The sequence below is a fragment of the Trachypithecus francoisi genome, unplaced genomic scaffold (genome assembly GCF_009764315.1).
Source record: "Trachypithecus francoisi isolate TF-2019V2 unplaced genomic scaffold, Tfra_2.0 Lachesis_group1, whole genome shotgun sequence".
Taxonomy (NCBI): Eukaryota; Metazoa; Chordata; class Mammalia; order Primates; family Cercopithecidae; genus Trachypithecus; species Trachypithecus francoisi.
In genome coordinates, this window is record NW_022681454.1 from 105,077,737 (window position 1) to 105,138,979 (window position 61,243).

At 40.8% G+C, this 61,243-nt stretch overlaps 2 protein-coding genes across 3 annotated transcripts; one reads left to right on the top strand and one right to left on the bottom strand.

Annotated features, from left to right (window-relative positions):
* Nucleotides 1-13,808: 13,808 nt before the first annotated feature.
* LOC117084927 lies at nt 13,809-37,386 on the bottom strand. Its single transcript, XM_033213330.1, has 3 exons — nt 37,213-37,386; nt 36,172-36,501; nt 13,809-13,967 (listed from the first exon to the last, which is right to left on the bottom strand). The coding sequence occupies exons 1-3, from the start codon at nt 37,384-37,386 to the stop codon at nt 13,848-13,850; spliced, it is 624 nt and encodes a 207-aa protein (XP_033069221.1). The 3' UTR covers nt 13,809-13,847.
* On the top strand, nt 36,403-40,635 carry RPL34 (ribosomal protein L34). 2 transcript variants are annotated; one of them, XM_033214956.1, is made up of 5 exons: nt 36,403-36,478; nt 37,889-37,962; nt 38,043-38,142; nt 38,453-38,556; nt 40,504-40,635. In XM_033214956.1, the coding sequence occupies exons 2-5, from the start codon at nt 37,898-37,900 to the stop codon at nt 40,586-40,588; spliced, it is 354 nt and encodes a 117-aa protein (XP_033070847.1). In that variant the 5' UTR covers nt 36,403-36,478; nt 37,889-37,897; the 3' UTR covers nt 40,589-40,635. The 2 variants fall into 2 exon arrangements, with proteins under 2 accessions (XP_033070847.1, XP_033070848.1); XM_033214957.1 differs by lacking the exon at nt 36,403-36,478 and adding an exon at nt 36,547-36,590.
* The last annotated feature ends 20,608 nt before the right edge of the window (nt 40,636-61,243 follow it).

Consider the following 61,243-nt stretch of genomic DNA (forward strand, 5'->3'; position numbering starts at 1 on the left):
CCTTTCTGGCTTCTAGAGGTTGCCCACATTCCTTTGCTACTGCTGCTATGCCATTGTCAAAGCCAGCAACAGCCAGTCAAGATTTCTTACATCACTCTGATGCCAAATCTTCTACCTCCTTCTCTCACACGTCAAGACCCCTGTGATTGGCCGGGCACAGTGGCTCACGCCTGTAATGCCAGCACTTTGGGAGGCCCAGGTGGGCAGATCATGAGGTCAGGAGATTGAGACCATCCTGACTAACCCAGTGAAACCCCGTCTCTACTAAAAATATAAAAAATTAGCTGGGTGTGGTGGTGGGCACCTGTAGTCCCAGCTACTCGGGAGGCTGAGGCAGGAGAATGGCATGAACCTGGGAGGAAGAGTTTGCAGTGAGCCGAGATCATGCCACTGCACTCTATCTAGCCGTCTCAAAAAAAAAAAAAAAAAAAAGACCCCTGTCATTTCACTGGACCCACCTGATAATCCAGGATAGTCTCCCTATTTTAAAATCAGCTGATTAGCAAGCTTAATTCATCTGCAACCCTAATTCCTCTTTGCCATGTAATGAAACATATTCACAGGTTCCAGGGATTAGGGTATAGACATTTTGGGGGGCCACTATTCGGCCTGCTGCAGAGTGGAATAACATCTATCTTAGAAACTGGAATGATTAATATACTCTGCACGGTAAAGTGAGAAGAGTTTTGGAGTAAGCAAACAAGATGTCTGAGTTCAAGCCTGTGTTTGGTTATTAGCTAGTTTTATGAACTCAAGAAATTTTAAGTCACTTTATCTCTTTGGACTTCTATGCAATAAGAGTTGATGTTATATGACCTATGACTCTTGTCAAATTAAAAATAAAGGGCTAAAGTCACTGAATTATACAACAAAGCATCAAGATATTCTTCTGCAGAGGACAGTTCTAAATTTAGTTTTCAAATGAGTCTACATTTACCTGCCCTACTTGGTTCTGAAATTTCCCCCTTTCACAGTGTAAAAACCATGCATTCCCCCTTTCACAGTGTAAAAACCATGCAATACCAAATCATGGGTATTGGGAGAGGTGCAGTTTTGGGGGTTTTGTTGTTGTGGTTGTTGAGTTTTTTGTTGTTGTTGTTAGATAGAGTCTCACTCTGTTGTCCAGGCTGGCGTGCAGTGGCACCATCTTGGCTCACTGCAACCTCCACCTCCTGGGTTTAAGCGACTTTTCTGCCTCAGCCTTCTGAGTAGCTGGGATTACAGGCGCACGCCACCACAGCCAGCTAACTTTTGTATTTTCAGTAGAGATGGGGTTTCACCATGTTGGTCAGGCTGGTCCCGAACTCCTGACCTCGTGATCCTCCCACCTCAGCCTCCCAAAGTGCTGGGATTACAGGAGTGAGCCACCGTGCCCAGCTGTGGTGCAGTATTTTTGAGGCAAGATGTATGAACTGTTTTATCAATGCATACCAACGTTCACTCCAACATGGAAGAAATCGTTCCTGTGGTGTTCTTTCTTAAACATAATTTCCTCTATTCCTATAGGTGGACACAAGTAATGTTTTAAAATAAAATCTGACTTTATTGCAGCTATAATTAGAAACCATTTACTTGAAAGTTCTTCTTTTTGAAAATGGAGAGGAATACATTAACCTTCCCATGACTTTCTGAATCCTTGAAGACCACTAGATCATCCCTTATTCTCCTTCATAAGCTTTACTTTTCAATCCTTTAATCATATTTGTTGCAAATTTAAGAGACTACTTTTAACACTTTGGGAGGGGCTGTTGTTAATGAGAATGGAGGTATAAGGGCAGATATAAAGCCAAGAAAACCTATCATCTATTATGCTAAGCACATTAATAGAGCTTACCCTTGTACTGAAGATCCTGGAGAAAGAGATAAAAGAGATATTTCTTCATTTCTGAAATTCATTAAGGAGAAAAAAAAATTCATCTTAACTACCACAACTATTTATAGTCTCAGAAGTAGCTTGGTAACAGAAAATAATCCTGCCTGAACTAACAAATAAGCAATATAAATTCAAGCCTCAGTTATGTCATTAACTAGCTGTGTGACCATGGACAAGTCACTTGACCTCTCTAAACTTTCATTTCATAGTGTTCATTCACTGGACTGCAAGAGAATAATTGGGTCCAACAAAGAGTAACAAAGAAAATGTGACAGGATAGAGAAGACATATTAAGAAGAAACCTGTAAGGCCAGGTGCAGTGGCTCACACCTGTAATCCCAGCACTTTGGGAGGCCGAGGTGGGCAGATCTGAGGTCAGGAGTTCAAGACCAGCCTCAATATGGAGAAACCCCGTCTCTACTAAAAATAAAAAATTAGCTAGGTGTGGTGGTGCATGCCTGTAATCCCAGCTACTCAGGAAGCTGAGGCAGGAGAATTGCTTGAACCTGGGAGGGAGAGGTTGTGGTGAGCCAAGATCGCGCCATTGCACTCCAGCCTGGACAACAAGAGTGAAACTCCGTCTCAAAAAAAAAAGAAGAAGAAACCTGTAAACCGTTTTAAGAAATGCTGAATTTCAAATACCACCAATTTAAACAAAATTCCCTCAACAGGGAATCGGATGGACCGGCTATCTGATTTATTCTGTCAACCTACCCAGGAATGCCAGCAGCTTAGGAAATTGTGATAATGATAAGAAAACAAAAAAAGTTTGTAAAATTTTTTACTTTTTTGAAAACAAGTGAATATCCATTGTACTTATTTATTTCATAATCAAACTTGTTTTCATTTTCAAATCTCTATGAAACAAATGAAGACAATGCTAAATAGAGTTAGTTCAATTGAGCTTGACACTATTGAGGGCCCAAACAGAGGTTTATTTCCTCAAAAAGCAATCAACATTCTCCCTCTTGCACTACCAAAATTTGTACCCTAACTAGGTAGTCACCTCAAAAACCTTAGTCTGGTAATACAGTGCATACAGCAGGGGAGTATGAGACCATCATCTCTAGTGGAAAAACAACTCAAATATGCCTGAGTGACAGACAACAGCCATAAACCGTATCTCTTTTCCTTGTGAAAAATAACACATCTCCATGCTTTGGCTGACTATTGAACCTTGGGGACAGCCTCCGGTTCCAAACGGAAAGCAACACAGATCTCAGTGGCATTCCAATATAGTCTGTTTTCAGTTCCCACAGATGTTTTTAGCTGGTGGTAGGCTGTTGCCTTCAGGAGTTTGTCATTTACAGAATCTTATAAAGTGGGTACCAGTGTTCCCTGCCCTCTTCCCAGGCAGGAACAGCTATGTCATGGGAAACCGGTCAGGCATTCAGCTGCTTCTTGTCCCAGACCTCCTGGGGTTGGCCTATCTTTCCAAGCCAATTTGAGGCTTCTCTGTTCTCTTTGTTCCCCCTTGGCTATCTATGACAAGAGACTGAATCTTAGAGCTGTGTGGTCCATCAGGGATATTTTGGGCTAATAATACCCATTGTGCTTGGAAATGTACATTTGTATGGCACCACAATAAAGTTCCTGAGTAGAATTTGCTTGTCTGTGCTAAAAACTTCAGTAAACCATTAACAGGAGCCAAAGCCTTCAATGACGAGAGAGGGTGTGTCTTGTAGATGGGATGGGACAGGAGTAATAAAGTGTCTAAATGCAGGACTGACTTACCCTTATTACTAAAGGCATGATCTTGAAAGATTTAAAGACAGAAACCAAGAAATGAATATCATATTGTCACTTTTAATTCCCCAGCAAAATAAATTTCCTGATTTTTTCTGTTAGAGTGATTCATTAACAAAAACTTTGCATTAAAATAAGAAATGATTTCTTTAAAGTTTGTCTTGTGAAAAGACATTGCTTATTATACTACTTAGATTTGATTTCCGGGGGTGGAAATATTTGCCTATGCCAACAACAATGCATCAAGCATACAGATGCAGAGCCAGTGGCCAGGCTTCTTAAATAAATGATTTTAGTATGGCTCTTGGCCTTCGGGACATAAAATCTGTTTTTGTTTGTGTTTTGTATACTAATATCAGCAAAGGCTTCCCTTTTCTCTTAGCATTTGGAAACTTTTGGTTGAATTTCATTAGGCAGGTGGCTCTCTTTTAATGTATAAGTTTTTATGTAATGTTGGAAAAAGTTAATCAGAATGCTTGAATAACCTGTTGAACAGCTATTAAAATTTGTAATCATTAAGATTCACTTAGCCAGAACCTCTATCCTTTTTTTTTTTTTTTTTTTTATGAGACAGATTCTTGTTCTGTCACCCAGACTGGAGTGCAGTGGCACAATCTTGGCTCACTGCAACCTCTGCCTCCCCAGTTCAAGTGATTCTCCTGCCTCAGCCTCCCAAGCAGCTGGGATTATAGGTGCACGCCACCATGCCCAGCTAATTTTGTATTTTTAGTAGAGATAGGGTTTCACCATGTTGGCCAGGCTAGTCTTGAACTCCTGGCTTCAAGTGATCCACCCACCTCGGCCTCCCAAAGGGCTGGGATTACAGGCATGAGCCACCGCACCCAGCCCTCAAATCTTTTTAATAGAATCTTCAAAAATATTTTGACTGGATGTGGTGCATCATGCCTGTAATCCCAGCACTTTGGGAGGCTGAAGCAGGTAGATCACGTGAAGCTAGGAGTTTGAGACCAGCCTGGCCAACATGGTGAAACCCCATTTCTACTAAAAATACAAAACTTAGCCGGGGCACAGGCCTGTAATCCCAGCTACTCAGGAGACACAAGAGTCACTTGAACCCAAAAGGCAGAGGCTGCAGTTAGCTGAGATCGCACCACTGCATTCCAGCCTAGGGAACAGAGGGAGACTCCGTCTCAAAAAATAAATAAATAAAAAACAAACAAAAAACAAAGTATATTATTTCCTGTATTAAAGATCTTGTAGGGTACTAAGATCAAGATTCTGGATATGTTTGGACATTGTACAGCTGTAGGTTGAAGACTAGGATGAAGATGTACTGACCTTAGAACTTGCCTTCATAAGTATTACTTTTTATTAAATGACTGATACTGCATTTTTTTAGTTATTCCCCTATTTTTCCTGAAAGCCAAGTGTAGAAGCTAATTCTAGTTAATTTATGGTTTCATTTAATTAAGTTCCACTTAAATGAGATTTTACTGTAACATGGTCAATTGTATTCTGAATTATGAGATTTATTTGGGGCAAAGTTAGCACTTACAGACTGGAAGAAACCTAATGTCTTTAAAACTTGAAAGAAGAGTCTTCTTAGAACTTATTTTCTGGATGCCACACAGGTCTGCCACTTTCTGATGAAACCTAATTCCAAGCATCTCTTTTTATCTCTAAGAACTCCAGCTCTGATTGTGTCTTTGCTTTGGTGACACCCTGGCGGTTCCTTTCTGTTGCTCAGAATTTGTCAAAAGAATGTGGAAGATCCTGTTGAGCTCAGTCTCCCTTACCCACCACTAGGTCAAGCCTCCCTCTCTGAAGAGTGCTTCTCATCCTTATGCCTGCTTCCAGAGTTGGTGGGGTTGGCTTTGGAGCAGGACTTAATTTTGTCTCATTTTAAATCATGTGCTCAATTGCTTCCTTTCTTTTAAATAATGAAAAGCCAGCAAAGAATAGCTTAATGCATAAGAAAAAATGAATTTAGGGAAATTATTCATCTCCCTGTAAATAATAGCTTCATGGATATGAGGTAGCTAATTCTCGACAATATTAGGTGCTCTTTCGATAGAAGCAAGAGAAAGAAAATATCTCAGAAATGTCTTTGTCATGCTTAAAAGTCCTCCGTCCCCCACTCCCCACAATTCCCTGGTTTTTTTTAAGAAGGGATATTTGTTCTCTCTCATAATCTGGAAATGTATGTGCCTAATTGAAATAAGATGTACGCTTTAAATGATGAAAATAAAAAGCGATCAAAATAGATTTTTCTTATCCTTGGGGCATTGGGAGTTTAAATGCAAACTGCATGGCTTGCAGTGTGGGGAATTAATTATTGGTAATTGAAGTTGTAAGCTTAATTCCCTGCTTGCTTCAATGAAAATGAATCCTTTTATTTAATATTGAAATAAGCACCACTAACCTCATGATCTGGGACAGCACATGCACTCAGCTTTTGAGCAACAGTGAATGTTTAAAAAGCTTTATCTTTTTAACACTGAATTGTGATTAAAACAAAACAAAACAAAAACACTGGGTTGAGGGAGTGGTATAAATACATTAGCAAATAACATAATAGATGGTATTTGGGCACTCTTAATAGATCCTGTTCTTATTCACCAGTAAGAGACTGTATTTTGTATTCACATAAAAGTCCAAACCATTAAAAAATGCATTTATACTTTTTGAAAACTTGTCCTGAGTAAAATATTTTCGTTGGCTTGTTTTGTCATGTTGAAGCAGGATGACTGTTCAAACTGTTGGGCAGGTAAATTTCTCTGCCCTGTGTTTCTGCCGTGAGGAGTTCTTGTCTTCCTGAGGAAGCATTACGGCTAATCATGATGTCAACTTTGCTTCCTGCCCAGTCCTCTTGTTCTCTATGTCTGTGCCTGTCTATGTCTCAAGGAACGTCTCTGGGTATTTACACTGACTGTTCTGTGACTTAGGTCTGGTAGATTTCCAGGGCCCCTAGCCTATGCCTGCTTTTTGCCTAATATCTTCTACTCCTCTCTCAGATCTCAGCTCAAACATTACACCTGAGATTAAGGTAAGGACCCCTCTCTTATATTCTTACCACAGTAAATCATGTGGCAATTACTTGTTTCATGCTTCTCCATTCTGCCAGAGCACAAGTTCCAAGAAGGCAGGGTCTGCCTTGTTCACAGGTGGAGGTCCAGTAACTAGTTCAGAGCCTTGCATATACGGGGGATCAAGAAACATATTTGAGTGAATGAATGAACAAATGAATGAATGGTGAACGAGTGTTAATTAAGGTTGGTCTGAGAGACACTTGGCAAAATTCCCAGTTTATAGTCCTGAAGTATTCATAACTCTTACAATACAATTAATAATTTATTTTTCTCATTTTTAAATAGGAAATGAATGGTAGTATTTTCTGACTGTTTATTGTACTTCATACTTAGTCCTCAGTCAACATTTCCTAAAAGATGATTTATCCATATTTCAGTAACACCTGTAATTGTGTAATAAGTAACACAAGAAAAATTAAGCTTGTGTGTTGTTTAATGTATTTATTAGAGAAAAACCTAGATATTGAGATTCCCTCAAATGAAATAGTGTTGTTTGAATTTGCTTTCAGTGGAACCTATCATTTCTAACCTAGGAGAGGTCTGTTCTTTAAGCAACCAGCCTCTGTGTCCACAAAGTTTGCTCATGGTGTGTAGAAAACTCCTTTGGGGCAGCTCCAAGGGCCAAGTTTGCTCAGATTGCTCAAACTTTCAAAACTATTTTTCTCAAAAGCACAGGGCTTAAATGAACACTTGTTTGATCTAAATATGGTTTCACATTGTGATGGAGAGAAAGTAAAGAAGACAGAAGAACGCTTTGGTCTTTACCTCAGTATCCTGAAACTTCTGCTTCATTCATTTTAAAAGGAGCAAAAGTAGATCTAAATGGTTTTCTGGGTTAAGATGGTAGACTAAACCACACATCTAAATTTGCTTCTCTACAAAATTCCACTAAAACTTGAGTAAAGTGATTTTCTTGAAAAGGCACAACTCGCATGAAAAAGAACACAAAAAACAAAAAAGAAGAAACTAAAAAACAAAGAAAAAACTGGAAAAAAAAAAAAAAAAGGCTGGGCATGGTGGCTCATGCCTCTAATCCCAGCACTTAGGGAGGCTGAGGTGGGCAGATCACTTGAGATCAGGAGCTGGCCAACATGGTGAAACTCTGCATGGTGGTGGGCGCCTACAATCCCAGCTGCTTGTGAGGCTGAGGCAGCAGAATCACTTGAACCCGGGAGGCGGAGGTTGCAGTGAGTTAAGATGGCACCACTGCACTCCAGCCTAGGTGACAGAGTGAGACTCCAGAAAAAAAGAAAAGAAAAGGAAAGAAAAGAAAAGAAAAGAAAAGAAAGAAAAGGAAGGAAAGGAAGGAAGGGAAGGAAGGGAAGGAAGGGAAGGGAAGGAAGGAAAGGAAAAGAAGGAAGGGAAAGGAAGAAAGGAAGAAGAGAGAAAGAAGGGAGGGAGGGGGGAAGGAAGGAAGGAAAGAAGGAAGGAAGGAAGAAAGAAAATTTTGGAACCTGAAAAGCAGATTGACAACTGGCAGTGCCATATACCCCTACCGCTGGTGTAGAGGGGAGGCCAAAATAATGAAGAGGCTAAAATAAACATTGAGTGAAAGCTGTTCCATTGGGTTAAATCTCTGTATCTTCACTCACATTGCCCTTTCCTCACCTAATTTATTCTGAGGAGTAAGCACAACAGAAGGCCTTGGAAATGCAGGACACGAGATACAATTAAAGATATATCATCATCCCAAACACAGAGAGATTGCATGACTGAATGCATATGGAATGCTAAAACCTTTCACTGCTTCCTCCACTTGGCTTCCAGAATGCCAGAAGCCTGGAGATTTTCCCTTTAGTAAGGAGACTGAAAGAATGTTTTCTGCTAAAAATGTCAACATAGGAGGAAAGTTTTTTTGTTTTTTTGGGGTTTTTTTTGTTATTGTTTTTTGGGTTTTTTTTTGAGATGGAGTCTTGCTCTGTTTCCCAGGCTGGAATGCAGTGGCACAATCTCTGCTCACTGAAGCCTCTGGCTCCCAGGTTCAAGCAATTCTCTGCCTCAGCCTCCTGAGTAGCTGGGATTACCGGCATGCACCATGACACCCAGCTAATTTTTGTATTTTTAGTAGAGACGGGGTTTTGTCATGTTGGCCAGGCTGGTCTCGAACTCCTGGCTTCAAGTGGTCTGCCCACCTGGGCCTTCCAAAGTGCTGGGATATCAGGCGTGAGCCACTGTGCCCGGCCACCAGCTAATTTTTGTATTTTTTTTTAAATTTTACTTTAAGTTCTGGGATACATGTAATGAACATGAAGACTTGTTACATAGGTATACATGTTCCATGGTGGTTTCCTGCACCTATCAACCTGTAATCTCGGTTTTAAGCCCTGCGTGCATTAGGTATTTGTCTAATGCTCTCTGTCCCCTTTCCCCCCATGTCCAACTTCTGTATTTTTAGTGGAGACGGGGGTCTCATCATGTTGCCCAGGCTAGGGTCGAACTTCTGAGCTCAAGCAATCCATCCACCTCAGCTCCCAAAGTGGGCCACTGTGCCTGGCCAAACAAAACCATTCTTTTTTTTTCTGAGACGGAGTTTCACTCTTCTTGCCCAGGCTGGAGTGCGATGGTACAATCTCGGCTCACCACAACCTCCGCCTCTCGGGTTCAAGCAATTCTCCTGCCTCAGCCTCCCAAGTAGCTGGGATTACAGGCGTTGTGCCACCACACCCAACTAATTTTGTATTTTTGGTAGAGACAGGGTTTCACCGTGTTGACCAGGCTGGTCTTGAACTCCTGACCTCAGGTGATCCACCCGTCTCGGCCTCCCAAAGTGCTGGGATTACAGGTGTGAGCCACCACGCCCAGCCCAAACAAAGCTATTCTTAATAACCTCAGAGAGGCCGGGTGCAGTGCTCTCGCCTGTAATTCCAGCACTTTGGGAGGCCAAGGTGGGCACATCACCTAAGGTCAGGAACTCAAGATCAACCTGGCCAACATGGCGAAACCCCATCTCTACGAAAAATAGAATCATCCTGGGTGTGGTGGCATATGCCTGTAGTCCGAGCTACTTGGGAGGCTGAGGCAGGAGAATCGCATGAACCCAGGAGGCAGAGGTTGCAGTGAGCCAAGATTGTGACACTGCACTCCAGACTTGGCAACAGGGCAAGACTCTGTCTTAAAAAAAAAAAAAAAAACCGAGAGAAAATACTTCCTTTGTGAAAATAGAAAATGATGCTATGTCAAAAGAAACTTCAGAGAATAAAAAGAGCAGCTAATAGCTGAAAAGAAAAATTCAACAGAAGAGTTGAAGATAAAGTTCAAGAAAGTGTTAAGAAAACAGCAAAAAGACAGAAGGAAAATAGAAGAGAAGATATAAGAAAAATAAAGGGAGTACACCTGAAGGTTTCACATATAAGTAACAAGGATTCCAGAAAAAGGGCAAGGAGAAAATGAAGCAGAAAAATCATTAGTAAAAGAATTTAACAAAAATTTTTCAGAACTGAAGACATGAATTGCTAGATGAAAAGGGCCCACCAAGTGCTCCTGCAAAATAGATTCTAGTAGAGCTACATCAAGGAATATCACTGAAATTTCAGAACACTGAGGACAGAGATCCTATAAACTTGCAGAGAGAAAAATAGACTACTTAGAAAGGACTAGGAATCAGAATGCCTTCACATTTCTCAACTACAATAAGACAAGAGAAAGACCTTAAAAAAAAATTTTTTTTTTTTTTGAGACGGAGTCTCACTCTTGCCTAGGCTGGAGTGCAATGGCATGATCTCGGCTCACTGCAACCTCCGCCTCCCAGGTTCAAGCGATTCTCCTGCCTCAGTCTCCCAAGTAGCTGGGATTACAGGTGCCCACCACCATGCCTGGCTAATTTTTGTATTTTTAGTAGAGACAGGGTTTCACCATGTTGGCCAGGATGGTCTTGATCTCCTGACCTCGTGATTCACCTGCCTTGGCCTCCCGAAGTGCTGGGATTACAGTTGTGAGCCACCATGCCTGGCCGACCTTCAAAATTTTTAAGAGTCCAGGTGCAGTGGCTCACCTGTAATCCCAGCACTTGGAAACACAAATGTAGGAAGATCACTTGAGCCCAAGAGTTTAAGTGAGCTATCATTGTGCCACTGTACTTCAGCCTGGGCAATAGAGCAAGACCCTGAAAATGTCCTTGCTAAACTATAACAGTAACAGAAATCCATCTCGGTTGACTCCATTTTGCTTCCAACCTTCAAGCTGTCCTTGGTCATTCCCGGGTGTAGTCCAAGCTAACTTTGGGAGAAATTTAGTTTGTATTTTAACTTTAAAACAAGGATGATAATAGTCCCTTCCTAAAACTAAGCCCTTCCGGCCGGGCACAGTGGCTTACACCTGTAATCCCAACATTTTGGGAAATCTGGGCAGGTGGATCACCTGAGGTCAGGAGTTTGAGACTAGCCTGACCAACATGGTGAGACCTCATCTCTACTAAAAATACAAAAAAATAACCAGGCGTAATGGTGGGTGCCTGTAATCCTAGCTACTCGGGAGGCTGAGGCAGGAGAATTGCTTGAACCAGGAGGTGGAGGTTGTAGCGAGCCGAGATGTCACCATTGCACTCTAGCCTGGGCAACAAGAGCGAAACTCTGTCTCTAAATAAATAAATAAAAACTAAGCCCTTCCTTGCTCAGGGACTGAAAACCACCTTTGTAAAACTAATGTAAACCTACAAGATTAGGATTATGGGAGGGACCTGAACTCTGCTGAAATATAGGAGTCGTTTCTATAATCCCTTACTGCTCAGGGATCATATGCCCAGAGGTCACAAGATTTGTGACTCCTCCAATTGCTCTTCGAGATAACATCACTATTGTAAAACCTAAAATTATTATATTATTTTTTGCAATATTTTTCAGACTGACCCCACCCACACTCATGACTCAGGTCTCAACTAATACTATATCCTCACCCAGAAGCTGACTCAGCACACAAGGATCTTCTCCACACTCCTATGATTTCATCCCCAACAAATCAGCAGCACCCATTCCCTACACCCCTACCCACCAAATTGACCATAAAAACCATACCTTCGGCCGGGCGCGGTGGCTCAAGCCTGTAATCCCAGCACTTTGGGAGGCCGAGGCAGGCGGATCACGAGGTCAGGAGATCGAGACCATCCTGGCTAACACGGTGAAACCCTGTCTCTACTAAAAAATACAAAAATCTAGCCGGACGAGGTGGCGGGCGCCTGTAGTCCCAGCTACTGGGGAGGCTGAGGCAGGAGAATGGTGTAAATCCCGGAGGCGGAGCTTGCAGTGAGCTGAGATCTGGCCACTGCACTCCAGCCTGGGGACAGAGCAAGACTCTGTCTCAAAACAAAACAAAACAAAACAAAAAAACCATACCTTCAAGCCTTCAGGGTAGCTGATTTGAGGACTCACTCTATTTCTCCTGCATGGGCCAGCCTCATGTCAATTAAACTCTACTGCAACGCTGTGATCTCAGTGAATTGATTTTGTCTGTGCAGTGGACAGTGGGAATCCGTTTGGCAGTTATAACACTGTCTTTACAAAAACAACAACAAAAATTTTTGAGTTAAAGCATTCCTACTGCAATTCTAGAGTCAGCCAAATTGTCAAATATACAGGAGGGAAGAAGAAAAACATTTTCAGGCCAACCACTGTAGCTCGCACCTGTAATCCCAGCACTTTGGGAGGCCAAAGCGGGAGGATCACCTGAGGCCAGGAGTTCAAGACCAGCCCGGCCAAAACATGCTGAAACCCCATCTCTACTAAAAAATACAAAAATTAGATGGGCATAGTGGCACACTCTTATAATCCCAGCTACTTGGGAGGCTGAGGCGGGAGAATCACTCGAACCTGTAGGGCGGAGGTTGCAGTGAGCCGAGATCCTGCCACCGCACTCCAGACTGGGCAACAGAGCGAGACTCCGTCTTGTTTTTTTTAGTTGTTGCTGTTTGTTTTTTGAGTTGGAGTCTCACTCTGTTGCCCAGGCTGGAGTGCAGTGGCGGGATCTCGGCTTACTGCAACCTCTGCCTTCCAGGTTTGAGCGATTCTCCCGCCTCAGCCTCACGAGTACCTGGGATTACAGGTGCGTGCCATACCATGCCCAGCTAAAATTTGTATTTTTAGTAGAGACGATGTTTCACCATGTTGGCCATGCTGGTCTTGAACTCCTGACCTCAGGTGATCTACCCACCTTGGCCTCCCAAAGTGCTGGGATTACAGGCGTTTTGCTCTGTCACCCAGGCTGGAGTGCAGTAGCGTGATCTAGGTTCACTGCAACCTCTGCCTCCCAGGTTCAAGTGATTCTCTCACCTCGGCCTCCTGAGTAGGTGGGATTACAGGTGCGCACCACCATGTTCAGCTAATTTTTGTATTTTAGTAGAGACAGGGTTTCACCATGCTGGCCAGGCTGGTCTTGAACTCATGACCTCAAGTGATCTGCCTGCCTCGGCCTCCCAAAATGCTGGGATTACAGATGTGAGCCACTGCACCTAGCTTGGCTCGGGGTTTTTTTTTTTTTTTTTTTTTTTTGGAGACAAAGTTTCACTCTTGTTGCCCAGGCTGGAGTGCAATGGCACGATTTCGGCTAACAGCAACCTCCACTTCCTGGGTTCAAGCAATTCTCCTGCCTCAGCCTCCCAAGTAGCTGGGATTATAGGCATGTGCCACCATGCTCGGCTAATTTTGTATTTTTTTAGTAGAGATGGGGTTTCTCCATGTTGATCAAGCTGGTCTTGAACTCCTGATCTCAGGTGATCCGCCCGCCTCGGACTCCCAAAGTGCTGGGATTATAGACATGAGCCACCGCACCCAGCCCTTGGCTCTGTCTTAAAACAACGAAAACAAAAGAAAAAAAATTTTTTTCAGACGATCAGGGTCTCAAAAACTTAATTCCGGTGTACTCTTTCTCAAGAAGCTAGTAAGGATATGCTCCCACCAACATTAACGGAATAAAAGAATTAAGAAAGAAGAAAACATGCTGGAGTTTTTTCTGCACTCTAATCTGTGTCATGGGAAGTCGACCATTATGGATTGTATCACAGATTCATGTGCCATGTGGTTGTGTTCAGACAAGGAGAGCCACCAGCAAGAAATCTGGAGGACCGAAGGACAAAGACAGCATAGGGCCCTGTGAAATTTTAAAAACCTGTGAGGTAACCAAAACCCATTTTGTCACTCATTTCTCACTGACCTCTATCTTACTTTTGCTTTTCTTTCTTTCCTGTCTTCTTAGTCCTCTCCAGCTTTCTTACTCTTCTCCCGCTCCTTCAATAAAGAAGCTTCAAAAGCAGTCTCCATCAGCATGCATAACCATGAATAGGGCAAACTGATCAAAAGAGGCAGTACAGCCTAAAGGATAAAAGGGCATGGGTTATAAAGTCAGAAAATAGTGAGTTCCAGTTCCAGCTCTGCCACTTAACAGAGGAGTGATCCTCGGCAAGTTACTCCTTAATGTGATATAAGGAAAATTAGCACTATATCTACCTCATGGATGTATAGGGTGATTAAATGTGATTAATAAATGCAAAATATTGGCCAGGTGCGGTGGCTCACACCTGTAATCCCAGCACTTTGGGAGGCCGATGCTTGAACCCGGGAGGCGGAGGTTGCAGTGAGCCGAGATTGCACCATTGCACTCAAGCCTGGGCAACAAGAGTGAATCTCCATCTCAAAAAATAAAAACATTTAAATGCAAAATCTTAGGACAGCGAGTCACAAATTAAGCTCTCAATGAATGGTAGCAATAATTAACATAAATTAAAAGTGCCGGCCAGGTGCAGTGGCTTATGCCTGCAATCCCAGCACTTTGGGAGGACGAGGCGGGCGGATCACCTGAGTTTGGGAGTTCAAGACCAGCCTGACCAACATGGAGAAACCCTGTCTCTACTAAAAATACAAAATTAGCCGGGTGTGGTGATGCATGCCTGTAATCCCAGCTACTCGGGAGGCTGAGGCAGGAGAATCGCTTGAACCTGGGAGGCAGAGGTTGCGGTGAGCTGAGATCGCACCATGACACGCCAGCCTGGGTAATAAGAGGAAAACTCCATCTAAAAAAAAAAAAAAAAGGCCATCCACCTGGTAAGAGACAGCTAAATTGCCTAGATTGCTTTCAATTCTCCACTTCACAAATATAACAGGTTGGGCATGGTGGCTCACGCCTGTAATCCCAACACTTTGGGAGGCCAAGGCAGGTGGATCATGAGGTGAAGAGATCGAGACCATCCTGGCTAACACAGTGAAACCCTGTCTCTACTAAAAATACAAAAAAAAAATTAGCCAAGCGTGGTGGCAGGCGCCTGTAGTCCCAGCTGCTCGGGAGGCTGAGGCAGGAGAATGGCATGAAGCCTGGAGGTGGAGCTTGCAGTGAGCCGAGATCCCAGCACTGCACTCCAGTGCAGTGGGCGACAGAGCGAGACTCTGTCTCAAAAAAAAAAAAAACAAATATAACAAAAAAATTCATATGTGGCTTATGTAGATAATAATGCTATTCTCCAAATACTTCCAGACCTTTTGCTCAGCACAGAGTAGGACTGCACTTCCTAGCTACTTACTTTATCCTTGATGATAAGTGTGATGAAGAAGCTGCTTTGGTGGAGGAAATGTGAGTTGAACTGATATGTATTACTTAAGGGTAAAAGCTTTCAGAACCTATGTAGAATTTTAATTAACTTTCAGATTACTAGTGAATGTCTTTGTCACTGAATTACCTATTAACATGCTTTACACATTTTCATTTTTTTTAAATTTTGAGTTTTTTTTAATATAGGATTTCTATGTCTACGCTGGGTCTGTGACTATTGAGCACTTGAAATGTGGCTAGAAATGAATTTTTCATTTCATTTCCTTTCATTTAAATTTAAAACTGAAGCAGCATTTTGGTAAATGTACATTTTACTTTAACTGTTATGTTAAGATATTGTTATTGTTTTATTATAGTGCACATTTTTCTTATATTATACATTTTATATATTTATACATATATTATTCCTTATGTACTATACATAAAAAATATTCTTATGTATTATTTCTTATGTATTATACATAACATATTCTTATGTATTATTTCTTATGTATTTTACATAAAAACATCACCAATGTAGCCAGTGTCAATGGACTGATTTGGTTTGAATGATTTTCTTCTATGAACTATGTAACATTGTAATGTGTTTATTTGAATATTTTATGCAAACAGCAAGAGTTATGGTGATACCTACTTAAAACATCTTTGATAATTAAATTTATCCACACTGCCAATCTCTGCCTTTTAATTAGCATATTTAGATTACTTATATTCAAAGTAATGATTGGTATGCTGGGCTTAAGTTGGCTATTTTATTAATTGTTTACTGTTTGTTCCCTCTGTTTTTCATTCCTCTGTTTCCTCTTTCTCACCCTTCTGTGGGTCACTTGAAAATGTTTTAGAATTACATTTTGACTTTATAGTTGTTTGAGTATATTTCTTTGAATAGTTGTCTTAATGGTTTCCCTAGGTATTATAATACACTTGCAAAATTTATCACAGTCTAACAGCGTTGACTCTTTTTTTTTTTTTTTTTTAGACGGAGTCTCGCTCTGTCCCCCAGGTTGGAGTGCAGTGGCACGATCTCCACTCACTGTAAGCTCCGCTGCCTCCCGGGTTCACGCCATTCTCCTGCCTCAGTCTCCCTAGAAGCTGGGACTACAGGCGCCCGCCACCATGCCTGGCTAATTTTTTTTTTTTTTTTTTTTTTGTATTTTTAGTAGAGACGGGATTTCACCGTGTTCGCCAGGATGGTCTCGATCTCCTGACCTCATGATCCACCCGCCTCGGCCTCCCAAAATGCTGGGATTACAGGCGTGAGCCACCGTGCCCGGCCAGCGTTGACATTTTACCACTTTGAGTGTAGAAACTTTATTTCCATTAGGTGCCTTGACTCTCTCACTTTTGTTTTTTTTTTTTTTTTTTTTTTTGAGACGGAGTCTCGCTCTGTCGCCCAGGCTGGAGTGCGGTGGCCAGATCTCAGCTCACTGCAAGCTCCGCCTCCCGGGTTTACGCCATTCTCCTGCCTCAGCCTCCCGAGTAGCTGGGACTACAGGCGACGGCCACCTTGCCCGGCTAGTTTTTTTGTATTTTTTAGTAGAGACGGGGTTTCACCGTGTTAGCCAGGATGGTCTCGATCTCCTGACCTCGTGATCCGCCCGCCTCAGCCTCCCAAAGTGCTGGGATTACAGGCTTGAGCCACCGCGCCCGGCCCACTCTCTCACTTTTTTAAATTGAAATGTTTGTTCAGCTAATTGTAGATTCACATACAGTTGTAAGAAATAATAGAGATAGATTCCTTATATACTGATTCCAGTTTTCCTCAATGGTAAAACTTTACAAAACTGTATCATAACAGTAAAACTAGGATACTGACATTGATACAACCCACATATCATATTCAGATTTCCCCTGTTGGAATCATTTGCACGTGTGTGATGTATTCAGTTCCATATCCATATATATATATATATATAAAGTTCCATATACATATATACACACACACACGCACATATATACATATGTTTGTATATATCCTTGATGTTGCCTCTGTTGCCCAGGCTGTAGTGCTGTGGCACAATCTCGGGTCACTGCAACCTCCGCCTCCCGGGTTCAAGCCATTCCCCTGCCTCAGCCTCTCGAGTAGCTGGGATTACAGGCTCCTGCCACCACACCTGGCTAATTTTTGTATTTTTAGTAGAGACAGGTTTCACCATGTTTGCCAGGCTGGTCTCGATCTTCTGACCTCAGGTGATCCACCCGCCTCGGCCTCCCAAAGTGTTGGGATTATAGACGTGAGCCACCGCGCCCGGGCAAGTTCCATATATTTTTATCTTCTGTGCAGGTTTGTGTATCCACCACCACAGTCAAGATGCTGAACAGTTCCAACACAACAGGGAGTCCACCTGATGCCTTTTACACCCACATCCACCTCCCTCCCACCTCTGTCAACTACTTTTTAAGATTCTAGACTAACAAGATGACTAATATCCTAAAATATCCTGCAGTCTGCAGAGAAACTTGGAATAAAGTACAAATTAAATCCATTACTTCCCATCCCTTCAGAAATTATCAAATAATCATAAAAGGCAGGATATTGAAATTGATGCAATCTACTGATTATATTCAGATGTCTTAATTTTACTAGCATTTATTTGTGTGTCTGTGTGTGTTTATATATTGTTTTTGTCTTTATTTTTATTATGTGTTTATATATTGTTTTATACAATGCTATCACCTGTGTAAGTCATGTACCCACTACTACAATCAAGATATTCAACAGTTCCAAAACACAAAGATCCTCTGTGTTGTTCTCATAACCACATCCTCCTACCTTCCCCCGCCCCCACCCTCTGGCAGCCGTTTATCCTGGCAATATATATCCATTCCTAAAACTTCGTCATTTCAAAATGTTAGAAAAATGAAATCATATCGTATACAACCTATACGTGGCTTTTCTTATTCAGCATAATACCCTAGCGATTTATCCCTCCCCACCTCTTAAACATAATGTCTTAAGTATTTCCTCCACATACATTGAATACCACATCCGATTGGTATAATTTTTTAATCCTGTGATGGGCAGAATAATGCCCACCCTCAAAGATGTCCACATCCTAATCCCCCCAAACAGTTAATAGTTTATGTGGCAAAGGGGAAGTAAGGTAGCAGATGGAATTAAGGCTGCTAATCAGCTGACTTTAAAATAGATTATTCTATACTATCAAGGGGAGCCCGATATAGTCATAAGGATTCATAAAAGTGGAAGAGCAGCCAGTCTTAAAGCCAGAGTCGCAGCTACTGGGGAGGATGAGGTGAGAGGATTGCTTGAGCCAAGGAGTTCCAGGCCAGTCTGGGCATTATAGCAAGACTCCATCTCACACAAATATACAGACAGACAGACAGACATAAGTGTGGGAGAGAGAGACAAAAAAGAAAACCAGAGGGGTAGCAGTGTGAGTGTGAGATGGACTCAACCAACATTGCTGTCTTTGAAGATGTAAAAAAGGTGCCATGAGCCAACAAAAGCAGATGTCCTCTAGAAAATGGAAAAGACAAGGAAATGCATTCTCCCCTGGAGTCTCCAGAAGGAATGCAGCCCTGCTGACACCTTGATTTTAGCCTAGTGAGACTCATTTTGTGCTTCTGATCTCTAGAACTATAAGATAATACATTTGTATTGTTTAAGCCCTTGTGTTTTGCAGTTACTTGTTAAAGCAGCAATAAGAAACAAATTTAAACCATTAAACATAATTTTTAAAACTCAGGAGATAAAAAATATTCTATTACAGTTACCCTGTTTTTTCTCATTCCATTGTTCTTTCTTTCTTTCTAAAGTTCCATGCCTGCTGTTATCATTTCCTTTGAAGAATATCCTTAGTCATTCTTTAAAGGTAGGTCGACTGGTAATTCTCTTAGCTTCCTTTGTCCGAGAATAAATTAAATTTAAACCTAGTATTGTAACTATAATAAAATCATTTTTATAGCTTAAAAATGAACCAAATTTAAACATAAAATGAATGCATACCACTAACGCAGAATAAAATGGAGATACAGAAACTAGTACTACAACTGGGCTATTAAAAGAAAAGGACTGAAAGAAAGCATGTCACAAATTCTATGATGAATGGAAACTGCAATTTGCTGTAACACAGCAAAATGAAAAAAGCTATTTGTGTGTAAAAAATATTTTAAGCAATAAATTAGACAATATTGAAAGACATTTTAAGTAAATACATAATGAATTTGATAAGACATTTCCTCTTGGAAGTCAAAAAAGAATTAAAATTGTAGTTCAAAATAGAAGTTGAATATATGACCAAAAAAATCCTTTATGGTTCTTAACAGGATCTGAGATTATAATTTTATTTTACTTTATTTATGATTTTAAGACAAAGTCTTGCCGTGTTGCCCAGGCTGGAGTGCAGTGGCACGATCCTGGCTTGCTGCAACCTCTGCCTACCAGGTTCAAGCGATTCTCATTCCTCAGCCTCTCGAGTAGCTGGAACTACAGGTGCACACCACTATGCCTGGTTAATTTTTTAATATTTTTTGGTAGAGATGGAATTTTGCCACGTTGGTCAGGCTGGTCTCAAACTCCTGACCTCAGGTGATCCACCCACCTGAGCCTCCCAAAATGCTGGGATTACAGGCATGAGCCACCGCACTTGGCCCCTGAGCTTGTAATTTTAGCCAGCTAAACAATGTGTTGAATTCTTACAGAAAGAAAGGAGGGAGGGAAGGAAGGAAACAGAAAAGGAAGGAAGGAAGGAAGGAAGGAAGGAAGGAAGGAAGGAAGGAAGGAAGGAAGGAAGGAAGAAAGGGAGGGAGGGAGGGAGGGAGGGGAAAGAGAGGGATGAAAAATGAAAGTTATTTTTAGTCAGATAGTAAAATAAATTATTTCAGTTGTGGAAATTTTGCTAGAAAATTATGAGAAAAAGACTAAAAAATATATTTTACAAAAAGTGAAAGACCTTCAACTAAGCCATTAAACAATGGCTCACAGATTACAAGAACTTTCTAACAATACAGTATCAAAGATCAATTGATTAACAATTCAAAAAGTTACAAGTACTTTTCGGATGATGTGATATAAGAGACAATGTCGGCTGGGCATGGTGGCTCACGTCTGTATTCCCAGCACTTTGGGAGGCCGAGGCGGGTGGATTACCTTAGGTCATGAGTTCAAGACCAGCCTGGCTACCATGGTGAAACCCTGCCTCTACTTAAAAAAAAAAAAAAAAAAATTAGTCAGGCATGGTGGCAGGCACCTGGAAATCCAACTACTCAGGAGGCTGAGGCAGGAGAATCACTTGAACCTGGGAGGTGGAGGTTACAGTGAGCCAAGATTGCACCACAGCACTCCAGTCTGGGCTACAAAGTGAGACTCCATCTCAAAAAAAAGACAATGTCTATTAATACTTTGGGTATACTTGTGTCTCAAAGGACTTCCAAAATTATGAAGTTTTATTAAATTGGAATTAAAAACATGTAAATTTCTGGAGTAGTTTTTCATCTTTTATAACCATCAAAGAAGAATTTGTGCCTGTAATGACAGAGGGTGGCCCATCTATGTTAGGTAAAAATCCAGATTTGTTGGTATGGGAAGACAAGAGATTTTTATTTCATTTATTGCTTTGTTCCACTGTGTGATATGTACTGAAAATCTCTGTGCTCAGTTTTTTAAAGCACACTGTATGAAAAGTGTTATGGAAGGCCGGGCGCGGTGGCTCAAGCCTGTAATCCCAGCACTTTGGGAGGCCGAGACGGGTAGATTCACGAGGTCAGGAGATCAAGACCATCCTGGCTAACACCGTGAAACCCCGTCTCTACTAAAAAATACAAAAAACTAGCCGGGCGTGGTGGCGGGCGCCTGTAGTCCCAGCTACTTGGGAGGCTGAGGCAGGAGAATGGCGTAAACCCGGGAGGCAGAGCTTGCAGTGAGCTGAGATCCGGCCACTGCACTCCAGCCTGGGCGATAGAGCGAGACTCCGTCTCAAAAAAAAAAAAAAAAAAAAAGAAAAGTGTTATGGAGTACAATTACTTTAAAGTCATTTAGGGCCAGGCGTGGTGCCTCACACTGTAATCCCAGCACTTTAGGAGGCCGAGGCAGGCAGATCACCTGAAGTCAGGTGTTCGAGATTAGCCTGGCCAACATGGCGAAACCTGGTCTCTACTAAAAATACAAAAAATAGCCAGGTATGGTGGCGGGCACCTGTAATCCTAGCTACTAGGAAGGCTGAGGCAGGAGAATCGCTTGAGCCCAGGAGGCAGAGGTTGCAGTGAGCCGAGATTGTATCACTTCACTCCCATCTGGGTGACACAGCAAGACTGTCTCAAAATAAATAAATAAATAGCTGGGCATGGTGGCTCACACCTGTAATCCCAGCACTTTGGGAGGCTGAGGCGGGTGGATCATGAGGTCGGGAGTTCAAGACCAGCCTGGCCAAGATGGTGAAACCTTGCCTCTACTAAAAATACAAAAAATTAGCCAGGCATGGTGGCATGCACCTGTAATCCCAGCTACTCCAGAGGCCGAGGCAGAGAATTGCTTAAACCTGGAGGGGCAGAGGTTGCAGTGAGCTGAGATTGCGCCACTGCACTCCAGCCTGGGCTACAGAGTGAGACTCCATCTCAATAAATAAATAAATAAATAAACAAATAAATAAATAAATAAATGTTATTTAGTATCTATACACTAATGCTATAAATCATTGCCAAGTTATGGAACTTTTGAAAGAAATAGAAGATGATTATTTTTGTAATCTTGTGTTCTCTGCCTGTGCTCGTTGATAGAGTTGTGGAAGAATTTTTAGAAAATACTTTTAACTCCAATTTAACATGTTCCTGAATTGGAAGGAATATTCAATAATCAAAGACAAAATGACAATATGATTTATGTTTTCTCACAGATATCACACTACATAGGAACAAGCTAAATTTTAAACTCCAAAAGAACGGAAGAGCTTATTTGTGACTTAGCCAGACAGGAACAACAATTTATGTTGAAATTGAAACTCTTCATAATAAAAATCAGCAACAATGACTTTATCCATTTCTTTTTTTTTCTTTTTGTTTGAGACAGGTTCTCACTCTGTTGCCCAGGCTGGAGTACAGTGGTGCAATCTCAGCTCACTGCAATGTCTGCCTCCTGGGCTTAAGTGATCCTCCAGCCTCAGCCCCCTAAGTAGCTGGGACTACAGGTGCGAGCCACCATGCCTAATTTTTATTTTTATTTTTTGTAGAGACAGGGTTTCACCATATTGCCCAGGCTGGAATTGAACTGAGCTCAAGCAATCCACCCACCTCACCCTCCTAAAGTGCTGGGATTACAGGCGTGAGCCACGATGCCTGGCCAGAATGGTTTTACTTTTTAATGTGACTAAAAATTTTAAATTACATATGTGACTCACATTTTATTTCTAGTGGACAGCACTGATGTAAATATCCTTTGTTTTGGATGTTGCAACTTTCTTCTCCTTGTCTATTAACTTTGTTTTTGGTATCCTTTGCTGAACAAAATGCCTTACATTAATGTAGCTAAATCATCAATTTTTCACTTATTGTTTGTACTTCAGTGGTTTAATAAACTTCACAAAGGTAATTCTTTATTTTCTTCTCCTGGTTCTGAATACTTAGCTGTCTCATTTAGGTCTTTAATTCATTTAGAGTCCATCTTTGTATAGCGTAATGTAAAAGTCCAGCTTTTTCTCCAGATGTGAGCCAGTTTTCCCAAAACTATATTCTAAACAAGGCATTCTTTTCCATTTTTTACCACGTTTATTGTATATCAAATTCCCATATGCACACAGATCTATTTCTGAACTCTCCCTCTGTTCCATTTGTCTATCCTTACACCAGAACCACATTGCTTTTGCTTTGTAATATTCCTTAATAACTAGTAGGTTGAATCACTCATTCATATGGTGATATAAACATATCAGCCTAAAACATCCCAACCAAAGTTTCTTTGCTTTCGTTTTGCTTTATCTCAGCAGCTACAGAGTTTGGCCTTTTAAGTAATATTAATAAATATTGCCATTAGAACTTTCTTTGACTGCCTTTTCTTTAAGGATGTTTTTCTTAGTAAATCTTCTAGAGCTGTGAAAGAGTAAAAACTCACCTGCTCATATCTGAAAAACCACATGGATGATGAGCAACCCTCTACTGAGCACCTGCTATTGCAACTGTCTCTTGTATCAGTTAGAGTTCCTTGCCTTCCACTGGTAAAAATCAGTGGAGGAAAAGCTGAACAGCCAGGATTCAAGGAGAACCAGAATCAAGGTTGGCTTTTCTAACCTTCTCTTACTCAGTAAGACATGAGTTCTCCTTCAAACTCTTCCTCTCATACCTGTTTTACATTTTTTTTTTTTTTTTGTAACTGTTTTCTTGAGAAAGGACAAATGTTTTACCTCTTTCTTAGTATGTGGTATCTTCAGTCTCATATTATTGTCATTAACATTTATAATATTATCTATTCTCTGAGCAGCCCTTGCATCCTTCTCTTTCCCTTTTTGTTTGTTACCCAGAGTTGGCTTCTGTTGCCTGCAACTAAAGAATCATGATATAATTTTTTGGTCTCTTTTAATTAGTTTAGACAATTAGACTCCTGGACATTTTCCTGTCACACACTTTGTGTCACACGTGCTTGTTGTGGTTTATTCTTGACTGAATCTTTATGAAAGATACAAAATTAGAAATTTTTAAAAAATGTTTTTTCCCTCTGCATTTGGTACGGTATAGGGATTAAGGCTGGAAATCAGGGTCGGGTAAGGGGCACAAAACACAAATAGAACAGACAGAATAAGAGGACAGAAGAAACAAAGGGGTAAGTTTTCTAAATATGTTGAAGTGCCCTCCCCTCAGAGAGATTAGATCAGGTAGAAGCAACAGTTTGAGAACTGATGTAAGGCTGAAAAATGGGTGCTGGGGGGTGGGGGTGAGGTGAGAAAAGTAGTGTAGTGAATGGCCAAGGCTTTAAGGGTTTTTAAATCCTTTCGAGAGAAAAATGAATGTAAGGTCCAGATTCAGCAGAAAGTCTCTCAGGATTCATGGAAGTCCATATTCTGAGGTAATGGTGCTTGAGCCTACAACAGTTACAAGAATTTTCAGGAAGAATTTTGGTTTTTAAAAATATATATGAATTATTGCTTATATAATTTATTTCTATTTTCATTTTTTTTTTTTAATATAGAGTCTCACTCTGTCACCCGCTGGAGGGCAGTGGCAAGATTCCAGCTCACTGCAGCCTCTGCCTTCTGGGTTCAGGCGATTCGTGTGCCTCAGTCTCCCAAGTAGCTGAGATTACAGGTGCCTGCCACCATGCCCGGCTGATTTTTGCATTTTTAGTAGAGATGGGGTTTCACCATGTTGGCCAGGCTGTTCTTGAACTCCTGACCTCAAGTGATCCACCTGCCTCGGCCTCCCAAAGTGCTGGGATTACAGGCGTGAGCCACCGTGCCCAGACAGAATTATTGCTTATATAATTTATATTTGGGGATTGACATTAGTAAATATAGAAGTGGGGGAGCAGGACATAAATGCAGGGAGGGGGAATCAATGGAGCTTAGGAGTGAAAGACTGTTGTTTTACTTCAGTATTTCCAGTCCCTCACACTGCACTGACACAAAAAGAACCCTCAAATGCTTATGACTAAATGGGTAAGTTGATGAATGAATAAATTAACAAAAAATCAGGATCTGTGAGCTATTCTGAAGGATTTCAGAGATGCTGCACATTTGTAAGAGTAGGAACGACTATGGAGAGAATGTTCTTACATAGTTCAGTTTAACTGAAATATTTGTGAGATACATACTCTGTGCTCTGCAAAGCAGAGGAACACTCCCTACTCTTACATAACTCACAATTCTGTACGCGAACAGGGAGAAATTGCAATATTAATAGCAATTATATGACACTGAAGATACCACACAGCAAGAAAGAGGTAAAACATCTGTGCTTTCTCAAGAAACCAGTTTTAAAAAGAAAAAGTAAAAAGGTATGAGAGGAAGAATTTGAAGGACAGCTCATGTCTTATTGAGTGGGCCAACACTGAGGATGTGGAATTTGAAATATGCCTTGAGGCACTGGTAGAATTTCCAAAGACAAAGGTGTTTCACAGAGAAGAAAAAACAAAAACCTAAGCCTGGAGATGGGAAAGTATAGGATATGCCTACAAGGGCAGGTTGTGGTCATATTCAGAAGACCTTGAATGCCATGCTAAGGAATCTGTATTTAACTGTAGGCACTGAAAACCACTTAAATTGTCTGAATGAGAGAGTTACATGGTTAAAATCAGTGTTTTAAAGAAAATGTGCCTGTCAGAGTTTTGTAGAACCTTGCTGCTCAAAGAGTGGTCAGGGACCAGAAGCATGGGCTTTGCCTGGGGGCCTACTAGAAATGCAGAATCTCAGGCCCCCATCCCAGACCCACAGAATCTAAACCTGTCCAGTAGCAAGAGCCCCAAGCAATTTGTTTGCACATTAAAATTTGAGAACCACCAAGATAGAATATAATAGAAGAGGAAGACTTGACCTAAGAAAACCAGTTAGAGGACTAGGCCAAAGAGAGCTGAACAAAGAGGGTGGCTAATGAGCGAGCCCGGAAAGGGAGAAGACAGAAATGACACAGGGCTTTTAGCCTGGATGGCGATGGCATATTTCTGCCTCATTTTCCTAATAGATTAATCCTCTTCCCTTATTCATTAAAGTCATTGTTTTCTATTAATACATCTTTTCTACTTGGTTCTTCTATTCACTAGCAAGCACTGCTTCTTTCTGATTGTGCTCACAGGTCATAAAGCAAATGAGAAACTTTCTTGAGCCTCGTTCTTAAGGGATGCAGATTGCAACTACTGCTGTGCTATATGCTGGAGGAAAGAAATCACATAAAGCGATTAGAATGGAGAAAAAAATAAGTGAAACTATCTTCTCATGTACTTCAGGGTTTTCCTCCCTTCTGAGTTTAATACGAATCAAACAGGTGCGCATTCAAAGCATGCAAGTGTGTCTTCATCGGCTTTTAATCATCAGCTTGAAGAAAATTCAGATCTCTCAGAAAGAGAGAAAAGTAAACAGCTGAGCACTATGACTCATTTACACTTCAAATATACTTTGAATTGGTTATTCCTCAATTAATCAAATAGCTGGTGTATCCCTAAAGTAGTATAAAGTGACACGCTGTGTGAAATCAATTTTTCTTTCCAAAATCATTAAATCCAGTAGCCTGTGACTACATCCCTGCTAATTCTGGTACCAGTCCTTTCATCCTCCATTAACTTTGGCACGCCTAACAGGCTGTCAAGAATAATTTCCCAGGATGTAAATAATTCAGAAATTAAAAATTAATAAATAATAACAGAGAACTACTGGGAAATAGGCTGGGTCAATTAGTGCGCTCTGCATTCTGTTTCTTCACAGCAGGGGGAGGCAGCCACATTCGTTACTTGAATCTTCCTTTCGATTCTGCGGTCTGATTTACAGCTCTTCATTACTGGATCCAGTCAGACGCAATTACCTCCATCACTATCTCAGTTCCTAACTTCAAAGAAACGAACGTTTTCTTGTCTGCTTTTTTTCTCCTTGCAGCAGGCTCAGCTTGACATCCCTGGAATTTCTTCCACGCAGACTAATTAATAAGTCTTCGACTTATCATATTCACTTCTCTTCTTTGATGTGCTACCTTAGTCAATCATCCCATTTAATTAGAATTTCAATGATAACTTTACTTATCTTGTGGCTAGATGTAAATTAAAATAACGGGATTTTAATTCTCTTTCGTATGGGGTTATGACATTTTGGAAGAAAAAGTTTCAACACAAACATGATATTATGTACTTTTTACTTTTCATGTGGGGGTGGGGGAGCATTTTGCAAAATTATTTTCTTCTTGCTACAAAAGAGTATTGCTGTTGAGCAAGCAATAATAAAAATGCACTGGATTTTTCTATAGCATCCTTTCACCAAGCTTTCATAGGAAAACAGTTGTCTTCATTTGCATAAATAATTGGAACAAGACACAGGTCATGGAGCAAGACACAAAGGCAGTGGCTACGTTTTGGAAAAATAAAAATTAAAAAAAAAAGGATCTCCAGAAAGTTAAGGAGTTGACACACTAATCCTTTTAACTCCTTTTGCCCTTTTTTGTCAATCCATGCTATTTTTCCATTTTGATAAATTCTATAGTGGTTTTTCTAGAGTTCCCCAAAATACCACAAGGAAATAAAAAGGTTCTCCTAAGAACCCACCAAACATTAGTAAGGTATAAGATGTAACAGTGATGTGTAAAACTGGTTAATAAGGAAGAACAGAAGGCAGCATTTCATTTACAGAAAACAATACTAACACCAATTATCTATTGAGCAGCCATAGTGTGCCAGCCTCAGCCATGTGCTTTATCTCCGTTAATTCCCCCAGCACACCCACAATATGGGATTCCCACTTCCATGTTACAGATAAAGAGACAGTCTCAGTGAGGTTAACTTGCTTTCTGAAGGTCACAAAGGTAGCACGTGAGGAGAAAGAAATCAAAAGAGAAGGCACAAGAGAAACAATTTAAGCCTTTAAGCAGAGCATTTAAAAATTTCCATCATCTGGCTTCAAACTGCTTGCCAAACTCATTTTCTTCCTACTCTACTACATTATCTCATCCAGAATAAAACTCCAGGCATGAGTTTAGTATCTACCGTATTATATCTTATTAATAATATATGCCTTATTAATACATTTTTGATGGTTGCTTTAATGCTTATAGACATAGGCAGAAATTCAGTCATTGTGGTTATAAATACTGGGCATGTTTGTATATAAAACAGCATGGTGACCTCAATCATTATATATACATTGTTTTTAAATAGCAAGTACAAATAGAAAATCATATACTACATATACAAGCTTTAGAAGAAGAAAATAAGCTTTGCTCAGATTTTCTTAATTTTTCCCAGGAATAGAATTATTAGCTGTTTCATTGGTTGCTTTTAAAAAGTTACTAACAATAGGAACATAAATGGGAATTGCACATAATTATTCTACCCTTAATCTCAATCATTCCCTTCCTCTACTCTAGTTAAACAATGTCCACTAAGACAACAAGCAGAGGCTACAATGACCAATAGAAACTTAATTCATTAGTAAGATGTGAAACCACTGCATTTATGCCATTTTGAATCCAACCTTTCAGGGATTTAGTACAGTTGTTCTTTCACAATAGAACTTGGCTCATTTGCTACTTAAGACATGATTATTTAAATTAAAGTTAATTGGTTTCCTTACTCCCCTTTAGGGCTTTAGGCTCAGAACATTTCTATTAGAAAAATCTAATTTGTTTCAAATTCCTATTTCTAAAATTTACAGTGGTTATTTAGAGTGGCTCTGATATTTTAACTCTTTGTAGCAAAAGTTGTTGCTAAATTACAGCTCAAGCAAGCCATGACATATTTTAAATGTTTACACTGAACCAGTTAATCCTTTTAATACACAAAATGTATTGTAACTTATATACAGTCTTGTGCTGCATAATGACATTTTGGTCAATGACAGTCTGCATACATAAAGCAGTGGTTCCATAAGATTGTAATGGAGCTGTAACTTTCCTATCACCTAATGATGTGGTGGCCATCACAACCATCATAGTATAACATGTTACTCACATGTTTGCAGTGATGCTGGTGTAGAAAAACCTACCATCCTGCCAGCTGTATAAAAGTATAGCATATACACTTATGTACAGTACATAATGATTGGAATGATAATAAACGACTATGTTACTGGTTGATGTGTTGACTATACTACACTTTTCTCGTTATTTTATTTATTGTTATTTTTTTGAGATGGAGTCTCACTCTGTCACCCAGGTTGGAGTGCAGTGGTGTGATCTTGGCTCACTGCAACCTCCACCTCCCGGTTGAAGCCATTCTCCTGCCTCAGTCTCCCAAGTATCTGGGATTACAGGTGTGAGCCACCATGCCTGGCCTCATTATTTTAGAGTGTACTCCTCCTGCTTACCAAAAATAAAAAATAAAAAAACTTAACTGTAAAACAGCCTCAGGCAAGTCCTTCAGGAGGCATTCCAGAAGAAGGCATTGTTATAATAGCAGATGACAGCTCCATGCATGTTATTGCCCGTGAAGACAAGATGGGACAAGATGTGGCAGAGGAAGACAGTAATATTGATTATCTTGACACTGTCTAGGTCTAGACTAATGTGTGTGTGTGTCCGTTTTTAACAAAAGGGCTTAAAAAAATTAAAAAAGAGAATGAAGCTCATAGAGTAATGATACAAGGACAGAAAGTATTTTTGTACAGCTGTACAATGTGTTTGTGTTTTAAGCTAAGTGTTATTACCAAAAAACCAAAAAGCTAAAAATTTGTTTTAAACTTTATAAAGTAAAAAAGTAACAGTAAGCTTATTAAGGTTAGTTTATTATTGAAGAAAATTTTTTATAAATTTAGTGTATACAAAATATATATAGCATACATATACACTATATATACTTTTATATATAGTGTAAATATACACTATATATTTATATTTATATATTATTATATATTATATACAGTATATATTTGTATATTTGTATATATGCTATATATTTATATATACACTACAACTATATAGTGTATATAAAGTGTGTAGTGTTTATAAAGTTTACCGTATTGTATAATAATATCCTAGGCTTTCCCATTCACTCACCGCTCACTCGCTGACTCACCCAGAGCAACTTCCAGTCCTGCAAGCTCCCTTCATAGTCAGCGCCCTACACAGGTGTACCATTGTTTATCTTTTATACCATATTTTTCTTCTACCTTTTCTATGTTTAGATATGTGTACATACATAAATACTTACCATTGTGTTATAATTGCCTACACTATTCACTGCAGTAACATACTGTACAGGTTTGTAGCCTAGAAGCAGAAGGCTATACTATAAAGCCTAGGTGTGCAGTAGACTCTACCATCTAGGTTTGTCTAAGTACACTCTATGATGTTCACACAAAGATGAAACAACACATTTCTCAGAATGTATCTGTCATTAAGCAACACATGACTATAATTGGCCTATTCACAAATAATCACAGGATTAATTAAGGCATTTTTTAAGAGATCAAGTAAAGAGATTAAAAGCAGGAAAATAGCTTGAAGCAGGAGGCGGAGGTTGCAGTGAGCCAAGATCACACCACTGCACTCCAACCTGGGTGAAAGACTGAGACTCTGTCTCAAAAAAATAATAATAAATAAAATAATGAGAAAAGTATAGTATAGTCAATACATACACCAGTAACATAGTCATTTATTATCATTCCCAAGCATTATATACTGTACATAAGTGTATATGCTATACTTTAATATAAGTGCTAGGAGAAAATTTAAACTCTCATCTTAATAGATAGTGAGAAGGCAACTCATAAATTAATATCCATTCCTGACATGGTTTAAAAAAAGAAATGGTAATCAGTGGCTATTTTCTTATTAACATATGTCATAGTGGAGAAACATGGATGCTTTCCTGCATTTGGGAATAAGACAAAAATGCCATTAATCTAGACTACTATTTCTATTTAATATTGCATTTGAGATATTAGCCAATGGGATAGAACAACAGGTGTAAGAATTAGAAAGGAAGAGGTAATATCTGAAAAAAATAAAATCAATAAAAAGTTAATACCAATCATAAGATAATTCAGTAAGGTAGCAGGGCATACATGAATAGACAAAACTCCATAGCCTTCAATTTAAAAGAAAACAATTAAATGGAGTAGTGGGAAAGAGTATACCACTTATGTTAGCAACAAAACAGATAAAATACCTAAATCTAATAAGAAATGTACAGAGCTTTTAGGGATAAAACTTTAAGGACACAGCAAGTAGATATTCCATGTTCTTAGATAGGATGACTCAGGATCATAAAGATGTCAAATCTCCCGAAGTTAATATACAAAATTGACACATAAAAATGTCAACTTTTGTCTGGAGTTAAACAAGTTGATGCTAAAATGTGTATGTAATAATCAGTAAGAATTGTCAATAAAACCCTGAAAAAGTAGAACAACATCGGGAGGGATCAGTCTTACTAGATATTAAATCATATTATACAAAGCATCTTGAATTAAAACAATGTGGTCTTAGAAAATGAGTAAATATCTAGGACCTAAAATCAATTTTTCATAAAACCAAAAGAAACATCAGACAGTAGAAAGAGATCCTAAGAAAACCCAGATAACGAAACATTGAAATAACTACGCTAAATGTGTTTAAAGATTCAAGGAAAAAAATCAAGACTGAAAATTTCAGCCTAGAATAGGAAATATAAACAGAGAAACAAATTGAAAGTTTACAATAGAAAAATGTAATAACTGAAATTATAAACTTGATCGATGGTTTTAACAGCACATTAGACATTGCTGGACTGGAAGACAGGTCAGAAGAAAACAGAATGAGGCATGTAAGAACAAAAAGATTTAAATATTAAAGAGAGGGAAAGAAATTATGATGGTTTTAAAATATAATCTTTAAATCACTGATAATCTTTCCATCAAGAATGAGGATATATGTCTACTGCCTTCAAATCTTCTTAGGTTTGTGACACCATTAACCAATAGAGTATGACTGAAGTGAAGCTATGTGACTTCCAAGGCCATGCATCTTCTGTTGTTACTCTTAGAATGCTTTTTTCCTAGATGCTTTCTCTTGAGAACCTCCCTCCCAGAACCAAATTGCTGTTTGTGAGAATTCTAAGCTTTATAGAAAGGCTATATGTAGTTGCTCTGGTTGACAGTTCCACATGAGAGCCCAGCCTTTGAAGCAGCCCAATCCAGGCATTAAATGAAAAAGAATTCAGATAATTCCGCCCTCTACCCCCACCCCGTGATGATTAATTTCTTTTTTTTTTTTTTTCAGATGGGGTCTCACTCTGTCACTCAGGTTGGAGTGCAGTGGTGCCATCTCAGCTTACTGCAACCTCTGCCTCCCAGGCTTAAGTGATCCTACCACTTCAGCCTCCTGAGTAGCTGAGACCACAGGTGTGCACCACCATACCTGGCTAACTTTTTGTATTTTTGGTAGAGATGGGGTTTTGCCATGTTGCCCAGGCTGGTCTCACACTCCTGAACGCAAGCAATCTGTCCACCTTGGCCTCCCAAAGCCACTGGGATTACAGGTGTGAGCCACCATGCCCAGCCTGATGATTAATTTCATGTGTCAACTTGACTGGGCTAAGAGATGCCCAGAGAGCTGGTAACATTATTTCTGTGTGTCTGTGAAGGTGGTTCCAGAAGAGATTAGCATTGGAATCAGTATACTAAGTAAAGAAGATTGCCTTAACAATGTTGGTGAGTATCATCCAATTTGTTGAGGGTCTGAATAGAAAAACATGTGGAGGAGAGTGAAGTTTCTCTCTGCTTAAGCTGGGACATTCATCTTATCTGTTCTTGAACATCAGCACTCCTGGCTTTTGGGCCTCTGGACTCAGACTAAGGCTTATACCACCAACTGTCCTGGTTTTCCAGCTTGCAGATGGCAGACTGCAGGGCCCCTCAGCCTTCATAATCACATGAGCCAATTCCTATAATAAATAAATAAATGTATATCCTATGGGTTCTGTTTCTCTAGAGAACCCATGCACACCTTAGCTGTTCAAGTTACCCCCGAGTTGAGGCTCCAATCATTACATAGTAAAGGCAAACTATTCTCATTATACCATGTAGAAATTCCTGATCCATGTAATCCATGAGCATACTAAAATGGTTATGTTATGCCACTAAGTTTGCAATGGTTTGTTACACAGCAACTGATTACCAGGAGAAATATCTTGAGATACAGTGATATGGATACAGTATGCAACTGCAGTCCCAGAAAGAGAGTAGGGAATAGGGCAGAAACAATATTTGAACAAATAAATGGGTGAGAATTTTCTAAACCTCATGAAAGAGATCAAGATATTGACTTAAATGTCCCTATCAACCCACAGAATAAAAAGAAGAGCAAACCTAAGCATATCATACTAAAACTACTAGAAACTAAATCTAAAGAGAAAATGTTTTAGAGGACTACTAGAGAAAAAAGACAAATTCTCTTTAAAGAAGCAAAAAAAAAATTATTATAATTTCTGACTTCTCAATAGATTATGGAAGTAAAAAAGAAAATCCAATATAATTATATATTCAAAGTACTGAAAGAAAGAAAAAACAACTGCCAATAATGAATTCTATTTTTAGCATAACAAAAGCTGTTGGTGTCTTGCAACACATTCCTTCATTCTCCTTCTAATTTTGGCTGCATTTTTAGTCTACAGATTAGTAATCATAATCACATGTACAAAATCCCTTAAAAATTTCTTTTAGAGACAGAGTCTCTCTATGTTGCCCAGGCTGGCAAACTTCAGCGGAAATGTAGTGGTGCAATCTTGGCTCCCTGCAACCTCCACCTCCCAGGCACAAGTGATTCTCGTGCCTTAGCCACCTGAGTATCTGCGATTACAGGCGCCTGTCATCACGCCCAGCTAATTATTGTATTTTTAGTAGAGACGAAGTTTCTCCATGTTGGCCAGGCTGGTCTCGAACTCCTTGCCTCAAGTTATCCACCTGCCTTGGCCTCCCACAGTGCTGACATTTACAGGCATGAGCCACCACACCCGGCCTAAATAACCTCATTTGTTTTTTTAATCTCTCTTTGTTCTCTGTTCATTAATTTCTGTGTGCACTTACTACATACTTTACAAATTTTTGTGAAATTAAAATAAGGTGAACCTATCATACTTTTTTTGGCTTGGACTGGGAATCTTTGAGGTTTAACATTTGCTTACTTAAGGGTTTTTGGATGAAAGCTATTAATTGTAATGTGGTCAGATTTATTGTTCTTTTCTGAGTTTGTGCTTTTTGTGTCTTGTTTAAAAAATCCTTTTCTACTCCAAGGTCTATAAGATATTCACCTATATTTCCTAATAAATTAAAGCCTTATTATTGACTCATTTAAGGTTTCTTTTTTTTTTTTTTTCTGTGTAGAGTGACTTAAGGATACAATTTTTTTAATTTCATATGTATAACCATTTTTCCCGACTTCATTTACTGAATAGTCACAAATCTTTCCCCACCAATCTATTACCTTTGTCATATACCAAAGTTTCATACATCTATTATTATTACTATTATTGAGACAGGATCTCATTCTGTTGCCCAGGCTGGGGTATGGTGGCACAATCATGGTTCACTGCAGCCTCAAACTTCTAGGCTTAAGTGATCCTCCAGCCTCAGCCTCCTGAGTAGGTGGGACTAAAGGCATGTGCTACAACACCTGGCTAATTTAAACAAAAAAAAAAAATGCAGAGATGGGCATCTCGCTATATTGCTCAGGCTGATCTTTAACTCCAGGTCTCAGGCGATCTTTCTGTACCAGCCTCCCGAAGTGCTAGGATTAACAGGCATGAGCCACTGTACCTGGATGTCTTTGAAGTTTTTAATAAGATCGCCATATCTCTCTCAAGACTGATCAAGAAAAAATGCAAATACAAATTTAAAGAGAGGGAAAAATAGTATTATGGAACTGGATTAAGTATCTTAAGGGAAAACTACAATAATGAGACCACTATTCTTATCCACTGGAGTGGGTGAAGGCTCGGACAGTGATGTAAACAACAATATAGTGCGGCAAGGGCTCCCATCTCCTGTTCTCTTCTGCTCTGCAAAGTCTCTCTTGAAATATAGAGAACATATTGCAAGTAAATACATTCATTAGTGCATTTATTCAAAAACCACATTTGTCTCTCTATGCAAGCTTCCATCTCAATGCCTGGCACAGAGACGAAAAAGATTTCAGAAGACAAAAATGAAAGGACTGGAAAAGAGGGAAGCAGCTGATGACAAGGTCAGGGGAGAAGCAGCTATTTGAGAGTGAGCAGAGGGAAGGATATAACCAGAGCCTTCCATCTGGTGTTGTGACAAAGATGGCAGCGATGTGAGGCTTGATAGAATTAATAGGCCTCACAGTTCAAGACAGACTACATGCCCTCAGTCACTTGCCTGCTTTCTTGATTTGCCAGATGGATTAGAAACCCTAGAAAGAAATTTGAGTGGGTACTGGGATATTCTACCCAAATCCTCTCTTCTGGGGCAATGCAGCTGCCTCACAGCTCTCTTCCTCACTGGACGTTACCTTCAGCTTCAGGAAAGTGCTTCACCCATGGTCAGGGAGCAGCATGCCGAGAACTGGCTGATGTGGGAGCACAAAGGCAGAGCTTCCTAGCTTGTTTGGGACAACTATGATGTTTATTCTAATTCCAGAGCTCCCTGTTGGAACACTCGCGGCCTCAGTTGCAACCACGTTGTGAATCACCTGACCACGCCTTTCTCAGCTTCCTGGAGGTGCATTCGAAGAGCGCTCCCCATAAACCAACACTCAAGTCTCTCTGAGGTGTGTTTCCAGGCAGCCTAATCTAAGACTAAAAACTTAAAGGCCCCTTTTAGCATTCTCCCTTAGAGCCCAGGCAAAGAGTTCTTTACTTTTTTAGAGGTCATGAATCCGTTTGACAGGGTGATGAAAGCCAGGGACCCTCCTCTCAGAAAAATACACACGCACGCTTAATGTAAAATTTTACGTACTGTTTTAAAGGTTAAACTTTACCATCCATGAAAAGCCTCAAGTAGCTCTTTGTACATAATCATAAGATTAGCAATCATTTACTGAGCACTTCCTCTCTATAAGGCCCTGTGCTAAGTGCTTTAACTTCATAATGCCTTTGATCATGACATAACACGGCAGGGTAGTTCCTAATATCTTCCTTTTAGAGATTTAAGGGCTTGCTCAAAGTAACACAGCTAATAATTAGCAGACACTGGATTAAAATCCCAATTTGTTTGTAAAGCTTGTGCTCTGAATAAATGACAAGGAAAGAGAAGGGAAGGTTAAAGAAGAGAAGGTCCTCGAAGGTCCCTTAACCATAAATGTCAAGAGTTGGGATTTAAACCAGGTCTAATGACAGAGCTGGAGTCCTTTAGATTAAACATGTAGCTTCCATGAAAACGAAGGAAGTTGACTTTGTCCCACCTCTGCCCTTTGCGGCTTGTCATTTGCGTTTGTTTCTACAGAGATTCCCAAAAGGTTTCTGCGTGGCTTTGATAGAGACAGCCAGTGTGCAACCCCGCCTACAGAGGGGCGGCAAGTTGCTTGCAGTACAACGTGGCGGTTCCCTGCATCTCCGCCCAAGTCGGAGAGGTGCGTCGGCTTCCGTACAACAAGGATACGCACTCTCCGACGCGCCGCTGGTTGACGCAACTTCCTGTCCTGCGCAATTCTATTTGACCTTTGAACTCGCAAAAGCTTTTTCTTCCTCTTCCGGGGACGTTGTCTGCAGGTATGGCTGTTGTTCTTTTTTCCCTGTTTTTATTTCCTTCACAATCGGCTGCCATCCGAGGAGCTGAGGAATCCTAGAGCTCACAGGAGCATTCATTTGAGCTGGCGTAGGGGTAAGGGGCACAACAGGGAGGTTGGTGGTGAGGAAGTTCCTTTCTTTAATCTTCGGAAATCCCTTGTTTTTGGTGGCCCCTCCAAAGCCGCGAGTAGCCAGAGCTCACCACCCGGGACTTTGCTCCTTTCCAAGTGCAGCGTTTGGAGACAAACGAGTTGTGGTTTGGCGGTCTGAGACTGGAAAATCGCCGAACGTTTTCAGATTTTGCACCCACGTTTCCACAGCACGCGTGTACACCTCCTTAGTCTTTGGGAGGGCAGGGACCGGCAAGTTCGGGTGGTGGTTTCGCTATTTGGCTTCTGTTTCCAAGGTCCATGTCTAGGAAGAGAAAAATTTGTTAGTGAGAGAGAAGTTTCTGTCTTGCTTTTGGAAATGCAAACAGAATAGTGGCTTCATAAATCACTCGCACTGACTTTACGTGTCAAGTTTTGGCGTCTGGTAGTTGTGTTTTAGTTTAATTTTATAGTGAGAGGCTTGTGACGACAAATGCAGGCTGTTTTAAATAACAAAATATTGTTATGAAATGAAGTGGTTACAAGGTGTGGAATGGGAAGACTTAATTAGTTCAAATATTGATTATGTTTTACTTTGGGTAGTTCACTTAACGAAGTTGCTCATACGCATATCTGTGTAACCGATTTGCTAAATAACATCAAGTTGCCAGAAGTGGGAAGAAAGCAGGTGCCATAACCCAAGGAAACTTGGGTAATATCAAAATTAGTATTAAAGGGTATGCCTTTATGCAGGTGGTGCTTTAGGGCAAGACATTGAACGCTGATACATGTGCCAGGCATTGTGTTGGGAGGGATAGCTCACGTCGTTTAGTCCTAATGACAGCTGTATAAAGTAGGCAGAATTCCCATTTTAGAGATAAGGAGGCTAGCTCCTTGCCCTATGTATTCCCAATAAATGGCATAGTTAAGGATTGGGCTTCAGAGCTCACTTCTTGTGTCTTTGTTTAAAGCAGTGTTTCTCCAACTGGCCTCGTAGGCCTTTTCTGGACACCACTCCAAACAAAATCAGACTCTGAGTAAGGAGCCTGGTCATCAGAATGTTAAGGAAGTACCACGTTTGATTGCCATCAGGAAAGCTAACATTCTTGGCCTCTTGTTTATCAGTCGCCTTTAAATACAAGTAGTTTTGAAATGTGGAAATCTTTCATAAATAATGCATCTTAATTTAAGGGTGTTACATACAAGGATTTGTACGTGAATGAAATAAACCACATGATGTTGTTTTGAGATATTATTTACTATTACAATTGAAAGACTTGATGTTACTCTGTTCTTAATTTAGGCACTCAGAATGGTCCAGCGTTTGACATACCGACGTAGGCTTTCCTACAATACAGCCTCTAACAAAACTAGGCTGTAAGTATTTCTAAAAATTTTAAGTATATATTATCATTTACTCTACAAAATGCTAACCTATTGACTGTTTCACTTTCTAGGTCCCGAACCCCTGGTAATAGAATTGTTTACCTTTATACCAAGAAGGTTGGGAAAGCACCAAAATCTGCATGTGGTGTGTGCCCAGGCAGACTTCGAGGGGTAAGTGTACCTTTTACTTTGAGCAGCCTAACAAGTCTTGAACTTGTTGAGCTTTCATCCCTTCATGGTGGAATGAATCAAGGAGAGGTTACCACTAAGAGGGTTGAGAATTACTAATCATCCATGAGCCAAATCTGCCAAGAACACAGACTTTAAACCAATCTGAGAAATGCGGTGAAATGCCTTTCAGATAAATCAGTACACCATTTCCCTTTGTAACCTACTTTAAACTTGCCTTTAACACTTAACAAAATTTAGGGAAATTTCTGTTAAAGCATCACAAAATAATCTTAATGTTTTTCTTACGTAGGTTCGTGCTGTAAGACCTAAAGTTCTTATGAGATTGTCCAAAACAAAGAAACATGTCAGCAGGGCCTATGGTGGTTCCATGTGTGCTAAATGTGTTCGTGACAGGTAAGTTAAATGCTTAAATGGGCTTTCTTTAGCAGATTCTTGTGTGTGTGTTACACTGTCTGCTAATGAGTACAATGGTGAAACAATTCATTTTAAACCAGTTGCATTCTGAGAATCCTTCCTTCACTATGGATAATTGATGCTGCACAAAGCAAGAAATGATATTCAGAGTAACAATTTGGGGACGTATTTATGCTAGATGTGGAGATTAAAAGGAACTTGGTTTTGTTCAGGAGGTGGGTAAGAAAGTCTCTCTTAGTGATTTGGACAAACATAGATGGAGTGTGGAAGGTGTTAAAAGTGTAGGAACAGAAGAGCTGTGTGTTCTCATGTGACTGGAGCATAGGTTTTCTACAAAGGTAGAAAAGCCAGATTATCGCCAGGTGCGGTGGTTTACGCCTGTAATCCTGACACTTTGGGAGGCGGAGGCAGGCAGATCACCTGAGGTTGCGAGTTTGAGACCAGCCTGACCAACATGGAGAAACCCCGTCTCTACTAAAAATACAAAAAGGCATAGTGGCGCATGCCTGTGATTTCAGCTACTCAGGCTGAGGCAGGAGAATTGCTGGAAGCTGGAAGGCACAGGTTGTGGTGAGCTGAGATTGCGCCATTGCACTCCAGCCTGGGCAACAAGAGCGAAACTCTGTCTCAAAAAAAGAAAAGCCAGATTATGAGGGATTTTACAGAATAAAAGGTAGATTAGCTTTATTTATTTATTTAGAGACAGCGTCTCGCTCTGTAGCCCAGCCTGGAGTGCAGAAAGGGCATTCCAGGCAAGGAAAGGACAGACTGATCTGGCACATTGTGGGTGAAAATGGAAATGTACATTGGATTTAAGTCATGAGTTTAAAGCTGAGGAAGTTTGGCTTTTTCCCCCCAGCCTTTGATTCTAAAACTTTGCTGAACACAAAATCAGATGGGCACATTTATTAAAAATTTATTAAAAATAAAAATTCTCAGGCCTTATCTCCTGAAGATTTGAACTTAGGTTTACAGGATAGCTTAGAAATTAGCATTGTTAGCTGTGATGCTGAGCAGGTCTGCATGTGGTCTGTGCTTTGAGTAAGTTAAGGGAATTTTTAAGTGACATCAGTTGTATGTGTGTCTGATAGGATCACTTGGGGGAGATTTGAAGAAATTAGAAAACCCAGAGTTTTGAGGCTAGGTTATTTGATAACCAGGGTTACCAATGGGAAATGGGGTGGGGGAAGGTTTAAGTTGAAGCAAGAGGAGTGCTTTACCTCTCTTGGTAACTGATTGAACAAATGCTAGGAAGACCTGCTTTTTCCTAGGTCCTATGCAACACTGTAATGATAGTGATCTGTAAAATGCATTCCCCAGGTGGAGGTTCAAAGATGAGAAAATCTTTCCAAATTTAATCCTCATAAACTTCCTGTTAAATAGGTGTGAAACTATTTTGTACCTTAATATAGAGAAGGTAACTTGTCCAGTGTGCAGCTAGTGTATGGTAGAATTGGCCGTAAACAGGCTCTAAAATCCTTGCTCTTGGTGAGGTGTCTCTTGCTAATATCCCTTTACCTTTTAGTTTAGTTTGTAGCACATAGGCCCTTCTGTGTTGTTTTTTACTGGGAATTTCCAAAAATATGGTTAAAATATTCTAAGACATTTTGCAAATCAAGAAATACTACTATTCCTGGATCCTAACAATAAATTAGAGCTCTCGTAAGTGGTCTCCTGTGGGGATGACTTTATAGTTTATCTTGACTGAGAAGGAGGACAGATAACTACTGGCATGAAATTGAAGGATTATCCTGCTTTAAATGAATTTCAGCTTTTAAGTTTTACTCTGTATTTGTGGGCTTCCTGTAGTTTCCTGGGTTCCCTGATTGCTTTGCTTAGTTCTTTTACAATGTTTGCCTTCTCTATGCTAAATAAAAAATGAAGTTCATTTTAAAGAAACGATTAATTTGGTATTTTCCTTTCTAGGATCAAGCGTGCTTTCCTTATCGAGGAGCAGAAAATCGTTGTGAAAGTGTTGAAGGCACAAGCACAGAGTCAGAAAGCTAAATAAAAAAAATGAAACTTTTTTGAGTAATAAAAATGAAAAGACTTGCTGTATGTATGATTTTTTCTTTTTCTGTTATAATGTGTTAGTATACAAATTTTGCTTCTGTATGGTATTTTGGAGACCTGTAATTTTTAGATTACTTTTTCTTGTTTTTTTTGTTTGGTTTGGTTTGGTTTGGTTTGGTTTTTTTGAGACGGAGTTTCTCTCTTGTTGCCTAGGCTGGAGTACAATGGCACGATCTCAGCTCACCACAGCCGCCGCCTTCTGGGTTCAAGTGATTCTCCTGCCTCAGCCTCCCAAGTAGCTGGGATTACAGGCATGCGCCACCATGCCCAGCTAATTTTGTATTTTTTAGTAGAGACGAGGTTTCTCCATGTTGGTCACTCACACTGGTCTCAAACTCCCGACTTTGGGTGATCCACCCACCTTGGCCTCCCAAAGTGCTGGTAATAAGGTGCGAGCCACCACACCCAGCCAGTGGGTTACTTTTTCTGAAGAAACAATTGGTGGTCACTGATTGCTAGAATTTTGTTGGTAACAGCTCTACCGCTGCATTGGAGCATAATGTCCTTCCCTTTGTGGGCTAAGACTTAGGGGTGGTTTGGGAGGAATGACCCTTCTATCTGAACCTTTAATATCCTTTTGATCCTTATTATAGTATGTCCTTTACATCAGCAAGTTTCATGGGATAGAAACCTGGGTATTCTAGTTCCTTGGAATGGAACCTTTTTAAGATTGTTTTTAAACCCTCTGTTCTTTTAAGTCACTTCGGTTCAAAAATGGTATCTTGGAGAGCTCAGAACTCCTTATTTAACAAATGAGTGAGCTACTGTATATAAAACCTTGGGTCAAGGGTATAGTTTCTGATCTACATTGGATTTATTATCCAGACCAGAATATTAAAATTCAGACCTCATTTTTCTTCGGAACTATGTAGTGTTTTTGCCAGCTCAGACAAGGTTTCACTCCTGCTGCCCAGCCTGGTGTGCAGTCGTGACTTGCTGTAACCTCCACCTCCCGGGCTCCAGTGATTCTCTGCCCCAACCTCCCAAGTGGCTGGGACTGCAGGTGGGCACCACCATGCCTGGCTCATCTTTGGTTTTTTATAGAAACAGTTTTACTGTGTTCCTAGGCTGGTCTCAAAACTCCTGGGCTCAAGCAATCTGCCTGCCTTGGCCTCCCAAAGTACCAGGATTACAGGCATGAGCCTCTCTGCCCAACTTGTTGGCTGGCAACTTTTTTTTTTTTTTTTGAAGTGGAACCTCGCTCTTGCCCAGACTCCATCTCGGCTCACTGCAACCTCCACCTCCTGGGTTCAAGCAATTCTGCCTCAGTCTCCTGAGGATTACAGGCACCCACCACCACACCCAGCTAGTTTTTGTATTTTTAGTAGAGATGGGGTTTTGCCATATTGGCCAGGCTCGTCTTGAACTGACCTCAAGTGATCTGCCTTCCTCGGCCTCCCAAAGTGCGGAGATTACAGGCGTGAGCCCCTGCACACGGTGAAGACCATCTCTTAAAGCCATAGCAAGCTTATCCAATCTCTTGAGTAGAGAGCAGAGACCTTGAACCATCAGGGAATGCAGAAGCTGAAGTACCTGGGGAGTTCAGTAAATTTTGACTGTTTTCCTCAGTTGAGGAAAATGTATCTACTAACTGGCATGATGTAACTACTTAGCAGAGGAGAGTTACCTCTTATAAATAATGCTTTTTTGGCTGGACGCCATGGCTCACGCCTGTAATCCCAGTACTTCAGGAGGCCGAGGCAGGCGGATCATGAGGTCAGGAGATCGAGACCATCCTGGCTAGCACGGTGAAACCCCGTCTGTACTAAAAATACAAAAAATTAGCTGGGCATGGTGGTACACATCTGTAATCCCAGCTACGTAGGAAGTTGAGGCAAGAGAATTGCTTGAACCTGGGAGGCGGAGGTTGCAGTGAGCCGAGATCGCTCCACTGCACTCTCGCCTGTGCGACAGAGCGAGACTCGGTCTCAAAAAAACAAAAAACCAAAAAGAACATGCTTTTCTTAGACCAGACTCAGTGTCTCGCGCCTGTAGTCCCATTCCCAACACTTGGGATGCTGAGGCGGGAGGATCACTTGAGGCCAGGAGTTGGAGACCACCCTGGGCAGCTCACCAAGACCCTGCCTAAAAAATAAAATAATAATAATACCTCTTAAGGTAAAAGGCAAGAAAAATAGGACCTCATAACACCTTTATCCCACTGCCAGCTAACTTGTTCTTGGTGTATAAAATTTTTAATTAGCATTTTGCAGAAGAGAGGAGTCACAGAACTAGTTAAGTGGCAAAGCTGGCGCTTGAACTCACTTTTAAGAATTTCATTTTAACCACAGTACACCTGACTGGCTGTGTGCCTGACTCCACCAAATCTGTTTTAGTCCTCCCAGCAACTGCAACACCTTTATTCCCATTTTACTGATGAGAGAAGAGACAGAGGTTATAGAAAACCCAGAGCCATTTGTACTGTTGGTAGGATTTTTGCAGCTGTGTTGGTAAGTCTAATGATCGGGCACGCTGATAAATGCTAGCAGAATCGATAGTTGGGATTCCTGTTGTCAACATTCATAGTCTCAAACGATTGAGATCCATTAGCTTTCTCCAAACACCTGCCAATCGCAAAGATTGTTAAGCAACCAGCATAATAGAATTAATTATATTGTATAATGCTTAATCACAATATTGAAAATATTATAAAATGGGGATAGAATTGAAAAGCTTGAATTCTAAGGCAGATTTACATCACTTCCTTATGATATAGGCTTATATATACTGCACCAAGCAGTTTTGTGATCATGTTTTATTGTGTTTGATGTAACAATCTAAAAAGTGGCACTTTCAGTAATGTGCCTTAAAACTTAAATTCAATTAATTGGCTGCTCTTTAGGCCAGTCTAGTTTTTAAAAGGTTTGAGATGTAATTTCTGAAAAATTGCTGTGGAAGGGAAAGCCTATTTGCCACCCCAGCCTGAGTTCTTGCTGGTGGAGGGAGGCTTCTCCCTCTCCTTGCTGCTCCAAGTTAGGTACAACAACATGACGACACACAGGCTCTAGCTGGTGGGAGCTATCAAGTTTCAGCAAAATACAAAATGGGTGAACTTTGAGAAACATAAGGAAGTGAAGGAATTGAGGTGTACATTCTTTTCAAAGAATTCCTTGTATGTTAAATTGTTGTAATTACAAACATCTTTGTAGACTTTTTGGAACGTTTGGAAAAATAGAATGATAAAAAAATCTCAAGTTTGCTACTTAGTACTATTTTTTTGGAGACAGAGTCTCACTCTGTCACCCAGGCTGGAGTGCAGTGATGGGATCTCAGTTCACTGCAACCTCTCCCTCGCGGGTTCAAGCCATTCTGCCTCAGCCTCCTGAGTAGCTGGGACTACAGGTGCCTGCCACCACATCTGGCTAATTTTTGTATTTTTAGTACAGACAGAGTTTCGCCATGTTGGCCAGGCGGGTCTCGAACTCCTGACCTCAGGACATCCGCCTACCTCCGCCTGCTAAAGTGTTGGGATTACAGGCTGAAGCCACCACGCCCGGCCACTACTCAGTCATTTGTAATAGATGTTTTTCTTCCCATCTTGTTTTCCAGGAATAAAATAGATATTTTAAGTAAAAACTGGAAGCCCACTGCATATATAAACTTTCAACTCTTTTCCCCCCCACATAACCCCTGTGATTATATTTCTTTTCAAAGAATATTTTAGTAGCTGCATGCAGTATCAAATTCACATGCTATAATTTAGAGATTCCCTTTATTTTGAACATTTGGGCTATTTCCAATTTTTCTCTATTTTAAAACATGAGCATTCTTATATATCTGATTATTTCACTTACACTGAATTGTTTGTTAAAATTCACAAGCTGGTGTTGAAGTTCAGTATTTAGAAGACAAAGAGCGTTGACTGGTGTTAACATAGTAACGACTCTGTCCAAGTGACCCAGATGGATTCTATAACTCTTCTGGGTTTTCATTTTTGTAAAAAGCAAAATGAAAGTCTTAATGAATCCAGTTCTATGTGTGTGACAAAGTATTCTTGATAGGTTCCTAAAAAGACATGTGAATGTAGTCGGTGGTCTTCTTTTTAAAGTCTAATATTTCTCCTTCCATTGCATTGCTTATAAATTCTGTTACAAGGTTGAAAGGGTTCTTTTACCCTTAAAAACATTAAATTTCCAAATGTTTAAATAAGCAAATCAAGTTTATTTTAGTAACTTAACAACATCCTATAATCTTTACCCTAGTGATTAAGAGCTTGGGCTTCCAGAGTTTTGATAGTCAGGGCTATGTCCAACTTTCACTGTAAACTATGCATCTTCAAACCAACTAAAATCACATAATCCTCACGGAGTAAGATTGTGAAGCAGTTCTGAATGATTTTTCTCTAAAGTAGGTTATTTATTGCTGGTAATAATTATTCTGCCATTATTAGGTCCAATAGTACAAGTTGGTGTGTCGGAGCTACCTCACCTCAGCTTGTGAGGGCCAGTTGTGGGCATCTCTTTCCAGCTTTGCATCCAGTGACGTCTGGTTGGCACCTTGAGATTGTTACAGTGAGAGTATTTACACCTCAGCAAATGCTACAAAATCCTGTTTTCCCCCAGAGAGCTGGAGGTTAAATACTACCAGCACATCCCTAGACATTACTCAAGTTATAGTCTGTGATCACAACTAATATAGTATGCTCTTGGTACCAGGAGCTCTGATACATATCTGGTACATGTTTGATAATGACTTGCACTTTACAAATTTTTGTTGTAAGTACTTATTAATACTTTGATTCTGTAAAGTGGGGTTTGATTTTATAAAATCCAAAACAAGCCTCTGATTGAATCCAGTTCTCTGTGTGACCAGTTCTCTGAATGAGACCAGTTCTCTGTATGAATGGAAGGGAAAATAATTAAAAATCTTGCAGAGGGGAAAGTTTCATCTTCTTTTTTGTTTGTTTGTTTTTTGTTTTTTTTTTTTTTTGAGAAGGAGTCTCCCTCTAACGCCCAGGCTGGAGTGCAGTGGCGCAATCTGGGCTCACTGCAAGCTCCGCCTCCCGGGTTCCCGTCATTCTCCTGCCTCAGCCTCCCGAGTAGCTGGGACTACAGGCGCCCGCCACCTCACCTGGATAGTTTTTTGTATTTTTTTTAGTAGAGACGGGGTTTCACCGTGTTAGCCAGGATGGTCTCGATCTCCTCACCTTGTGATCCACCCGTCTCGGCCTCCCAAAGTGCTGGGATTACAGGCTTGAGCCACTGCGCCCGGCCTAGTTTCATCTTCTTAAAAACTAGATGTGTTAAACACTATTCTAAACCAGGTGTAGAAAAGCTAACACTATCTGGCTGGACACGGTGGCTCACGCCTGTAATCCTAGGACTTTGCGAGGCCGTGGTGGGCGGATCACGATGTCAGCAGATGGAGACCATCCTGGCTTACACGGTGAAACCCTGTCTCTACTTAAAATACAAAAAATTACCTGGGCGTGGTGGCGGGCGCCTGTAGTCCCAGCTACCTGGAGGCTGAGGCAGAAGAATGGTGTGAACCTGGGAGGTGGAGCTTGCAGTGGGCTGAGATTGCGCCACTGCACTCCAACCTGGGCTACAGAGCAAGACTCCGTCTCAAAAAAAAAAAAGAGAAGTTAACACTGTCTTTATGAGTTTCATTTCTGTCTCAGTTCACTCTACTGTAACAAACTACCACAGACTGAGTGGCTTGAACATTTATTTCTCACTGTTCTGGAAGCTAAGTCCAAGATCAAGGCACTAGCAGATTCCATGTCTCTTCCTGGTTTGCAGATGGCCATCTCTTTGCTATATCCACACGTGGTGGAGAGATCACCTATCTCATGTCTTTTCTTAGAAGGGCCCTCTTCTTGTCATCAGGGCTCCATCCTCAAAATCTAATTATAATACCTCCCCAAAGCCTCACCATCCCATTGGAAGTTAGGATTCCAACATATAAATTTTGAGGGGGACACAAACATTCAGTCCCTAACATTTTCTAAATTAAAGGATAAGATTCGCAATAATTCTGGATGAAAAGATGCTTTTTGGGTTTCCAAAATATTAACTATTAAATAATTTTTAATAAATCTTCTTAAATGTTTCTGATTAACCTGAAGGATTATGTGTTTTTGCCAAACATTTACATTCTTTTATAATTGCTTTGGCTTTCATTCATTCACTCGACAAATATTTATTAGAAACTACCATATACCAGAAACTGTGCTGCTGGGTAAATGTTAATACAGTAATCAACAAAGCAGATGAGACTCTTCTCTTGCCTCATGGCACACAGGAGAGACAATGTTAAATGGGGAACATAAACACATTTGTTGTTGCACACACTAGGATTATAGTCACAAAAAGAAAGTCCACAGTGCTGTGAAACAATATGGAAAGGGAACTTCATGGGGGAGTTAAGGGAGGATTTTTCTGAGAAAATGATGTTTAAGCTCACAACAAAGATAAGTAGGTGTTGGCTGGGTGACAGAAAGGGAGAACACTCCAGACATAGAAACCAACATGTGCAAATGCCTTAAGTCAAGAAATAGCTTGTACGAAAAACAAAATACAGGCAATCCAATTCACTCTCAATATTTAGAGGCCAATAAACCTGAAATGTGTGAACTAACCATTAATCACTAAGAAGGAACATCCCTGTCAGCACATAGCTTTCAGTATACCTGTGTGGCCCCAGGGCTACTGTTCCGTTTTTTTTTTTTTTTTTTTTTTTTTACTGTTCCGTCCTAAGGGAGACCAGCAAAAGAAAAGCTTTCCTAAACTGTTTTAGTTAGGAGCAAAGAAATCCTCCTCTGCATTAGGGGATATTTAAATTATGCAATCCCCTAGATAATTTAGGCACCAACCACCTACTATTAAGGAGGAAAAGGATCAAATTTGTTGACCAAATTCCCTTGATACTCATTCAGCTTCTGTATTCCTTGGCCTGTGCAAATAGCCTAAAGGCTTTACTCTCTCAACTCTCTCTCATCCTAGGGTTGAAAATAAGCTTACAGCTTGACTTGTCTAAAGAACAAATGGTCTTGAAGAAAATTCACATGTTTATTGCATCTTAGTGTAAGTCATATAAAGATGTCACAGGCCATATGGTCTCTCTGTCACAACTACTCAATTCTGCCATTGTAGAGTGTCAGTAGCCCTAGACAATACATAAACAAATGGTCATGGCTATGTTCCAATAAAGTTTTGTTTACAAAAACTGATGTCAGGTCAGATTTGGTCCTTATCTCATAGTTTGGGACCCTGCTCTAGATGACTTTGCTTCTAGCCACAGCTGCCATCTGATTGTGATTGCATGAGAGACCTTAAGCAAGACCAGCAGAAAACTGCCTTGTTAAGTCTAATCAGCCCAGTGAATGGTGGGAAAAAATAAAATGGCTGCTTTCTAAATCCCATTCAACTTTGAGGTGATTTGTTACATAGCAGCATACCACTAAAACAATGGTACAGTGCAATGATCTTTAAATATTTCTTTTTACTTGAGTACCCCTTAACATTTTGGAAAGTTATGTAGACTCTTGCACATTTTCAGATCGTTATCTAAAAGTTTTCACTCAAAATGTAAATTCTTGCAAAGGATATAATTTCCAACAGGGTGAAAATTGTAATACTTTTAAAGAGAACTTTTATCAATTTTTAAGCGTATCAAAAGGTCCATAGTAGCCATTTTTTGAGTTTTTATATATGTATTTATTTTTAACTTTTATTTTAAGTTCAGTGGTATATGTGCAGGTTTGTTATATAGGTAAACATGTCATGGGAATTTGTTGTATAGATTATTTTATCACGCAGCTATTAAGCCTAGTACCCATTAGTTATTTTTCCTGATCCTCTCCCTCCTTCCCACCCTCCACCCTGCAATAGGCCTCAATGTGTGTTGTTCCCCTCTGTGTGTCCATGTGTTCTCATCATTTAACTCCCACTTATAAGTAAGAACATGCAGAATTTGGTTTTCTGTTCCTGCATTAGTTTACTAAGGATAATGACCTCTAGCTCCATCCATGTTCCTGCAAAGGACATGATCTTGTTCTTTTTTATGGTATAGTAGCCGTTTTCAAAAAGACAGGAATAAGCTTTTCTGACATTTGGAAGTTTTATATTCTTTCTTTTTCTTTTTTCTTCCATTTTGTTTTGTTTTGTTTTGTTTTTTTAGAGACAGGGTCTTGTTCTGTTGACTGGGCTGGAGTTCACTGGTGCCATCCTAGCTCACTGCAACATCAAACTTTTGGGCTCAACCAGTCCTCTGCTTCAGCCTTCCAAGCAGCAGGGACTACAGGCATGTACCACCACACCTGGCTAATTTGTAAAATGGTTTTTGTTTTTAAAAAAAAAAAAAGATGGAGTCTTGCTACATTGCCTAGGCTGGTCTCAAACTCCTAGCCTCAAAGCAATTCTCCTGCCTCGACCTCCCAAAGCGATGGAATTATAGATGTAAGCCACTGTGTCACCCCTTTTTCTTTTTGACATATATATATTTTTTTAGGTGGAGTCTTGCTCTGTTGCCCAGGCTGGAGTGCAGTGGTGCGATCTCAGCTCACTGCAAGCTCCACTTCTGGGTTCATGCCATTCTCCTGCCTCAGCCTCCCGAATAGCTGGGACTACAGGCGCCTGCCACCGCACCCGGCTAGTTTTTTGTATTTTTAGTAGAGACGGGGTTTCACCATGTTAGCCAGGATGGTCTCGATCTCCTGACCTCGTGATCTGCCCGCCTCAGCCTCCCAAAGTGCTGGGATTATAGGCGTGAGCCGCTGTGCCCAGCCTCTTTGACATACATTACCATTCCATTTCCTCCATAGAATTTTAAGCTAATATATGTTTATGTTGAAATATTTTCCTGATTGGTAATTCCCGCAATTTTCTCTCTCTTTTTTTTTTTGAGACAGAGTCTAGCTCTGTTGCCCAGGCTGGAGTGCAATGGTATAATCTCAGCTCACTGCAACCTCCACCTCCCGGGTTCAAGTGATTCTCCTGCCTCACCCTCCCTAGTAGTTGGGATTACAGGCGTCCACCACCACGCCCAACTAATCTTTGTATTTTTAGTAGAGACGGGGTTTCGCGTGTTGGTCAGGCTGGTCTTGAACTCCTGACCTCAGGTGATCCACCCACCTTGGCCTCCCAAATTGCTGGGATTACAGGCGTGAGCCACCGCGCCCAGCCCTACTATTCTATTTTTAAGAGAGAACAAGCAAAAGAGAGAGTCATGGAGTCTTGCCACTCCTTTATCCCATGGATAAAATAAGGTGTTGATTGCTGCCTCTTCAACCATGCTCTCTGCTTCATTCTCAAGGGATTTCCTCAGGAAAATTCATTTTTTTGACAATGTGGGGGAGATGAAAGAGGATAAGGTTGCTAAATGAAAATCGTCATCATTCTCCCTCACTCCATTCGACATTATCTCTGAGTTCACGTCGTCCCCCAGTGACAGCCAGGATATCCTGCTCCAATGCCTAACATTCCCCTTATATGTAAGATGGGAAAGACACCAAGCCCCTGATTTTTAAAATTTCTTCACAATCAGTCAAGTTTTATTTACAATTCTTTGACTATGTACAAAGTGCTAATGTAGGCACTAAGATGAACAAAATGGACAAAAATCCCCGCCTTACTGGAGGTTACCTTCCAGTGAGGGCTGACAGACAATAAATGAATGAAGGAATAAGTAATATGTCAGTAGGTAAGTAAGTAAAAAACATGATATGAACAATAAATGCTATACAAAATAGAAAGCAGGTAGAAGGGATAGAATGCAGGGCAGAAGTAGGGGTTGCAGTTTGAATACACTGGTGAGGGGAGGCTTCCCTAAGAAGGGGACATTGAAGCAAAGACCTGAAGGCAGTGAGGAGGGTGGCCATGAGGATATATGGGAAAGAGCTTTCCAGCAGAGAATAGTCTGGAGGCAGGAGGAGGTACTGAAGCTGAGGGAAAGCGCAACAGAAATGAGGTTAGGGAGTTCTCCAGGCACCAGATTGTCTGCGTCCTTACCATTCATCTCTAGGACCAGTGCGGCCCTCACACAAGGGGCCTCTCCTCTGAGTCCCATGCTTTAGAGGGCGCTGCTCTGGCTTTCTCCTGCCAATATCCCACCCCAAAAGCAAAGAATTCAGTGGACCAATGGGCATGCTAACCCTAAATGTATGCTCCCCTTCTGGACATAATCCCGGAACCCCTGCCCGAGGCACCCAAACCCCCGCACATGCTCGTCTCATGTGAGTCAACGTGTTCCCTCCTTAAGGAGTGTTTATATTTTTAGTTTTGTAATTGCTGATGGTGGGTTGAAAGACTGACTTCTTCTGAGGGAATTTCAAGCAAAGGAAGCTGGTAACTCAGTCTGTTTAGAGTCAAGGATCACTCTACTCAATGTAACACAAAACCTAAGAGGTAATGCAAAGGACAGGATCAGCAGTGAAGAAAACACTTGGGATTGCCATGTCTTAAGAAATTGACATCAGAAGCTCCCATGAGGTTTGTCTTCTGAAATTTCCTTTTCTGTTTCAAAAATCTGAGCTGAACAATATTGTCAATGGTCTCACACTTTAGATTCACTAGGGATTCTTCTGGGAAACTTGTCAAAATTCAGATACCCGAGCTCCATCAAAGATGTTCCCAATCAGAACCTCTGAAAATCAGACCAAGAATTTTCATGGTAACAGATTTCCTAGCTGATTTTTGCCCATATGGATCTTGAACTGCCCTTTCTCAACGATGTGGTACAAACTGTGTATGATTGGGTGTTAGACAAACAAGGGTTTAAATCGTAAGTCTACCATTAACCAGTCAGGTGACTAAGCAATTTTCTTACCTTCTTTCCATCTTAGTCACCTCACCTGTAAAAATGAAGATAAATAATCATAATTTCAGAGGTTCTGAGGGTTGCTGAAATACCTTGTGTTGTCCATGTCACAGAGCACATGGTTCATGGTAGAGATGCTCAGTAAGCCTCTTTCCTGCTTGCAGTACAAGAGCTGTCTTCTTACCTACTTACAGAGAAATACAGAAAGTATGTCAAGATGGCCAGGATGAAGTCTTCTCATTTTGAACGATTGAAGAGCAGTGATAATATTGAAAATAAACCAAAAAGCCAACTGATATCCTCCTGTATCATGTTTTACCCAAAATGATTTTTTTTCTCTCTTTGTAAGAAATTACACACACACCCACACACGCACACACAGGCTGATAGTATCAAGCTGTCTTTGATTACTTCTGGGCAAATGCATGGCAGGGCATCTGAAAACCACAACTGGAGACATCATTTCTGATGGGCCTAATGCTCTGGGTATTTCCTTTCAACTGAACTTGGGGAAAGTACTTTGATATAATGTACATATGGAAATATTTTACAACATTCTTTAAAAGTTAGATACTTTATTCAGGATATATGTAAAACATACTTTTCAATGTGTATGGCTAAATTCCTTGTCATTTCTAAGCTAGAATATTTTTGTTTTGTTTTGTTTTGTTAAATCGATCTCAGTGTGTAAGAAAGGACCATATTAACAGCCCAAGAGATAGAGTCTTTTTTCTGGGCTTCTGGCAGACAGCAGGAACAGCTGCTGCTTAAGCATACCCCAAATGTTTTACCTCTGGAAAGATCATTTCTGGAGGTGAGCAGGCACTTTGATTTCCCATTCTCTCTGAAAGGTGTCGGTGGGAATAGTAGGGGAATAGCTGGCCATTTACTTGGGGTTTTGGTTCTGAGGCCATCGCCACATTTCACATGTGCAATCAAATTGCAACCTGGGTTCTGGTTCAAATTATTTTGAAGTGATTAAAGCCTGTTGTTTTAAATGCCTTTCTAATCTTAGGGTAAAACATTCCTTGGGAAAATGTTCTTCAATCGCAAGAATCTAACAGTGGTTACTTTCAGGGAGAAGCTATAGGGAAGGGGAGAAGATGATAAGGGGAAGGTGACATTTGCTTTGCATTTTTAAAATTATTTGTACTCTTTGAATTTATAACTCCAAACATGTCATCTTATTTTTTAAAAAGAGGAATCATCTGTATAATGGTGTTGTAGACCATTTTTGTTATTAATTCTCTTTAAATTTCTGAATTGAAAAATGAAATCTAGTAAGTATACTTTTGAAAGCTTAGCTAGAAATTATTTATTTTTAAGATTCAATTACCAAAATGTGCCAAATACACTTTGTTTTTTTTTTTTTTTTTTTTGAGGCGGAGTCTCGGTCTGTCGCCCGGACTGGAGTGCAGTGGCCAGATCTCAGCTCACTGCAAGCTCCGCCTCCTGGGTTTCCGCCACTCTCCTGCCTCAGCCTCCCAAGTAGCTGGGACTACAGGCGCCCGCCACCTCGCCCGGCTAGTTTTTGTATTTTTAGTAGAGACGGGGTTTCACCGTATTAGCCAGGATGGTCTCGATCTCCTGACCTCGTGATCCTTCCGTCTCGGCCTCCCAAAGTGCTGGGATTACAGGCTTGAGCCACCGCGCCCGGCCTGTTTTTTCTTTTTTAGTTTACAAGCCTATGTGTAAAATATTTGTGAGGCAACTAGATATAAAAAATACCATGGGTTTGATATTTTATTCATCTGAAAATGATGCTTTCACAAGATTTTTTCTTTCATCATTAAAGAAGTAAATCATTTGCATTTTAAAGATATGCTCAAATGCTGTGGGATGCAGCTTTTCCCATTTATGTAATGTTTAATTGCATTTACTTGATCACAGCATTGAGGCAAGTTTCTTTAAAATAAGTTTGCCTTTTCATTATGCTTGAGAATATAGTTTGTAAATCTCAAAGTATCAAAAATACACTTGGTTGAGGATAAAATTATGCAGGACTATGATTCCTATAAAAGAGAACTCCTGCCCTACTGTGGCCACAGAAAGGAATTACATGTGGGCAGCTGTTAGAAAAATGCTGTTGTTATTTAGTTGAATTGCAACAGCTTTGCAAGTGAGGTAAAAAATGTGTAGATCTACAGTTGTTTTTCTTTAACACGTTTTAATATCTATGTGCATGTGTGGGTGTTTTTTTTTTAATCCGGGTCCCTAATGTTGCAAAACAATTTATTCTTCACAGTGGCTGTCCCAACTCTACCTCTCTTCCTAATGCAACACTCAATCTTACTCCCAGCAGCCTTCTAATACCTGTAAATGCAGAAACTATCAGTTATGAACTTCTGTAGCTCCCTTTTCATCTTTGGTACCTCAAAACTTTAATGTATGTAAAAGCATGGGCTTTGAAATTGGCAAACCTTGAGCTCTATCAATTTCTGGTTGTATCAACTTGAGCATGTTGCCCGATTTCTATGAGCCTCAGTTTTCTTATCTAAAAAATGAAATTAATAATGCCTACTCCAAAGAATTATTGGATGGATTAAGTAAGACAACCTAATACAACTCCTGTGCATAGTAGATACTAAGTGTTGGTTGCCTTATGCCTCTAATCTTCTTTCTGCTCTCTTTTCTTTAAAAGATGGCATGCATCTTTTCCAGGGTAAATTTTACCCCTGTTGAACTCTATCCCACACTCTCTTGCCATGACCCTGATTCTATTCAGTTACTTAACTCCTTCCCCTCCCTCTGACATCTTTGGTCCCTTCCTCTCCACAGTTTTATTCTCTCGTCTTATACAAACATGCCCAAGTCTCATCATCCATAAAAACCTCTGTCATTACCACTTCAGCTGTCTTCTTTTGTTCATACACAGCTGTGTTGGGTGCCATAAATCATTCACTACTATTATTTTTAAAATCCCTATCACTACTTCTCCCCTCTGCAATCTGCCTTCTCCTGCCAACATGCTACTGAAATTAATGAATTAATTCATCTAATATTTACAAGCATTTATCATGATACCATGTCCCAGGCACTGTGCTCAGTAACTTAAGTCATTATAATACTGTGTGCTTGACAATATATTGTACTTACTGGCCAAAAGTCACCAATGTCTAATTGTCAAGCTAAATGTCTTCTTTCAGTTTCACTCTATCTGACATGCTGGAAACTTCCCTTTCCAAGGCTTCTTTGCTACCTCTCCCTTGGCTCTTCTGTTCCTTTGATCTTGCTGTATTTACTTTGTAGTATCCTCCTAATCATGGGGTTGATTCCCTAGGCATCCATCTTCAGCTTTCTTCTCTCTCACTCTTTTAACTTTACTCTGTGTATTTCCCATAATTATACACTACATTTGGTGTGTGTGTGTGTGTGCGCGCGTGCATTTTTCTAGGAAGGAGTTCATAGCTTTTTTCAGCTCTGCAAGGAGGTCTATGACCCTCCCAATAACAACCCTGACCAGTTCCACCTCATGTATAGTCACGTTCTTCCACTGTGATGACTTCCGTTATCCTCCACATGCTGCTGATTCCTGGATCTCCAACCCTAAACCTCTTTCCCATGCTCCAACGACCATCTTCCCGACTCTGCCAAGGTCCCTCCTGGAGGGTCCTTCTAGAATAATCGTTCTTATCAGGCAGGTGGCAGAACCTCTGTCTCCCACTCCTTGCATGTCCCTCCGTGAGACTGGGATGGGTTGAGGGTGATGGGAGGGGTGCATGTATAATCCGAGTCCCTGGGGTGCAGAAGCTCTGTTCTGACCTTGCCTCTTGCTATCCATGGAATTACTGCTTGACCCTGGCCATTTTCCCATTCTCCTCTGGTTCCAGGAAAAGCCTTCTCTGGTCCAGCTCTTGGACACAGCTGTAGTGTTGCCTGGAGCCATTGTTACGCAATTCACTTTCATCAGAGCCCTCTCTTTCCAGAGTGTTCAAGCCCTATATTTATTTATTTATTTATATATATATTTTTTGAGACGGAGTCTCGCTCTATCGCCCAGGCTGGAGTGCAGTGGCCGGATCTCAGCTCACTGCAAGCCCCACCTCCTGGGTTTACGCCATTCTCCTGCCTCAGCTTCCCGAGTAGCTGGGACTACAGGCGCCCACCACCTCGCCGGGCTAGTTTTTTGTATTTTTTAGTAGAGACGGGGTTTCACGGTGTTAGCCAGGATGGTCTCGATCTCCTGACCTCGTGATCCACCCATCTCGGCCTCCCAAAGTGCTGGGATTACAGGCTTGAGCCACCGCGCCCGGCCCCTATATTTATTTTTAATCAAATTCTCTTATTTCTATCTGCACAGAAAGATCTTATGGTGGGGTGCGGTGGCTCACACCTGTAATCCCAGCACTTTGGGAGGCCAAGGCAGGCGGATCATGAGGTCAGGAGATCGAGGACATCCTGGCCAACATGGTGAAATCCCATCTCTACTAAAAAATATTAGCTGGGCGTGGTGGCAGGTGCCTGTGATCTCAGCTGCTTGAGAGGCTGAGGCAGGAGAATCGCTTGAACCAGGGAGTCAGAGGTTGCAGTGAGCTGAGATCAAGCCACTGTACTCCAGTCTGGTGACAGAGTGAGACTCCAGCTCACACACACACATACACACACACACACACTATATATAGTATATATCTTTTATAGCTTTTGCTTCACCACCACCCTCCCTGCTCTCCTCACTCTCAGTCTGTCTCAGCCCCTCACTATCTCTCATCTGTACTTCCACACTAAGGTCCTAAAATGTTTCTGTGCCTCAGGTCTTTCTGTCACCTCATCTATTCTTCCAGACACAATGCTAATCATTTCAAGTTTTAAAATCCTTCAATACTTCTTTGTATCTAAATAATGAAATCTAAAAGCATTATGACATTGAAAGACCCTCTCTAGTCAGGCTTCTTCTTTTTTAGGTTGCATCTCCACTTTTATTCCTCCATCATCACCATCACTCTGTTATCACCTTCTTTGGGGCTTTCCCATCTCTCTGCCTTTGCTCAGCCTTGTCCACATGCCTGAAAGCCTTTTCCCAACCCAGGAATCCAGCTCTTCTATCAATGCTCCAGCTCAAATGTCAGCACTTCTGTAGGCCTGCCTTTTCCTTATCTGTTTGAGAATTTTTTTTTTTTTTTTAGACGGAGTCTTGCTGTGTCACCCAGGCTGGAGTGCAATGGTGTGATCTCAGCTCACTGCAACCTCCGCCTCCTGGGTTCAAGCAATTCTCCTGCCACAGCCTCCGAGTAACTGGGATTACAGACATGCACCACCTCGCCCGGCTAATTTTTGTATTTTTAGTAGAGGCAGGTGTCACCTGTTGGCCAGGCTGTTCCTGACCTGCTATTCCTGACCTCAAGTGATCCACGCTCCTCAGCCTCTCAAAATGCTGTGATTACAGGCGTGAGCCACCGCACCCTGCCTACCTGTGAGAATTAATCACTATTTCCTCAGGTCTCTCAAAGTCCAATTGGCCCAAACCTCCGATAGGCATGTGCTTCTCAGGCAGTTCTGCCATAGTGTGCATTCTCCTCAGACTAGGATAACAGTTTCTTGGGGATAAGAGTTATGCACTGGTTATCTTGGCACTGACAGCATTTAGGACAGCTTGTTTCTGCTACATGCTCCATAAATGCTTGATGAATGAATGAATGAGTGGTGAACGTTGTCATCACCAGCACTACTGCCTACTGTCTTTTTTTGTGTGTTTGATTTTGAGACAGAGTCTCTCTCTGTTGCCCAGGCTGGAATGCAGTAGCAAAATCTTGGTTCACGGCAGCCTCCACCCCCCAGCTTCAACTGATTCTTGTGCCTCAGCCTCCCAAGTAGCTTGGATTACAGATGCCTACCACGATGCTCAGCTAATTTTGTATTTTTAGTGAGAGTTTTGCCATGTTGGCCAGGCTGGTCTCGAACTCTCGACCTCAGGTGATCCACTGGCCTCAGCCACCCAGTGTGCTGAGATTACAGGCATGAGCCACCGTGCTCGGCCCTGCCTGCTGTCATTGATTCCCATCTTGGCAAGGAAATGGAGGGAAGTGTGTGAGATTAGGCAGATGCTTTCAGAGTACATCCAAAGTTTCCACAAAACAAGTATTAAAATGTGGAAAGGAGTTGTAACATAGCAAAGAAGGCAGTAATGAATAAAAAGAACCAAATTTTACTTCCCGTTTAGCTACTTACTTCTCTCTAGCTAGCAGTAAAGACAGCATCTTGGTTGGCATAATGAGATTTGTTCAGTTTCCTAAACAATGCACCCTAGCTGCAATGTGGAGAGAAATAGAAGCAGGACATCAGGTGGATCTGAATTAATAAGTGGTGGTGGAAGTAGAGAGGAGGGAACAAACTAAATAAACATTAAGGAAGTGCAGTAGCTAAGATGACACCTTGAAGGATCAAAGGAAATGGAAGAATCAAGGGTTCATTTATTGATTCATTCAACTTATTTAATGACTCCAACTATGTGCCAGCACTGTAAGAGGTGGTAGGAATTCCATGGTGAAAAAGATTTTGTCTCTGAATTTGAGACCCTGAGTTTCTGATATTACAATTGACTGTGTAATGGTATATAGTAATAAACATCTAATCACTCCTACTTGAATGTAAGCAGATATGAGAAGCATTATTATGCATCTCTTATGGAATACAGCAGTGAACACCTGGGTAGAGAGACAGATGTGCTGGTGTAAGACCAGAAAGTACTTTGTGTTCTTACAAAGTACTATTATAAAAGTTTATTTTAATTACAAAAGTAATATATGCTTATTACAGAAAAATTAGAAAATACAAGTAGTTTCAAAGAAGGGAAAAATAATCTATAATCACATCACATAGACACAGTCATCTTTATATTCCTTCAGACTTTTTTCCAATGGAAAATGCATACAATAACAAATGAACCAATAGTCTACAAACATTTTATGGTCTGATTTTCTTCATTCTAAATCTGTCGTGGAGGCCAGGCATGGTGGCTCATGACTGTAATCCCAGCACTTTGGGAGGCCAAGGTGGGTGGATCTCTTGAGCCCAGGAATTTGAGACCAGCCTGAGCACCATGGTGAAACCCTATCTCTACAAAAAAACACAAAAATTAGCCAGGTAAGGTGGTATGTGCCTGTAGTCCCAGCTATTTGGGAGGCTGAGGCAGGAGGATTGCTTGAGCCCAGGAGGTCAAGAATGCAGTGAGCCATGACTGCACCACTGCACTCTATCCTGAGTGACAGAGTAAGACTCTGTCTCAGAAAAAAAAAGGCTATTTTGGACATCTGTCCATTCCAGAAAATAAACTTCTACAGTGTGCTTTTTAATGGCTGTATAATATTCCACTGTGTGAATGCTTTACAATTTTTTTAATTAATCCACTATTTTTAATTGGGTATTTTTAATATTGCAGAAATAACTAAAGATCAGTTGGAAGGTTACTTCACTAGTTAAACAATATGTTTCTTAAAAATAATGATGTCTTTTATGGCCCATACTAATTTAGAGCTCAGCAATGAAGGGATTCTGGGAAATATAGTTCAGCTTAGCTAGGTTAACACAATACAAATCCACCACAGATGATTCCTTGTCAACTAAATATCTATATATACCTTTCAGAACCATATTTGGCTCAATTTTTCTTTTCTTTTCTTTTCTTTTTTTTTTTTTAAGAAGGAGCTCACGGCCGGGCGCGGTGGCTCACGCCTGTAATCCCAGCACTTTGGGAGGCCGAGACGGGCGGATCACAAGGTCAGGAGATCGAGACCATGGTGAAACCCCGTCTCTACTAAAAATACAAAAAATTAGCCGGGCGTGGTGGCGGGCGCCTGTAGTCCCAGCTACTCAGGAGGCTGAGGCAGGAGAATGGCGTGAACCCAGGAGGCGGAGCTTGCAGTGAGCCGAGATCGCGCCACTGCACTCCAGCCTGGGCGACAGAGCGAGACTCCGCCTCAAAAAAAAAAAAAAAAAAAAAGAAGGAGCTCACTCTGTTGCCTAGGCTGGAGTGCAGTGGCACAATTTTGGCTCACTGCAACCTCTATCTCCTGGGTTCAAGCAGTTCTCCTGTCTCAGCCTCCCGAGTAGCTAGAATTACAGGTGTGTGCCACCACGCCCAGCTAATTTTTGTATTTTTAGGATTTCACCATGTTGGCCAGACTGGTCTTGAACTCCTGACCTCAAATGATCTGCCCACCTCGGCCTCCCAAAGTGCTGGGATTGCAGGTGTGAGTCACCACACCTGGCCTAGTTTAATTTTGTTTTTTTGAAATGGAGTTTCGCTCTTGTTGCCCAGGCTGGAGTGCAATGGCGTGACCTCAGCTCACCACAACCTCTGACTCCCAGATTCAAGCGATTCTCCTGCCTCAGCCTCCCGAGTAGCTGGGATTACAGGCATATGCCACCACACCTGGCTACACCCAGCTAATTTTGTGTTTTAAGTAGAGATGGGGTTTCTCCATGTTGGTCAGGCTTGAACTCCTGACCTCAAATGATCTGCCCACCTCGGCATCCCAAATTGCTGGGATTACAGGCATGAGCCACCGCGCCTGGCCTGCTTAATTTTTAAATGAGAGCAATAACAACATTATGTTTCCACCTAACATAATGTAACTATCCCTCATACAATTGAAATATGCTGTATCCCCAAAAGAAGAAACAAACTCCCTTTATCCATTTTGGGGTGATAATCATCTCTCTTCTAGATGATTCATATTCTCTGTTTGATACCCAGTGACTTAAATACTGAGAGCTTAAATATTATCAACGAATTGTATATTACATTTGGTTCGAGAATGGGAGCCTGAAAAAAATTGGGTAATATATACAAAAACATATTTGTATCAAAATAAAATACTCCTAACTATTACAGTGCTTATTCCTAAAACTGCTTACATGGTCATCGCTGATATTTATAACTACATTCTTCCACTACCCATTTCATATTGTCTTTGCCCTCAGCAAAAATCTCAGCTGGTTGTGGTTTCTTGCCTGTTGGAGTGACCTAAACCTTAATCCCTGAAAGTCCTGCCTCTATTGGGTTGCTGTAACTTTCCATTGAAATTTATCACAGGATATGGGATTACTAAGGCATCTCAGGGGATCTACTGCATTCCAGGCTTACTCCTCCTTACTACCATTTTGTGATGACAATCTAATTTCCTCTTGATTGTCAAGATAAATCTGCCTAGCCCATAAAGTATTATTTTATTTGTTTTTTGATTCATTGGAACGAGGATTTGTGAAGTGGCTAGCTGACAGTCTCAACTCTCAAATTAATGGAACCATTAACGTTTTCCTTGGTGGAAGTATTCTTCTTTGGTACTAATACTCCTAGATCAGTAGAGCCCTAAGTTGAGTAAAGATGAGAGGAGCAATACCCATTCCCTACACATGATTTCTGGACTTGTGAATTCTAACTGTGAGAGAAATATGCTGCTTACTGATTTACTGCATATATGCATCTTAGAAGACATGGACCTACTCCCAAAGGGGTTGCCACCATAACTGGGTTTTCAAAAGACCATTGCACCATTTCTCATACTAAGACTAGTAAGTTTCATGAACATGAGCCAATGGCCACAATTCATTTGCTGTTAAAAGAGTTCCTTGGCCAGAAGCAATGCTGTATAGTAAACCATGGTAATGACTATGGCATTCCCTAAGCCTACAGAATAGTGATTTTGGTATTGTGGGTAGCAGCATTGTGGGTAAGGAAGGAACTTTGTTCTAGTGTGTTTACTTCAGTAAAAACCAAATGCCTACTGGACATGGTCCTATATAATTAACTTGCCACTAGGTCTGGCTCATCCTCATGTAGAATAGTGCCATATTGTGGGCTCATTGTTGGTTTCTCCTGTGGCAGGCTGGGCACTCA

Excerpts from the sequence above, each read along its gene's own strand:
- LOC117084927 (XM_033213330.1), bottom strand. The coding sequence starts at position 37,386 with ATGCCTGGCACATGTATCAGCGTTCAATGTCTTGCCCTAAAGCACCAC. Across the intron at positions 36,502-37,212 it reads AATCGGTTACACAGATATGC|GGAAAAAAGAACAACAGCCA; the intron begins GTATGAGCAACT and ends AAATAAAAACAG. Across the intron at positions 13,968-36,171 it reads ACAAGCCGCAAAGGGCAGAG|GCTGTACTGCCTCTTTTGAT; the intron begins GTGGGACAAAGT and ends TTTATCCTTTAG.
- RPL34 (XM_033214956.1), top strand. The coding sequence starts at position 37,898 with ATGGTCCAGCGTTTGACATACCGACGTAGGCTTTCCTACAATACAGCC. Across the intron at positions 37,963-38,042 it reads GCCTCTAACAAAACTAGGCT|GTCCCGAACCCCTGGTAATA; the intron begins GTAAGTATTTCT and ends TTCACTTTCTAG. Across the intron at positions 38,143-38,452 it reads GCCCAGGCAGACTTCGAGGG|GTTCGTGCTGTAAGACCTAA; the intron begins GTAAGTGTACCT and ends TTTCTTACGTAG.